This window comes from Heterodontus francisci, unplaced genomic scaffold (genome assembly GCF_036365525.1).
Source record: "Heterodontus francisci isolate sHetFra1 unplaced genomic scaffold, sHetFra1.hap1 HAP1_SCAFFOLD_58, whole genome shotgun sequence".
NCBI lineage: Eukaryota > Metazoa > Chordata > Chondrichthyes > Heterodontiformes > Heterodontidae > Heterodontus > Heterodontus francisci.
In genome coordinates this window covers 344,215-416,303 of record NW_027142006.1, presented here as the reverse complement: position 1 = coordinate 416,303, position 72,089 = coordinate 344,215, and the positions used below count along the sequence as shown (strand labels likewise).

Here is a 72,089-nt window from a genome sequence, read left to right as displayed (position 1 = left end):
GGCACTTCTGGCTGTCTCCCGCTTCACAATCCATCAGTACTGAGAAAGCAATGGGGAATATTACTCACATGTTGTGTTCTTTAATTTTTTGGAAAACTTGAATGTATGTATTTTCTTCCAAAACAAGGACACCAAGCCACTGTTAATGTAGGGCTGAAATAGCTCAGCTGGGAGAGCGTTAGACTGAAGATCTAAAGGTCCCTGGTTCAATCCCGGGTTTCAGCAATTTCGCTTCCTTATGCGTCCATTGCCTTGATTCTGATTTTCCGGTTGCACAATTTACTTTGAAATTATTTACCAAGCACCAGTGGATTGAATTTGAGAAACAACACAGAGTCATTTACAGCACAGAAGGTGGTCATTTGGCCGATCACGTCCATGCTGGCTCTCCCCGGAGCAATCTAGTCAGTTCCACTCACCACCTCGATCCCTTTCCTCCTGCAAGTTTCTTTCCTTCAAGTATCCATCTAATTTCCTTTTCAAATCATTGATTGTCTCTGCTTCCACCACACTCGTGGGCCAAGACATTATCACCCACAACATAAAAAATTCCACCTCATCAAGGATGGGAAATACTTACATCTTCTATATTTGCTTATTCTCTATTTCTATGAGAATAGACTGACAGTCAACATGAAAGGAAACCCAAAAATCTTCGAGCAGCATGTAAATGATAAGTGGGTAGTAAGAGGTTGAGTCGGGCATATTAGGGACAAAAAGGATAATATAAGCTTAGAGGTGCAGGGCAATGTTAATCTACTTAATGAGTACTTTGTATCAGTGATCACTAAGGAAGTGGAATTTGACAAAATATCAGTCGAAGTGAAGAGAGTAGAGTCAATGGAGAGGGTACAAATTGAGAGAGGGAGGTACTAAAAAGGCTGGCTGTGCTTAGGGTAGCTAAATCACCTGGTCTGGATGGCTGGCATCCCAGGTTGCGAAAGGAAATGCGGATGCAGATAATGGAAGAGTTTGCCATAATCTTCCAATCTTCCCTGGATACGGGGGAGGTGCCAGAGGATTAAACAGTGGCAAATGCGACGCCCTTATTCAAGAAAGGGTGTAAGGACAGTCCGGCTAACTACAGGCTAGTTAGATTAACAGCAGCCGTGGGTAAGGTTTTAGAAAGAATAATCAGGGTAAAAAATCAACAGTCACTTGGATAGGTTCGAGTTAATTGAGTAGAGTGAGCATGGATTTATAAATGGGAGTTCATGCTTGACTAATCTAACTGCATTTTTTGATGAACTAACAGAGCAGGTTGATGAAGGGAATGCAGTGGATGTTGTTTATATGGATTTTAAGGAAGCGTTTGACAAGGTACCACATAAAAAGGGGGTTTACAAAATTGAGGTTCGTGGTATAGGAGGGTCAGTGTCCAATTGGATAGAAAATTGGTTGAAGGACAGAAAACAGCGAGTCTTATGAAATGATTCTTTGTCAGACTGGAGGATAGTCGACAGTGGTGTTCCCCAAGGGTCAGTGCTAGAACCACTGCTTTTTTTGCTAAAGCTAAATGACTTGGATCTTGGAATATTGAGTAGAATCTCAAAATATCCCGATGACAACAAACTTGGAGGAGTGGCAAACAGTGAGGATGATATGAACTGCCTGCAACAGGACAATGATAGGCTAGCAGAATGGGCAGACAGGTGGCAGATGGAATTTAATAGTGACAAGTGTGAGGTGATGTATTTTGGCATAAGGAATAGGGAGAGGCAATATTTACTTAATGGCACAGTTCTAAAGAGTGTGCTGGAATAGAGGGACTTGGAGTTCATGTGCATCAATCTTTGAAGGTGGCAAGACATATGGCGAGAGTGGTTAGCAAAGCATATGGGATCTTGGGCTTTATAAATAGAGGCATTGAGTACAAAGCAGGGAAGTTATGCTGAACCATTATAAAGCTCTGGTTAGGCCCCAGTTGGAGATTTGCTTCCAGTTTTGCTTACCACACTTAAGAAAGAATGTGAGCGTCCTTGAGAGGATGCAGAGGTAATTCACCAGAATGGATCCAGGGATGGAGGATTTTAGTTACAAGGTTAGGTTGGAAAAGCTAGGGCTGTTCTGCCTGTGTCAAAGGAGAGTGAGGGGAGAATTGATGGATGTGTTTTCGGCTGTGACAGTTTTAAATAAGTTGGCAAGGAAACATTGTTCCCGTTAACTATTGGTACAAGGACTAGGGGACACAGATTAAAGGTTTTGGACAGGAGGTACAGGGGGAATGTGCGCAATAACTTTTTTACACTGATTGGTGATGATCTGTAACTCGCTGCCCACGAGGGCGTTGGAAATGGAGACAATCGAGGATTACAAAAGGAATTTGAATGGGCCCTTGAAGGAAATAATTTTACAGGGCTATGGGGATCGAGCAGACAAGTAATAACTCGTCTCCACTCCTGGTATTTCTAAATCCAACACATTCACTATCATGGGAACAATTCTTTCCTGTTGTTTCTCTCTCAGATTTGTAAACTTCACTGCATTGGAGTGAAGTGACATCTACTGGCAAGAAACAAGAACTGCCGTGATGAGATCAGCCATGATTGTATTGAATGGCTGAGCAGGCTCGAGTGGCTGACTTGCCAACTCCGGCTCCTCGTTCTTATGTTCATCGAATCATACAGCACAGAAGGAGGCCATTCGGCCCCATTGTGCCTCTGCTGACTCTCTAACAAAAATATGCAATTAGTCCAACCCCCTGCCTATTTCCCCATAATCCTGGTGAATTTCACTTTGAAATATTTGTCCAATTCCTTTATGAAAGTTATAATTGAATCTGTTTCCACCACCCTGTCAGACAATTCATTCCAAATCCGAATCAGTTACTGGGTAAAAAGATCTCTCCTCACCTCCCCTTGACATTTTTGGCCGATTATTTTAAATCTGTGTCCTCTGGTTACTGACCCCCAGGACAGTGGAAACAGTTTCTCCCTCTCTACCCGATGAAAATCCTTCATGATTCTGAACATCTCTATTAAATCTTCCCTTAACCTTCTCTACTCTGAGGAGAACAATCCCAGCTTCACCAGCCTGTCCAGAGAACTGACACCCCTCATCTCTGGTATCATTCTAGTAAATCTCCTCTGAACTGTCTCAGAAGCTTTGATGTCCTTTCTAAAGCCTGGTGCCCAGAACTGGACACATTACTCGAGCTGAGATCGAGCCAGCGACGCCCACATCCCACGAACGAATAATAAAACACTCCCTAACCAGTCCCCAATTCTTAAGCATTTATCGACGCTCCCTGCCCAGTCCCCAAATCTTATTCATTTAGAAACGCTCCCTGCCCAGTCTCCAACTCGTATTCAATTTTACAAACTCCCTGCACAGTCCCCAGTTCTTATCCATTTACAGACGCTTCCTGACCAGTCCCCAATTCTTATCCATTTACAGACGCTCCCTGACCAGTACCCAAATTTTATTCATTTCGAGACACTCCCTGCCCAGTCCCTAATTCTTACCCATCTACAGACGCTCCCTGACCAGTACCCAAATCTTATTCATTTAGAGACGCTCCCTGACCAGTACCCAAATTTTATTCATTTAGAGACGCTCCCTGCCCAGTCCCCAATTCTTATCCATTTACAGACGCTCCCTGACCAGTACCCAAATTTTATTCATTTAGAGACGCTCCCTGCCCAGTCCCCAATTCTTATCCATTTCTCGACGCCGTTTCGGGAAGCCTCACTGGGAAAAGCCTCACCACCGCCATCTGCAGGGATACAGATGGGATTGTTCATGTTATTGTGGCCCTGAGGCCCTGCTCCAGCTGTGTGAGCCAACAAAGTCTTCTGGCACTTTGTGAATATTCCGCTCCAACTCCGAACCCGCAGCTCCAGCTGCTGACAGAGCTGTCTCTACTGCGCCTGCGCGCCCCGCTCCTGTCACAGATCGGGCGGATTCTAGGCCGCTGAGCATTCTGGGTACCACACCTGTCATTAATGCTATTCTTTCAGCTGAAAGATTTTATTACGTACATTTCATGACCTGGAATCGTCGTGAGTGTTTTCTTTTGCACCTGTCAATGCCTGGGAGGATAGAGTCAGCTTCACTTTGTAGCCATGAGTTTCTGGTGTGAGAAAGTGATGTTTAACTCAGTATATTTCAGTTTTTGGTCTGTGACTGTGGGTATTATTCAGTACCTGTTTGTTTCTGCTATTGCTCTGTGAGTTTCACCACATATCTTTCAACAACTTGTATGTGAGCATCAGCTTTTGTCGAGATCTATCAGTTTCTGAGAAGTGAGAAAGGGTTTGATTCTATCCCTATCAGTTTCTGTTACATGCATGTGTCTTGAATCTGCACCTCCTCTGAGTGTGTCTTCGTCTCTGTACTTGTAGGTGAGTATGTGTTTTGCTTTGTATCTCTCAGTCTTTGAAGTGTGAGCCTGGGTGTGTACCTAATTTCCTTTGTACCTTGCAGTTGGGATATGAAAGAAAGAATTTTACACGTTACCTGCCAACTGCTGCAACGTGACTGTGGGTTTCACACTGTATCTGTCAATTTCTTGTCTGGTAATGCGAAGTTTACAGTGTACCTGTCACTTTCTAGTCCAGGACTGATTGGTTTTACTCTGTCCCTAGCATTCGCTGGTATGTTAGTGTGGGGTTTACATTGTACCTGTCAGTTTCTTGTATGTGAGTGTTGATTTCACTCTGAAAAGAATCATAGATCATAGAATAGTTACAGAACAAAAGGAAGCCATTCAGCTCATTGTACTTGTGCTGCTTCTCTGCACGAGCAACTCAGCTCATGCCACAGACTCATGTATTCCATGAAAACATGCAATTTTTTTCACTTCAGATAATTATTTTATACCATTTTGAAAACCATGGTTGAATCAGCCTCCATCACACTCTCAAACAGTGCATATCAGATCTTAACCACTCGCTGTGCAAAATAAGTTTTTCCTCATGTTGCCTTTGGTTCTTTTGCCATTCACCTTAAATTGGTGTCCTCTGGTTACAGAGCCGTGAATAATATTCCCCATTGCTTTCTCAGCACTGATGGATTGTGAAGCAGGAGACAGCCAGAAGTCCCACTGAGCCGCACTGACCCCGAGCTGGGAATGAAATGAGATGAAGTTCAATCTTTCACAGCGAGATGCTGCAGAGAGATGAGTCCTGAATCAAAGTGAGACTTTCTCATACTTTTGCTGAATTTCATTTCAAACACTCCTTGTACTCTCTGCTAATGAAGCCTTAAAAAAGGGAAAAACAAAATGGCACTCAAACTCACCACCCTGAAAATAAAAGTTTAATGTTTGACTGACTGAACTGTCACTTCTACTCGCTCTCTTATTGGATGGATGCAACTGTATTCTTCAATGCAGGGGTGGCATTCAAATCCTCCCATGGGTCCACATGTCAGACTGAGTTCCATGTTGTAGACTCAAGCAAAGGCAATCTGTTCAGTTCCAAAACTATCAGCGAATTGAAGCTCATTACGATCATCATCATCAAAGGTCAGAACTACCTGGTGAAAGAAGACACTCTGAAGAAGGATCCACAATTATTCAAAGGCATCGACAAAGTGAAAAACAAGAAAATCGATGAGTCAATGCAAGCCAAACAACAGAAACACTGAAGAATTCCATTCCATTCCAGTCCAGAACCCAGTCCTGTTGTTTTTGGAGTCAGGTCACAATTACTGCAACAACTTTATATTCCCACTTGGCTATCTGTACATTTAGTTAATCAAGCTCTTTGACTCCAGCTCTCTGGTCCTCAAGCAGGCTCCATATGGAAATCAATTCCGCATTCTGCAAGGCTGAAACCAATCAATGACCTTACACTAAAAATGCCAAAGAAGAAGGGCTTTTCTAGGATTTGAACCCAGGATCTCTCACACATTAATTAATCACTCACCCTAAGCAAGAATCAACATGCCACTGATATCAGAACTTCCTTTTAGCTCCTGTGGAATTTCACTGGCAGCCAAAGCCGATCATCCATTTTTTTTTCAGAGCAAAGCATCATCTTGCAAATTCTGAAATAAAAACAGAAAGTGTTGGAAATGTTCAGAAACTCTGGCAGCATCTGTGGAGAGAGAAACAGAGTTAACCTTTCAGGGCGTTTACCTTTTGTTTGAGCCATCCTTTCACACTGCTTCTGTCCACCCAATCTCACTTTCTATTCTGTCTAGGTTCCACCCACTCACTACCTAAATACATTTATCATGAATTCCTCATATCTTTTAATAGTGACAATTTTATATTTCTGGCCTTTGCTTTGGACTCCACCACAAGTGGAATCATGTCTCCATCAACCCAATCAAACCCATTCACTATTTCCTCACATTGCAATGTTTCTTTCACCCTGACAGACGATGGAATTTCTGCTGCTTGATTGCAGTTCTTGCTTCCTGCCAGTAGATGTCACCTCACTCCAGTACAGTGAAGGTTACAAATCTGAGAGCACACAAGAAGTAATTGTTCACGTGACAGTGAACAGGTCCCTCTATTCCTGCACACTCTTTCGAACTGTGCCATTAAGTATATATTGCCTCTCCCTATTCCTTCTGCTAAAATGCATCACCTCACACTAGTCACTATTAAAATCCATCTGCACCTGTCTGCCCATTCTGCTAGCCTATCACTGTCTTGTTGCAGGTGGTTCATTTCATCCTCACTGTTTGCCACTTCTCCAAGTTTGGTGTTATCGGCATATTTTGAGATTCTACTCTATATTCCAAGATCCAAGTCATTTATCTGTCGCAAGTAAAAAGCAGTGGTTCCAGCAGTGACCCTTGGGGAACAGCACTGTCGACAACCTTCCAGTCTGAGAATGAACCATTTATTGCGACTTGCTGTTTTCTGTCCTTAAGCCAATTTTCTATCCAATTGGACACTGACCCTCCTATTCCATGAACCTCAATGTTGTTAATCACCCTTTTATGTGTCGCTTCTTAAAATCCACATAAACAACATCCACTGCATGCCCTTCATAAACCTTCTCTGTTAGTTCATCAAAAAATGCAGTTAGATTAGTCAAGCATGAACTCCCATTTATAAATCCATGCTCACTCTCCTTAATTAACTCGAACCTCTCCAAGTGACTGTTGATTTTTTCCCTGATTGTTCTTTCTAAAACCTTACCCAGTTAATCTAACTGGCCTGTAGTTAGCCGGACTGTGATTACACCCTTTCTTGAATAAGGGTGTCACATTTGCCACTGTTTAATCCTCTGACACCTTCCCCGTATCCAGGGAAGATTGGAAGATTATAGAAAGCCTTTCTGTTATCTGCATCCACATTTCCTTTCGCAATCTGGGATGAAAGCCATACGGACCAGGTAATTTATCTTCCTGAAGCATAACCAGCCTTTTCAGTACCTCCCTCTCTCAATTTGTACCCTCTCCATTGCCTCTACACTCTCCACTTCTACTGATATTTTGTGAAATTCCACTTCCTTAGTGATCATTGATACAAGGTACTCATTAACTAGATTAACATTGCCCTGCAGCTCTAAGTATATATTACCCTCTGTCCCTAATGGGGCCCACTTCACCGCTTACTACCTGCTTATTATTTAAAGACTGCTCAAAGATTTTTGGGTTCCCTTTCATGTTGACTGCCATTCTATTCTCGTAGAGATAGAGAATAAGCTAAATATAGAAGATATAAATATTTCCCATCCTTGGGTGAGGTGGAATTTTTTTATGCCGTGAGTGGTAATGACCTGACCCACGAGTGTGGTGGAAGTAGAGACAATCAATGATTTGAAATGGAAATTGGATGGATACCTGAAGCAAAGGAACTTGCAGGAGGAAAGGGATCGAGCAGGTGAGTGGAACTGAGTAGCTGGCTCCGATAATTGCTGCAGTCACTTCGATCCCCCTTAATTTTGTACAAGGTGACAATGTTTGTATCACGCATGTTTTGAGCCCTTGTTGAGCTGGACTATGGTGGGCTCACTGTCCAGTTCCTCCATGACAGGGAAGTCTGGAATGGCACTGAGAGCTACTTGAATGACAATGTTCTCCGTTATGTAGAGTTCAAGGTAATGCTCCACTCACCTTTCCATCTGCTTGTTAGGTTCAGTGATGATCACCCCTGTCTTTGTCTTCAAAAGGTGCTGATTTAGTTACTACTGGGCCCATTGCTTTCTTAATTCCTTCATACATCCCTCGAGCATCCCCGGATTCAGCAGCAGAGTTTTAACCAGTATTGATTGGTGCAGTGCTGAGCAGTCTGCAGAGACTTGTTTCTGGCAGCTCTGAGAGCATCTAGATGTTGTTTGCTGGGGACTTGTTTGTAGTTCATGAGGGCTCTCCTCTTAGTTGCAGTAACTGACTCCATTTCAGTCCAATAAGCCTCAAACCAGTCAGCATTCCTCCCATCTCTTTTCCTATACACAGTGAGTGCAGAGTTATTGATGGTGGCGTGCGGATGATTCCACTTTGACACTGCACTGAGGCCTTGAGCATTGTTGTCTGAAAGAGCCTGATCGAGGATGTTGAGGAACTCCTGGGTCATTGGTTCGGCAAGTGTTGATCAGAGGACGACCTTTCTTCATGGATGGATGAAGCTTCCTTGGCTGAAGCCTGACCTTGTTACACACCAGGGAGTGGTCAGTGTCACAGTCAGCGCTGTGATATCTGTGAGTGATGAGGACACTGCTGAGGGTGGTATGTCTGGTGATGATAAGGTCTAGCTGGTGCCAGTGGCGTGATCTCGGATGTCTCCAGGACACCTTGTGGCACAGCTTGACCTGGAAGTAGCTGTTCATCACACAGAATCCATCTTGACAGCATAGCTCCAGCAACCTCTGTACATTTTCGTTCATCTTGCAAATCCCCTGGTGCTCTATGCACATTGGCAAAGCTGTGTAGTCAGTATCCAAGCTTGTGTTGAAGTCTCCTAGAAGGTACAGTCCCTCAGTGCTGGGAATTCTACTGATGGCAGTGTCAAGTGTCACATAGAATTGATCCTTGACATCTGGGGTGGAGGTGAGTGTCGGGACATAGATGCACATGAGATTAACTGGGCCCACGCTTGTTGACAAGTGAAGAGTAAGAAGTCTCTCTGAGCCTACTGTGGGTGGTTCACTCATCTCAAGTAGCGTGTTTTTTACTGTGAAACCCACTCCATGCTCACGAGTTGCCTCTTGGGCTTTCCCCTGCCAGAAGAAGGTGTAGTGTTTCTCTTTGAGGGATCCACTTTGAACGAGTCTAGTTTCTTGCAGCTCAGCAATGTCCACATTGAGCCTTGTGAGTTTCTTGTCGATCACAGCTGTCTTGTGTGTGTCATCAACCTGCAGAAGGTTGTCGGTAAGGCCAGGACACATGGTCCTCACATTCCAGCTTGTGATGCGAAGGACTGGTGTCTTCTTTGTTGAGTTTGTTTTTCTTGGTGCATAGATTATCGATCCGCATGTTGAGAGATGACTCTCCAAGCTCCAAGCACTCATTGAAGCAAGCGGGTCGTGGCAGGACAGCACCTAACTGACTGGGGGCTGCCCAGCTTGGAGTGAATGGTAGCTATCCAATGAGACACTAAGAGCTCTCCCACTGTCCGAAGTAACCCCTGGCGCTCATACTCTGCACCAATTCAATGAGAGCTTATAATCAGTAACTGTTTATTCCCGGGTTGTGCTAATGTTTAACCAAGAAGCTGGAGTGTCCTCTCCAGGGCACAGGCCTGGGCAAATAGTATGGAGACCCTGAGAATCAGGACCCCCTCTCAGCATTGCTAGTCTTGTCCAAAGGAAAGGAAAAGCCAGTACTGTTTGTTAACAGCTCTGCTGTTGGAGTTGCTGGAAAACTGCCTGATAAGTAACAGGTAACTGCCTCCAGGACTCCACTCCGGATTTACTCTCCAGGTTTACTCCCTCAGCCTTCTTATTCATTTATTTCGAGATACAGTACTGAAACAGGCCCTTCCAGCCCACCGAGTCTGTGCCGACCATCAACCACCCATTTATACTAATCCTGCATTAATCCCGTATTCCTACCACATCCCCTCAATTCCCCTACCACCTACCTACACTAGGGGCAATTTACAATGGCCAATTTACCTATCAACCTGCAAGTCTTTGGCTGTGGGTGGAAACCGGAGCACCCGGCAGAAACCCAAGTGGTCACAGGGAGAACTTGTAAACTCTGCACAGGCAGTACCCAGAATCGAACGCGGATCACTGGAGGTGTGAGGCTGCGGTGCTAACCACTGCGGCACTGTGTCTTCTCGAGACACCCATCGAGAAGTGAGACTTTTTGCCCAGAGATGGGGCTCTGTTTCTTGGCATCAGGATGGAACCACACACCAGTGGGCCTGTATGACATGCACAAGGATATCACACACTGCCCCATCCCTGGTGCAGATCAGAGTCAGACACTGAACAGATTGCAACCCACAAGGACATCACAACATTCCCGCTCTCTGGGACAGGTCAGTGTGACACACCAAACAAACAGCACCCCACAGGGACCTCATAAATGCCACGTCCCTGTGACAGATCAAGTTCAGACACTGCAAATATTGCAACCACAGGAACATCACAAATTGCCCCATCCCTCGGACAGCTCGGGGTCTGACATTGAACATATTGCAACAACAAGGACATTACTGTATAACTCCATCCATTCTGAAAAACAAGCATTCACCCTACTTTTTACCCTGCAGCCAATTTTGGATCCACACTGCCACTGCCCCTTTAATCCCATCTGCTTGAATTTTGTTAACAAGTCATAGAGAGATGCAAAACTGAAACAGGCCATCCGGCCCACTGAGTCTGTGCTGACCAACCACCACCCATTTATAGTAATCCTACACCATAATCCCATATTCCCTACCACATCCCCACCATTCTCTTACCTACACTAGGGACAATTTACAACAGCCAATTTACCTATTAACCTGCAGTCTTTGCTTGTGGGAGGAAACCGGAGCACCCAGCAGAAACACACACAGTCACAGGGAGAACTTGCAAACTCTGCACAGGCAGTACCCAGAACAGAACCTGGGTTGCGAGAGCTGTGAGGTTGCAGTGCCAACCACTGTGCCATTGTGCTGCCCCAAGTCTAGTTTATGGTACCTTTTCAAACACAATTTTGATGTCCAGACACGCACCATTAACCTCACCACCCTGGTCAACTCTCTCTGAAACTTCATCAAAGAAATTAATTCATTAATTATTTCAGACACAATCTTCTGTTAACCAATCTGTACTGGCTGTCATTTATCAGCCCATGTTCTACCAAGTGACAGTTAATTTCCTCTTGGATAATTGTCTCTAAAAGTTTCCCCACCACCGACATTAGACTAATTGGCCTGTAGTTCCTGGGTTTATCTCTCTTTTTAAACAGGGCTGTAATATTCACAATCCTTGCAGACTTATCTTTTAATTCTGGAAAGTCTATTGTAGACAATCACTTTGGGAATGACTTTAACCAATTAAAGCAACAGGATACTTGATTAATAAGTCCAGAACTTTTATTGAGAGTAAAATAGTACTTAATAATTGAAAGTAAAATTTTACTTAACAAACTTGGGGAATATAACTTTACAGCTCTGGGGACTGGTCGAGCTTGGTCTCAGAGTGTCACGGTCCTCTTTGTCCAGTCGAGATCCCTCATCAGGTGGAGAACTTGGTTGATGATCTGAGCCTTTACCCCTGAGATCTTCTAGTGTTCCTGCACACTGAAACCTTACAAGCTCCCTACTTTTAACCCCTGGATGGCCATCACACCACCATGTAAAATAATAATTGGTCCTAGCTGTTGCTAGGTACATTTAATTAGTTCTTAATAATGTCTTCCACTAACAGTCACCTGTCCTCAGAATCTCAGACATGAGTACAATGGAGTGGTTTCACACTGTCTCCCAATCTGATCTGAAACAAGTTTCCTGTTCATTAAATCAAGACTCTTGAAGGTCACGATGTACCATACCATGGGTTTTATCAGGGGTCCGAGAAAGATCCATTGTTTGAATACATTTAGCTGAAACTGTCCTTTCCCACACAGACACAGAAACTCACAGTAATTAGATTGAACTACCTTGAAATGAAAACCCATTCTCTCTAAAATGTTTATTGATTCATTAATTATAACTCAATCAAGGTTCATTACTTTTACAATCATCTGTTTCAGGATGGGTAGCTACTCATTAATTATACAGGATATAAACGTTAGTACTGAACACAAAATGGTTCCTTTGGTCATGTGTTCATTATAAAATGGCTTTCTTAACGTTGTTAGTTATGACAATGGATACATGATAAAAATGGTGAAGTTAAACTGAGATCGAACTACCCAAGCTTACCTCCATCCTCCAGTCCTCTGGCGTCATTCCCATATTCAAGGAGGATTGAAAGATTGTGGTTCGAGTCTCTGCTATTTCCACCCTGACTTCCCTCAGCAACCCAGGATGCAGCCCATCCAGACCGGGTGACCTTTCTACTGTGAGCATTGCTCACCTTGTAATTGTCTCCTCTTTATCTATTTTCATCCCCTCCAAATTCTCCACTTCCTCCTCCTTTACTGTGACATTTGCAGCACCCGTTTGTTTTGTGACAGATGAAATGTACTTAATTAGTGCCTCAGCCACACCCTCTGCCTCCACAGGATCTCCTAATTGACCCACCCTTTCATTGACTGTCCATATGTTGGGAAAAGACTTCAGTGTTCCCAGTTATGTGACCTGCCAATCTTTTCTCATACAGCTTGCTGATCTCTTTTCCTTTTTCAGCTCTCCTCTGCACTTTCTGTATTCTGCTTGTTTCTCTACTGCACATGAGTCCTCACATGATTTCTCAGTGAATGGTTTTTGAACTATTTTGTAAAAGGATTTAGTTTTGTAAATTTCTCCCTAGCTCCCCTCATGGTCAGGCAGAAAGTTTAACTGCTGTGTTTTCAAACAGCAACAGCTTTATTTGAAAAGCCATTGGGACAGGATTCCGGGTTTTAATCCAGTCACAAATCTGGTTCTGACGTCTTGTGGCTCCAGCTGTCACATGACCTGTCAGAGGATGACCTCATAATTGACCCAGTCATGGAGCTGTGGGTTGATGTTTAAATTGTTTCAAAATAATTTTCCAGAAGGACAATCAAAATGAATCGATATATAAAAGGTAGATTTTGTGAATTTGTGCTCCCAGTGGAAATTCCTGCAGAGTCTGCTGGTTTTCATATCCCCAATTCCCCACAGGAAGCTCTGTGCTCGGCGTCTGTATTCATTACATCAACATGATACAGAATCATTTCATGGGAGACCCCAGTGTGAATTGTAGACAGGTGGGTCAGTTTTAACTTTCAAAGTAACACAGAAGCAAAATAATGCTGATACTGGAAATCTGAAATAAAAACAGAAAATGCTGGAAATACTCAGCAGGTCTGGCAGCATCTGTGGAGAGAGAAACAAAGTTAACGTTTCAGATCTGTGACCTTTCATCAGAACTGAGCTGAAATTGTCTGAGGGACTGCGATTGTGGAATCAATTTCAGGGTCAAAGACATTGTACTTGGTAAGGATAGGAAGATGGAGATTATTAAGTGCAGTGCTAAAATATTGATGCTTTGACATTATTTTAATCAAAATTGATTTAAACTTTGTGCTCATGAATCCTATCTTTTGATCACAATGACACTGCAAGCAATGGAAAAAGCAAGACTTGCATTTCACGACCACAGGACATTGCAAAGCCTTTTCCAGCCAATGAAGGAAGGACTTTTCAAGTGTAGTCACTCAACAGTACAATAGAGTACCCTACAATAAAGATGTATAAGATTCTCACCACACAACTGCCAGATTATGACCATCCCAAACAAGAGAGAATCTAACCATCTCCCTTTGACATTCAATGGCATTACCATCGCTGAATCCCCCACTCTCAACAACCTGGGGGTTACCACTGAGCAGAAACTGAACTGCAGTAGCCATATAAATATTATGGCGACAAGAGCAGGTCAGAGACTAGGAATCCTGCGGCACGTAACTCACCTCCTGACTCCCCAAAGCCTGTCCACAAGTTAGGAGTGTGATGGAATACTCTCCACTTGTCTGGCTGGGTGCAGCTCCAACAATACTCAAGAAACTCAACAGGACAAAGCAGCCCGCTTGATTGGCACCCCATTTACAACATTCATGCCCTCCATCACTGGCACACAGTGGCAGCAGTGTGTACCATCCACAAGATGCACTGCAGCAATGCGCCAAGGCTCCTGAGACAGCACCTTCCAAACCCGCGACCTTTATCACCGAGAAGGACAAGGGCAGCAGATGCATGGGAACACCACAACCTGCAAGTTCCCCTCCAAGCCACACACCATCCTGAATTGTAACTGTATCACCGTTCCTTCACTGTTGCTGGGTCAAAATCCTGGAACTCTCTTCATTACAGCAGCACATGGACTGCAGTGGTTCAAGAAGGCAGCACAGCACCACCTTCTCAAGGCAATTAGGGATGGATAATAAATGCTGGCCCAGCCAGCGACACCCACCTCCCATGAATGAATAAAAAAAATGATAATATCCTGTAATCCTCCAAAGTAGAAAATACAGATGGAAATGAAAAATAATAAAACACAGTCAGCATGGATTTCACAAAGAAAGACTTGATTAACCTTATCATTGAAAAATCAACAGCAAGAGTAATATAGCAGATGTAGAAGAGTTTTAGTTAATAAAGCCTCATCCATTTATGTGCTTGAACCATCAAATTGTGGGTTAACAAACAAACACACTAACTGACAGAGCTGCATGTTGTGCTTTCTAAATTACCCTAAAGGAGAGTGTTAATGAGTTAAAGCTTCAGGTTGCTGCAACCAGAATAGCCATTGCCCACGATCAGTTTTACTGTCATAAATAAAGGGTGGAAGATTCATTGTGAATCTACAGAAACAGTCTGGTCCTGCACACTGCAGACACATCCACGTCATCACCAACCAGCTCTCCTATAATTGGTGCAGTTATTTGACTTTGCCCCATTCGCTCCATGGAATTACTTTTAAAAGATTTTAAATTACAAGCAGTTTTGTTAATATTCAGCCTTTGAGAAGAAATCATTCCCTGGCCACAGTGGAGAGAGCATTGAATATAAAACTGTAGACTACCAGGTAACACAGTGAAAGCTGATCAGCTAATTTATAATTACTTCCTTTTCTTATTTTTGCTCTTGCTATTTGGTTTTTCATCATTTTCAGCTCCTGACTGTGGATATTTTTGTGATTAAATGTGAAAAGATGCACTGTTTCTCAGCCCCGGTATATTGGCTCTTTCTCTGTACAGTGCTGTACACACTCAGATACTGACACTGTCTCTCCCTCCCTCAACTTTACAGCCCTGACGGTGCAGAAAGCGCTGCTCAAAGTTACACATTCTGACTGTTTGCAGTTGATTAGTGAGAGATTATTAACGTATCCTTCTGCAGCGCTGCCTCGGTTAATAACAGCAGATCGAAGTCACATTTCAGATACAGAAACAGACGCATCAATTATTCACTCTTTCCCAGAGTGAGTGAGGCCGGGACAAGCAGCAACATTCCGGCCCCACACTCTGCAATTACCCAGCACCAGCGGAAAGCAGTGAATACAGATTCAATCAGTGGGTTAATGTCCATTACAGGGATGCAAGATTCCACGGCCCAGGACAAACATCCCCATACACCGAGAACAAGCTCAGGAAAGCCCGGGGGAGTTAATATCCCAGTCACTGAGCATTCCAGTAACATTGAACAAGTTCCTGAACTGAGTGAACCTTTCAAAGTACGGAAGTGATGACGAGGTCAAAAAGGTCTGAACAGGTAAGGTGACTGAGCGGTTTCAGCTTCTCTGTTCAGGTTGCAGCTTTCACTGGAGGCATGTGCTAAAATCCCACTTCTGACAACTTGATTTTCAGTTACTTTGCAGAGCTTCCTTGAAGGTTTGAGGTAGAGTAAATACTGAGGAACTGTTTCTAACTGCTGAAGGGTCTATAACCGAAGGTTATAGATTTAAGGTGACTCACAAAACCAGAAGGAACTTGAGGAAAAATTCCTTTCTGCAACGTGTGGTTAGCATTTCAGTTATGTGGATAGATTGGAGAAGCTGGGGTTGTTCTCCTTGGAGAGGAGATTTGATAGAGGTGTTCACAATCATGAGGGGTCGTGACAGACCCGATAGAAACTGTTGGTAGAAGGATTGAGACTCAGGTAAAATCTGTGGCTCAGTTGGTCACACTCACCTCGAAATCACAAGCTTCTGGGTTCAGATTTCACAGCTGACACTCCAGTACAGCACTGAGGGTGTTGAAGGTGCTGCCTTTCAGGTGTGATGTTAAACCAAGACCTGGTCTGCATGTTTGGGTGAATGTAAAAGATCCCATGCTGCAATTTCAAACAAGTGAAGAGCAATTCTCCCTGGTGTTGTGATCAATATTTGCCTCTCATTCAGATCAGTTGGTCATTATCACATTGCTGTTTGTGGGTATTAGCTGCTGCATTTCTGACATTACAACAGTGATTACACTTCAAAAGTATTTCATTGTCTACAAAGTGCTTTGATATGTCCAGTGGTCTTGAAAGGTGCTATATAAATGCAAGTCTTTTCTTTCTTTATCACAACACATTGCTGTGTAAAAAATGGTTCTTCTGCCAATCACCTGATATCCGTGTCCTCTGCTTACTGCCCCTTTTGCCACTGGAAACAGTTTCTCCTTATTTAAACTATTGAAGAACTTCATGATTTTGAACAAATGTGTCAAATCTCTTCTGAATTTTCTCTGCTGCAAGGAGAACAACCCCAGCTTCTCCAATCTCTCCACATCACTGAAATCCCTCACCCTGCTACCATTGTGGCAAATCTCTTTTTTATTCTTTCATGGGATGTGGGCACTGCTGATACAATGTGATTCCTATCAACGGAGCGGCCCACTGACATCATCGGACTGTGCCAAGCTGTGCATCGGCACAGCTACATCTTGCCAGGATTAAGTGGCACATGCATAGGATGATGTCATTGCGCAGCGCCAACATCATCGCATATCCGCGCCTGGTCCATCTTCACACACGGGCGCGAAAGCATCATCGGGTATCCAGCCCCTCACTCAGCTGGAGGAAGCGGCTGAATAGGAGACTTTGAGGCTGGAGCTCTCCCCCCTCGGCAACTCGCTCCAGGCCTCGACGCTTCCTCCCCTCAGCTACTCGCTCGACACCTCGATGCTCCCCTTGACAATTGTTCCCCACTCGCGTCATCCAGCTCTCTGGCCACTTGCTCTCTGCCCCCCAACCCCCGCTCCAGCCGCTAGCTCTAGGCCGTGCCACTTCCCTCCTCTAGGCCACTCACTACTCACTCCTACGTCACACTTTGCAGCCCACCTTGCTTCTTCGGGCGGCGCGTGGAGACTGGACAAACGTGGGAGCAAGTGGCCGAGAGAAGGGAAGCAGCGCAGCATAGAGCTAGCGGCTGGAGGGGAGGGGGGTGGGGAGTGAGCGAACGACTGGAGAATGGGGTGACATGATCGGGAGACAATCGGCCAGGGAAGTAGCGGGAGGGTGAGCAGTGAGGTCTGGAGCGAGCGACTGTGGAGGGTGGAAGCGGCCGGTGCAAAGCAGGGGGAGAAAGCGAGTTGTGCCACCTAGTGGTTGCGTTGTCAGCAAACGCAGCCTTTATTGTCCATCCTTAATTGCCCTTGAGAAGGTGGTGGTGAGCTGCCTTTTTGGAGCTGCTGCAGTCCATGTGTTGTATGTAAACCCACAGTGCTGTTAGGAAGGGAGTTCCAAGATTTTGATCCAGTGACAGTGAAGGAATGGTGATATAGTTCCCAGTCAGGACAGTGTGTAACTTGGAGGCAAGCTTGCAGATGGTGGTGTTCCCATTCATCCAATATCCTTCTAGGTGGTCGAGGTTGGGGGTTTGGAAGGTGCTGTCGAAGGAGGCTTGGTGAGTTGCTGCAGTGCATCTTGTAGATGGTACACACTGCTGCCACTGCTCACTGGTGGTGCAGGAAGTGAATATTTAAAGTAGTGGATGGAGTGCTGATCAAGTGATCTGCTTTGTCCTGGATGGTGTTGAGTTTCTTTGGTGTTGTTGGAGCTCCACTCATCCAGGCAAGTGGGGAGTATTACATCACACTCCTGACTTGTGCCTTGTAGATGGTGGACAGGAGGTGAGTTCCTTGCAGCAGAATTCCCAGCCTCTGACCTGCTCTTGTAGCTACGGTATTTATATGACTGATCCAATTCAGTTTCTGCTCATTGGTAACCCCCCGGATGTTGATTGTGAAGGATTCAGCAATGGTAATGTCATTGACTGTCAAGGGGAGATGGTTAGATTCACTCTTGTTGGAAATGGTCATTGCCTGGCATTTTTGTGGCGTGCATGTTACTTGCCACTTATCAGTCCAAGCCCAATCTTGCCCAGGTCTCTCTACATTTGGACACGGACTGCTTCAGTATCTGAGGAGTTACTAATGCAACTGAACATTTTGCAATCATCAGTGAACATTTCCACTTCTGACCTTATGATGGAAGGAAGTTTATTGATGAAGCAACTGAAGACGGTTGGGGCCTAGGACACTACCCTGAGGAACTCCTGAGCGATGTCTGGTACTGAGATGATTGGCCACCAACAACCAGCACCATATTCCTTTGCGAGAGGTATGCCTCCAACCAGTGGAGGTTTTTCTCCTTGATTGCCATTTACTTCAATTTTGAAAGGGCTCCTTGATGCCCTTGGCAAGAGCAGTCACTGTCACCTCACCTCACCTCCTGAATTCAGCTCTTCTGTCCATATTTGAACCAAGGCCATAATGAGGTCAGGAACCGAGTGGCCTTGGCGGAAACCAAAATGAGCATCGGTGAGCAGGTTATTGCTGTGTAAGTGCTGCTTGATAGCACTGTCAACGACACCTTCCATCACTTTACTGATGATCAAGAGGAGGCTGACGGGGCAGTAATTGACCGGGTTGGATTTGTCCTGCTTTTTGTGTACAGGACATACCTGGGCAATTTTCCACATTGCCGGATAGATGCCAGTGGTGTAGCTTGGCAGGCGGCATGGCTAGTTCTGGAGCACAAGTCTTCAGCACTGCAGCCAGGATGTTTTCAGTATCCAGAGCCTTCAGCCATTTCTTGATATCATGTGGAGTGAAGTGGATTTAGCTGAAGGTTGGCACCTGTGATGCTGGGGATCTCAGGAGGAGGCCGAGATGGATCATCTACTTGGCACTTCTGGCTGAAGATGTTTGCAAATGATTCAACCTTGTATTTTGCACTGATATACTGGTCTCCCCTGTCATTAAGGATGGGGATATTTGTGGAGCCTCGTCCTCCTGTTAATTGTTTAATTATCCACCACCATTCAGGACTGGATGTGGCAGGACTGCAGAGCTTTGATCTGATCTGTTGGTTGTGAGATCACTCAGCTCTGTCTATTGCATGCTGCTTCCGCTATATGACATGCAAGTAATCCTGTGTTGTAGCTTCACTCATTTTTAGGTCTGCTTGGTGCTGCTCCTGACATGCCCTCCTGCACACTTCATTGAAGCACCATTGCTCCCTTGGCTTGATGGTAATGGCAGAGTCAGGGATATGTCAGGCCATGAGGTAACATATTGTGTTTAAATACAATTCTGCTGCGGCTGATGGCCCACAGTGCCTCATGGATGTCCAGTTTTGAGCTGCCAGTTCTGTTCATTTCTTCCCTCAGATATAATTGACTACTCCGCCCCCACCCCCTCCCAGTGTGGTTGACAGGACTCTCAACCTCTGCCTTCCCCCTTCCCCCTTCCCCTCCCTCCCAGAACTGCGACAGGGTTCCCCTAGTCCTCACTTAACACCCCACCTGCCTCCACATCCAAAGGATCATCCTCCACCATTTCCACCACCGCCAGCGTGATGCTACCACCAAACGCATCCTCCCCTCCCCTGTCAACATTCTGAAGGGATTGTTCCCTCCGCGACACCCTGGTCCACTCCTCCATTACCCCCGATACCTCATCCCCTTTCCAAGGCACCTTCCCATGCAATCGCAGGAGATATAATACCTGCCCTTTTCCCTCCTCTCTGCTCATTATCCAAAGCCCCAAACACTCCTTTTAGGTGAAGCAGCGATTTACTTGTACTTCTTTCAATTATGTATACTGGATTCACTGCTCACAATGTGGTCTCCTCTAAACTGGGGAGACCAAATGCAGATTAGGTGGAACACCTCTGCTCAGGCCGAAATCATGACCCTGAGCTTCTGGTTGCTTGCCATTTCAACACTCCCCACTGCTCTCATGTCAACATTTCTGTCTTTGGCCTGCTCCAGTGTTCCAGTGAAAATCAACCCAAGCTCGAGGAGCAGCACCCGACCTTTTGATTCGGCACTCTACAGCCTTGTGGATTGAACATTGTGTTCAATAACATCAGAGCATGACTGGTGTCAGGCAACCACAAGCATTAACACACTCTTTGCCTTTATCCCAGGACAGCTTTGTTATTTAATCTCTCCTGCCCTCTGCTCTATCAAACACCTTCCCTTTTGTTCTCTCCCACATGCCCCTCCCCTTCACTTGTTTAAAACCTAATTATTTTCTAACCTGTGTCAGTTCTGATGAAAGGTCACAGACCAGAAACGTTAACTTTGTTTCTCTCTCCACAGGTGCTGCCAGAGCTATTGAGTATTTCCAGCACTTTTTGTTTTTATTTCAGATTTCCAGCATCTGCAGTATTTTGCTTTTATTGTGTCAGAAAGTCTTTCCTTCATTCAGGACTCTTACCTCTCTCCAGAATCTCTCTGCTAAAGATTGAACTTTATCTCATTTCACTCACAGCTCAGGGTCAGTGTGGCACAATGGGACTTCTGGCTGTGTCCCACTTCACAATCCATCAGTACTGAGAAAACAATGGGGAATATTACTCACATGTTGTGTTCTGTAACTTTTTACAAACACTTTAATGTATATATTGTCTTCCAAAGCAGTGACAGAATGGTGGCTTTAGTGTGTTGTTGAAATAGCTTTGTTGAGTTCGTGCTGTACTAACAGTTAAACAGTTCTTGGTTCAATCCCAGGTTTTGGCACTTTCAACCTCTCCTGTGTCTTTTTCTTTGGCTCCAATTGTCAAGCTGCATGATTTACTCTGAAATTAGCACCAGAGAACCAAGGCACCAGCGAGCATGAGGAGCTGAAATTAGCACAGATCAAATCCACTTAATATTTCTGACTGAAGATGGTTGCAAATGCTTCAGCTTCATCTTTTGCACTGACGTGCTCAGCACCACCATCAGTGAGGATGTGATTGTATTTGGAGCCTCCTCATCTTGTTAGTTATTTAATTATCCACCACCATTCACGACTGGATGTGGCAGGACTGTGGAGCTGTGATCTGATCCTGAGGGAGATATGCATGCGTGGAATGGCAGGATGTATGGAGAGTGATCCTGAAGAGGGTGTCTGAGCCTGGAGTGGAAGCTTTCCGTGGAGGTGCAGAAGTAGGTCATTCAGCCCCAGTGTTTTATAAAGGTTTAGCATAACTTATTTGCTTTTACTCTATGCCTCTATTCATAAAGCCAAGTGTCCTGTTTGCTCTTAGCAACCTTTTCAAACCTTGATTCAAAAAAGATTGGTGTACATTGTCTCATTCTTCCTCCCAAACTGTATCACTTCACAATTTTCTGTGTAAAATTTTATCTGTTGTGTGAAAGCCCATTTTACCAGTGTGATTAAGTTCCTCTGAAGTGTGTTACTGTCACTGGCATAGGACGCAATTCACGAGCATTCTTTGATGCTATCTCTGTGGAAAGAGCAATCTTACACACTAGCTCAAATTGGGATTTTGTGTGTTTAGTATCTTTCCTCATCCACCAATATAAGCACAAATCTGTCTCATAATGTACGGTCTAAGAATGTGCCAATGTTGCAATGTGGTGATAAATTCTTCAGTGTCACAATGTACTCACCAACTGTTTCACTACTTTTCTGATTTCTGGATCCAGGTTTGTAGCTTTCCGCGATCTCCAGTGGCTTAGGGTTGAGCCTCACTTCAACGAAGAAACGGAAAATTATAATTTAAAGATTACACTGTCAATCATTCACATCTCTGTCTTCTCCTGAACTTCGAGTTCAAATTTGTTTGTGAAGTTGATTCACACGTTAAGACAGCACAGTCTTTGTCTTTGTGAAGGAAGTGATTTGGGAATGGCTGTTTGAAACTGTCCCTTCTTGCACAGAAATTCAGTGCAAATACTCGATCACTCACAATTTCCTTGAGAGAAATTTGTTCACAATCGCATTCGACACGGAAAATGCCTCAGCATTAATCTCACTGAAGCAGAATGTGACCGTGTTGTATGTTTCAGAATGTTGGTGCCGTTATTTGTCGCTTTTAACCGAGACTGGGACACAGGGCAAGGTTGATCCGAGGTTGGAATATGTTATCATTCAGGAGCAAGAAAAATCAAAAGGAACAAAATAAGAAAACCCAGTCTCTGGATTTGAGAATCTGTAGATTCGCTTTGGGAAAGTGAATCAGAGCAGAATGAAGGGTGAACTGTCCAGAAGAGATGAAGACACAGCTCAGTCAACACGTTCCCCTGGTTTATGATGCTGGAACATTCCTCACACAGAAATGATTCAACCCAATGACAAACATTCTTACAGCTGATAATTTATGCTACTGATTTAAGGACTGTCTCATGTGGTTACCGAGTGATGACGAGAAGATATTAAACTTTGTTCTATTCAATCGAGCTGTGATGAAGTTTGAATTTTTCTACCTTTTATAAACAGCATTTGAAGGGTCTTGGTAACAATGTTCAGTGTTGATGAGAGTGGGGTCTGGGTGAGAAGCTGCTGAGTGTGACAGGGTCAGGACTGGATGCAGGAAGTTCTCTGACAGTCTCCCTCTATCTTTCTGATGGGTTTGAGTTGATTTACGACTGGTAGCTTTTATTTTACTTTTCTTATTTAGAGATACAGCACTGAAACAGGCCCTTCGGCCCACCGAATCTGTGCCAACCAGCAACCACCCATTTATACTAATCCTACATTAATCCCATATTCTCTACCACATCCCACCATTGTCCAACCATGTACCTACACTACGGACAATTTACAATTTACCTACCAACCTGCAAGTCTTTTGGAGGTGGGAGGAAACCAGAGCACCCGGCGGAAACCCACAGAGACACAGGGAGAACTTGCAAACTCCACACAGGCAGTACCCAAAACTTAATCCTGGTCGCTGGAGCTGTGAGGCTGCGGTGCTAACCATTGTGCCACTGTGCTGCTGTTGGTGTTTTGATAAATGAAGGAAGTTCCCTCCACCCATTTTCTTTGGACAGACAGTGTGGTACAAGGATGTAAAGGGTTAATGCTGAAGATAGTGGGATCAACCCCTCCCAGTGTCAGAGTGATGATGTAACAGTCACATGAGATGAAGTTTGGGAGAAGAGAGAGCAGCACCAAGGATGCTAGCTTAGCAGGCTTGATGAGTGTGCATCGAGTATTGTGCAAATTAGAAAAGAGTTCTTAGTTCTTTCAGCAGGAACTGTGTCCAGAAAATATCGAGAAACTCACAATTTTATTATTCAGGAGTCGGAACACAGATATTAATTCCAAGTGACAGTTCTGGGAACAATTAACAAAAAAAGTAGAGAATAATATTGCTGACTGATTGAAATCCCCTTGCGAGGAGACAGTTAAACAGGTGATCTGTTGGAGCATCCTTCGATCCAAGGTTTCAGCAACATTTAATCTCCCTTTTTGGTGAAATTCTCTGTTATTTGCAACTTTTTGTATTAGCTTTAATGGGCGAGTGAAAAAACTGAAAAAATTGAACAGTTTCATCCTTTCTTTTCTTCCTTCTTCTCTTCTTTCCATCTGTCCCAGATCAATATAATGATGAGAATCCCACTTTAATCTGCTGTTTCTGGTGTTTTATCCATTCCAATCAAAACTTCAACATTCCAAACAAATCTATTTGTTATTCCACAGTGTCTCTCCATGTGTTTTATTCTGTTGTCTGCTTTCACAGTCTGTTTGATGATCAATGTTACATCTCACTCTCTGTTCTGGTGAAGATCAGAAGCAGTGATATCTGTTTACACCACCCGACAAGTCGGCCTGAGGCTGTGCCTCGCTGATCATGTGGAGTTTAAGCAATTCTTCCAGTCAGTTGGTTCAGTTGTCATTTCATGAGTAATTCGGTCATCATGACTTCGTCAGTGACCTAATGGTTCAGGTGTCTGAGTGATGTTAATCATGATGTGTTGAAATGATTGTATGTTCCAGTCTTTCCGTGGTGGGTTTTCACACCGAGTAGAAACGTGTTGGACATGGTCTGAAAATGTTTCACACCGCTCCATTCCCAACTTCATTTCCTTGCAGAAGATATATTTCCATCATTGCACAGCTGGCTGCACAGCCAGAAACTGTGCTGAATGTGACAGCTGTGTTCCTGCAGCTGACAAAGTGGCCGAGAGGTTAAGGCGATGGACTGTTTCTCCATTGTGCTCTGCACACGTGGGTTCGAATCCCATCCTTGTCGCTAGTTTATGAACTGTTTAGTGCATTGTTGATGTTTAAAGTCAGCCTCGAAACCTGTTCTTGTCAATGTCCAGACAGTGATTCCAGAATTGGTTATACTTTATTAAAATTGAGACAGACAATTGGAATTCTTCACCCAAACTGCACTGGAATGAAGATCAAATAGGGATCACGAAACAGAGCAGGATTTTTCCTCCCCTCCTTCCTTCCATCTTTACTTTCTCTTGATTTGCACCAAGTGAAAGACAAATGGGAAAAGCAAATGGCGAGGGAGCAGATGCAGAAAATTATCCTTTGGCAAGAAATTTATTTTCAAATCTTCTTGATAGATTAAGTGAGTGAGCGATGCTTTGGCAGATGGAGTTTGAAATGAGGGGTCATCTACTACCTACGATAGATCAGAGTGTTTTTTTGTAAGAGGTGAGATGTTAGAAACGGCGGAGGAGCAGAGACCCGAATACTGAATTAATAAAAGCTAGTGGACTGGTAGAAAATAATGTGAAAAGTGAACAGAATATGAAGATTGGAACTCATGTTGCAATGATATAAAGCTCTGTGCTCCTGAAGTAAATGTCCAAGCCCAGATTGTGGGGGAATCTGTGGAGAGTGATTTGGTTTTTATTCATTCTTGGGTGTGAGTATCGCTGATAAGGCTAGCATTTATTGCCCATTCCTATTGCCGTTGAGAAGGTGGTGGAGAGCTGCCTTCTTGAACTGATGCAGTCCATATGGTGCAGGAACACCCACAGTGCTACTGGGGAGGGAGTTCCAGGATTGTGACCCAACAACAGTGAAGAAATGGCGATATCGTTCCAAGTCAGGATGGTGAGTGTCTTGGAGGGGAACCTGCAGGTAGTGAGTTCCCATGCATCTGCTGCCCTGGTCCTTCGAGGTGGTAGTGGTCACGAGTTTGGAAGGTGCTGTTGAAGGATATTTGGCGAGTTGCTGCTTTGCATATGGAAATGGTACACACTGCAGCCACTGTTTACTGGTTGTGGGGGGATTGAATGTTTAAGGTGGTGGGTTAGGTGCCGATCAAGTGCGCTGCTTTGTCCTGGATGGTGTTGAGCTTCTTGAGTGTTGTTGAGTGGGATGTATTCCATCACACTCCTGACTTGTGCCTTGTAGATGGTGGACAGGATTTGTGGTGTCAGGAGGTGAGATACTTGCTGCAGAATTCGTAATCTCTGACCTGCGCTTATAGCCACAGCATAGATGTGACTAGTCCAGTTACGTTTCTGGTCAAGATGTTGATGGTGGGGGATCTAACGATGATAATGCTTCTGAATATCAAAAGGTAGATTTTTTTTCTCTCTCATTGGAGATGTTCACTGCTTGGCACTTGTGTGGCCAGAAGGTTGCTTGTCACTTATCAGCTCAAGCCTGAATGTTGCTCAGGTCTTGCTGCTTGCAGGCACAGACTGCTTCAGTATCTGAAGAGTTGTGAATCATCATCTAACATTCCCACTTCTGACTTATGTTGAAGAGAAAGTCGTCAATGAAACAGCTGGGATGTTTGGGTCTACGACACTACCCTGAGAAACTCCTGAGGCAATGTCCTGGGCTGAGATGATTGGCCTCCACTAACCACAACATCTTGTTTTTGGTAGGTATGACTTCAACAAGTGGAGGGTTTTCCCCCTGATTCCCATTGACTTCAATTTTGCGAGGGATCCTTGATGCCACACTCACTCAAGGGCAATCACTCTCACCTCTCCTCTGGAATTCCAGTCTTTCGTCTCTGTTTGGACCAAGCTGCAATGAGATCATAAGAACAGAAGATCGGAAGAACTCATAGCAGGAGTAGGCCATTAGGCCCCTCGAGCTTGCTCCGCCATTCAATAGGATCATGGCTGACCTGATCATGACCTCAACCCCACTTTCTTGCCTGCCCACATAACCCTTGGCTCTCTTGTAGATAAAAATCTTGAAGACATTCAATGACCCAGCCTCCACTGCTCTCTGCGGTAAAGAATTCCAAAGATTAATGACCCTCTGAGAGAAGAAATACCTTCTTAAATGAAAAAGCCCTAAATCTGAAACTGTGTCTCCTAGTTCCAGATTCCACCACGAGAGGAAACATCCTCTCAGCATCTACCCTGTCAAGCCCCCTCAGAATCTTATATGTCTCAATACGTTCACCTTTCATTTTTCTCAACTCCAATGAGCATCGGTCCAATCTGCTCAACTTTCCTCATAAGACAACACCTTCATCACAGGAATCAATCCAATGAACCTTCTCTGAACTGCCTCCAATGCAAGTATATCCCTCCTTAAATAAGGAGACCAAAACTGTACACAGTACTCGAGGTGTGGTTTCACCAGCACCATGTACATTTGTAGCAAGACTTCTCTACTTTTATACTCCATCCCCCTTGCAATAAAGGGTAACATTCCATTTGCCTTCCTAATTATTTGCTGTACCTGCATGGTAACTTTTTGTGATTCATGCACGAGGACACCCAGATCCTTCTGCACCGCAGCATTCTGTAATCTCTCACAATTTAAATAATATTTTCCTTTTCTATTCTTCCTACCAAAGTGGATAACCTCACATTTTCCCACATTCTCCTCAATCTGCCAAATTATTTCCTGGAGCTGAGAGACCCTGGCAGAACCTAAATTGAGCATCGATGATCAGATTATTGCTAAGTGTCTGGTGCTTGATAGCACTGTTGGTGACATCTTCCATCGCTTTGCTGATGATTGATAGCAGACTGATGGGGCAGCAAGTAGATGCCTGTGTTGTCGCTCTACTGGAACAGCTTGGCTGAGGGCGCAGCGAGTTCTGGAGCACAAGTCTTCAGTACTAGAGCCGGAATGATGTTCGGGCCCATAGTCTTTGCTGTATCGAGTGCCTGCAGCTGTTTCTTGCCATTATGTGGAGTGAAGCAAATTGGCTGAAAACTGGAAGCTGTGATGCTGGGGAACTCAAGAGGCCAAGTTGAATCATCCACTGAGCAATTTCTGACTGAAGACGGTTTCAAATGCTTCAGCTTTATCTTTTGCACTGACGTGCTCGGCTCCACCAACATTGAGGATAGGGATGTTTTTGGAGCCTCCTCATCTGGTTCGTTATTTAATTGTCGACCACCATTCATGACTGGATACCTAGTTTCTCAGGGCAGTGTCCTAGGCCCAAACATCCTCAGCTGTTTCATTGATGGCTTTCTCTTCAACATAAGTGAGAAGTGGGAATGTTCGCTGATGATTCACAACTCCTCAGATACTGAAGCAGTCTGTGCCTGCAAGCAGCAAGACCTGAACAACATTCAGGCTTGAGCTGATAAGTGACAAGCAACATTCTTTGATCTGATCCTGAGGGAGATATCCGTGCGTGGAGCGGCGGGATGTATGGAGAGTGATTCTGAAGAGGGTGTCTGAGCCTGGAGGGCAGAATCTGTGGAGAGTGGTCCTCAAAGGATGCCCGTGTCTGGAGATTTAGGATCTCTGAAGAGGGTCTCCAAGCCCGTAGTGCTGGGATCTTTGGAGAGTGATCCTGAAGTGGGTGTCCGAACCTGGAATGGCAGGATCTGTGGAGAGTGATCCTGAAGTGGGTGTCCGAGCCTGGAGTGGCGGGATCTGTGGAGAGTGATCCTGAAGTGGGTGTCCGAGCCTGGAGTGGCGGGATCTGTGGAGAGTGATCCTGAAGTGGGTGTCCGAGCCTGGAGTGGCAGGATCTGTGGAGAGTGATCCTGACGAGTGTTTGTAAACCTGGAATGGAAGCTTTCTGTGGAGGTACAGGAAGAGGCCATTCATTCCCAGTATTTTATAAAGGTTTCGCATAATTTATATGTTTTTACTCTATGCCTCTATTAATAAAGCCAAGTGTCCTGTTTGCTCTAAGCAACCTTTTCAATCCTTCTAACATTGGTGTACATTGTCTCTCTGCTCCTGCACCCAGTTTAGAATTGTAACCTTTCATTTATATGGCATTCTTCCTTCCAAATTGTATCACTTCACACTTCTCTGTGTAAAATTTCATCTGTTATGTGAAAGCCCATTTTACCATTTTTTTTTAAGTTCCTCTGAAGTGTGTTCCGATCACTGGCATAGGACAACATTCCTGAGCATTCTTTGATGCTATCTCCATAGACAGAGCAATCTTTTACGCGAGCTCAAATGTAGGATTTTGTGTGTTTAGTATCTTATTTCACCCACCAATATAAGCACAAATATGTCACGTAAATCTTGTTCACTGCAGTCCCTGCTGCTGTTTGCTGCCTATATTTACAGACTTTTATCTCAACCTCGTCACCATGTTCTCTAATATATTCAGGGGGCATCAGCAGAGAAAATGTTCAACAAGCATGGCAAGTGCAAGGAAATGTTTATTTATGTCATTATGTCATGAACATAATATACAAATTTTTACATGTGTGAATCATCAAGATGTGTCTTCATAAATGGAACCCCGTCACAATAAACACTGTCACCTTTCAATGTTCAGCGGACAGGTTTGACGGCCTGATGTGTGTGATTCCCATATTAATGTGTTTGTACAAAGTTCGGGGAAAGATGGAGATATGAATAATTTACAGGGAAATCTTTTAAACATATTACCACATCTCTCACTCACAAATATCTGCAAACACATGGATTCCAAAAGAACCTGAGTGCAAAATCACCTAAAATAAACACTGCCAGAGAGACTTGCAATAACCTGTAGCTCAGGGAAAGTACATGATGTTATGGAAGGGATTCTGTTTCTTTTGTTAAAATATTTTTTGAAGAAGTCATAATCAAACTGAATAAATGTAGGACCAGTTCTTTTTCAAGAGGACACCAAAAGAACCAATTTGGCAACTATGTTTACTGGTTGTCACATGATTCAAGTTAAGTATAGAACAGAAACCCTGGTAACAGGGAGAAATGTGGACAGAGAAGTCAGTCATGCCCCTTGATTGGACAAGCTTGGCAGCAGCAGCGCAAACCTAAGACGGCAGAAAACTCACAACCTTTGGTTGTAGCAGTCAGTGTGTTTTACCTGCTGGAGTGAGCAGCTGATAAAGTTAGCCTGAAGAATCGTCAAGGAAGGAGAGAAGACCACAACCCAGTTTGTTTTCCAGAAAATCTTTAAAAGACCCTGAGAAGTCCACTGAGTTAATTCATCTTGTCGCATGTCTTTGAAGAAGGCCTGCTAAAATTAATTCTCAATGCCTTCTGAAAAGAACTGTTCTAAAATACCCTAGTGACCTGTCTACGTATACTCGGAAGTTAGACTGCATTCCAGTTTTGGAGCAACATATCTCATCTGATGATTTCTTCAAAAATGAGCAAATAAACAGCCCAAGAGGTTGTTTTTGTCTGTAACAGAGTGCTGAATTTTTAAAAAATCCCTTTTATTTTTTCAGCTATCCGGTGTGTGTGTGTTTGCATGTGGCTTGAAGATAAAAAAAAGGACTTTAAAAGTTGGTAAAGGTGAAAAAGGAACTTTTAAAATTTCCACCTGTGTGTTTATGCTTCACTTCATGACTAGTTAAAACTTGTTCGACAATAAATGGATAATTTTGTTGTTCATTAAAGAAACCTGGTCAGTGTCTTCTATTCTGGGAAAAATAGAGTACATGATTGACTGTATCAGTATGTGGGAATAGTTCACATAGATGTTGTGACCTGTGGAGAAGTGGGATGAGAATAAAGAGTGCCCTCCTCTGCCCTTAGTTGTCACAGCACTTGTGATCTGGCTCAGTAGCTTAATTGGTTCGAGTGTTTGTCTTCTAATCAGAAAATCTTGGATTCATATCCTTGCTGCAAAAGTTTAGCTATCAATCATTTACATCCATTTTCTTGTGAACTTTAACTTTTCTTATGAATTTCATTCACAAAAGAAAACAGCTCAGTGGTTGCCTTTGTGAAGGATGTGAGTTTGAAATGGCTGTTCCTGCTCGTACAGATGTCCAGTGCTAATATTACAACGGCAACTCAATCCCCTACAATTTCTTTGAGAGCAATGTGTTTGCAGTTGCATTTAACCTGGAAAACAGCTCAACATTAATCTCACTGAAGGAAAGTGTGACCGTGCTGTATGTTTCAGAGTGTTTGCGCCATTTTGTGTCTCTTTTAACCAAGACTATAACACGACGCAAAGGGGAGGGTTGATCCGAGGTTTAGAATATATTATCATTCAGGAGCAAGAAAAATCAAAAGGAACAAAATAAGAAAACCCCGTCTCCAGATTTGAGAATCTGTAGATCCGCTTTGGGAAAGTGAATCAGAGCAGAATGAAGGGTGAACTGTCCGACTGCCCAGAAGAGATGAAGACACAGCTCAGTCAGCACGTTCCCCTGGTTTATGATGCTGGAACATTCCTCACACAGAAATTATTCAATCAATATTCATCTGCCAAGTCGGTCTGAGGCTGTGCCTCTCTGATCACGTGGAGTTAAAGCAATTCTTCCAGTCAGTTAGTTCAGTTGTCATTTCATGAGAAATTCGAAGTCATCATGACTTCGTCATTGACCTAATGGTTCAGGTGTCTGAGTGATGTTAATCATGATGTGATCAAATGATTGTATGTTCCAGTCTTTCCGTGGTGGATTTTCACACTGAGTAGAAACGTGTTGGACATGGTCTGGAAATGTTTCACACCACTCCATTCCCAACAGGCCATGACCTGATGTGATGGAAATGTCATTTACTAAAAGAAGCTACATTTCCATCATTGCACATCTGGATGCACAGTCAGGATCTGAGCTGAAGGTGACCATCCTGCCCAAATTTCCATAGAGGCAAAAAAGACATGTGATGGGTTGCTGGCACAAAGCTGGGTGATGAAGTGTTTGAGAGGTTAAGATGATGGATTATTAATTCCTTCTGTTTTACATGTATGAGTTTGAATCCCATCTGCATCAACAGTTTATAAAATGCTCAATACATTGTTTCTTTGTAATTCACCAGCTTTTGCAGAAAGTAGGACTGAAGCTGTTGCAGTACCTGTTAGAACGATAGTCTAAGTTATTCTGAAGCCATCTTCCAATATCATCGACATGTAAGCAGGATTTTAAAGGATATGATGTAGTTTTTAAAAGTCATTTCAATCTTACTCGAGTCTTTACAAAGAAGCCAGATAAATCTCGATAAAAAGTCATATATATTTAGAGATCTTTTAAAAGCACTTCAATCTTGTTCATAAAACGTCAGATGTAAATTTAGAAACTCTGATAAGGCGATGCTAAAAAGTTACATACAATTAAGAAACAAAATACAACATTTAAAATGTCTGAACTCCCTCTGAAAGTTGACCCCTGCTGCTGCCGGTGTCTTCCTGGAATAGTGGAGCTGTTGTGTCAACAGAAAAGTCCTTCCCGAGCACCCCTGAGCCTGTTGGTACCGGCTCTAATCCAACCCAGGTAAAAATCAGGGTACGTTGTGGGCAATGTGCCCAAATTGCTGAACTACAGGTCCCTGTCACTTTAAAGAGTGGGCTGGTGCGATTATGATCAGAGGCTCCTTCTAAGCACATTTCTCACCACCACAACTTCCAGATGCTGGTGTTAGTGTGTGAATGTACTGGCAGTTGCAGTGCTGTTCAGACCCTCAATAGCAGTGAAAGTCTCAGAGTTCACCACTATTGGGCTGCAAAATCCAGGCCAATATCTCACAGTCCTGTTAGATTTGCTCTCCCTCTGTACAAAATCAAACTCCACACATTGTCTTTCACTCACTCCTGTTTCCAGCCCTGACGGTGCTGAAATCCCCTCTCAAAGGTACACAATCCAGTTGATTTCTGATCAAATACCTCCTTCCTCATTCAATAGAGGAAACAGAGACATGAACAGGAGTCAGGTGCAAGAAAGTTTCACCAACAGAGCAAAGAAAGGCACCAAGAAAAGTCACACCTACTTTCCAAATCATTTCACTGTAATATTCTTTCACTTGTTTTGTAAGTGACTGCAATAAATCTGAAAATGAGCACCATGAGGTTTGTGTTCACTAGTCACTTGTTCTCCTGTGTTTGTCTGTCAGGTTTGTAATTCAATTTGTATTGGATATTGAAGAGAATCTCTTTTCAAGATGATTGCACATTGTACTGTGTTTAAAGCAACCAACTTGTAAAATGGCAGATAATGAATGTTTCAATACCTGTGTGACCAGATTCTTCCCATGCTTTTCAACAGCTAGATTGATGATGCTTGCAATCTGTATCCTGTGGAGAATGGGAGAGGAGAATAAAAACATGGTGCATGAACAGGACAGACTGTGTAAAATGGGAGCACAGAAATACTGCCACCTCATTGAAAGTTAATGAGATTTATTCTAAGTCAGACACCTGTCCACAATGAACAAGTGAATACATTAATTGTCCACTTTCAATCTAAATGGGACTGAGGTTCCAACAGAGAAGGTTTCTGGAAAATACCTGCTGCAGTTTTAAAATTGATGAACTGGAACATCTTGTACTAACTTTCAAATAACTGGAGTGATTGTTTAGTTCTCATAGTGGAGAGAAGGAGTTGTTTATAAATATAAGCAGAAAGACACATTTGTGGATTGGTGAATGAGCTTTATCTTTCTGAAATGTATTTGTCCATTGGTTGCAGGTCACTGGAAATTCTTTTTTTACATTTCAATTGTAGCAGCAGCAGTTAGCAGCAAAATGTCTGATTAATCAGAGTAGTGGGTCTGGGAAACACTTAAACAGCCGAGACCCTGTAAAACAGAACTCCAAGTAATAGTTTAAATAAGGCACTGAACCGACGGAGCGGTAAAGGCCTGCTCAGGTCAGGAAAAAATACCCGACCCGAACCCGACAGAACCACATTGGACCCGGCCCGAGTATCTCCATTTATTCCCATGCCCAAACCGACCCGAGCCTTACCCGACCACCGGAATGTTCACTTTACCTACCTCCCGATTTCGAATCTACAGGAAGCTGCAGCATGAGCGCAATGACGTCATAGAAATGCTCACTTGCTCACTGAGCAGACTCAGAGTTTCCCTCCTGAATGACCCGGACTCCCGGCTTTGGTTGGCTTTTCAACTTTTGACACTTATTAAACTCAACTTCCCAGCAGAGTTAAATGGAATACTTACTGTGTGTGTCCGACACGGACTCAGCCCGACCTGGACCCAGCCTGACCTGAACCTGGCCTGACCCTACCCGAGTCCAAAAGCCAGACACGGAAGAGCGACCCGACATGACCCGAACCCGACACAGGTCGTCAGGTCCCGTCGGGTTCAGGTCGGGTGGCAGGCCTTTTCAGAGTGGAGGTCAGATGAGGATTGAATTAATTTCAATCACTGAATCTAAACAAGAAGTAAATCTGCCAGGAATGGAATATTTTGCATTATCTGTGAGCTTGTGGCACAACGGTAGCGCGTCTGACTCTGGATCAGAAGGTTGCGTGTTCAAATCACATCAGGCTCAGTTATGTTTTACAGCAGCTCAAGTTCCTGGATTTTATATCAGGAGAGAATTCAATCTTTTGGAATGTTCAGTGAATGGTTGAATTTCAAGATCAACTTTAACAGATTAAAGTCCTGATTTCTGGTTCCGTTCCATTTCCATGCTCAGTTCTTATTTCACACTGTTTTATATCAGAACAATGTTTCAGGGATGTGATGTGTCCATTGTTTGTACAATTGCTCTGTCACCCAGTGTGAGAAATAAAACACAAGCCGCCCAGCGTGCGGCTCAAACCCATACCTGGCTCTGTCTATAGGCCACTTAGTTCAGTTGGTTAGGACGCAGTGTTGATAACAACAAGGCTGTGGATTTGATCCCCATGTGTGCTGTCACATGGTCAGTCAATAATTTGACACATTTTTGTTACACTTAAAATCCAACTTTTAGATACAAACAAGTTTACATAAAATGTCAGAGGAAACTTATTTTGAATAACACCCATTGTATCTTTGTCACTGGTCTGGAGTAACACAGAATTCTTTCCAATTATCTTCCGTTTGCTGATAAACGTTGAACTCGTGGCCTGTTCTCGTTAATGGTCACGAGCAACAAAAACAGACAGAGCGAGTCTGACCACCCAGAGATGTGGAAAAGGCTTCAGTTTGGGACAAATGCAGCAAATCAAATGTTCACCCGGCCCCGAGAGAGTCAAAAACTGGGGAAAAGGACACAGAGAGATAGAGAATAAGCTACAGCAGACAATGTAAATATTTCCCATCCTTGATATCTCTCTATTCCAATCCAACCTTCAGAGTTGGGTAAATAATTTCAGTGTAAATTGTGCAGCTCAAGAGTCAAAACCAAATGGCGATGCAGAATAAAGGAGAACTGCCAAAACCCCAGATTGAACCAGGGATCTTCAATCTAACACTCTCCCAACTGAGCTATTTCAGTCACACAGACTTGGGATGATAAGTGGCAAGTACCATTCGCACCACACAAGTGCCAGGCAATGAATATCTCCAACAAGAGAGAATCTAACCATCTCCCCTTGACATTCAATAGCATTACAATCACTGAATCCAGCACTATCAACATTATAGGGGTTACCATGGGGAGCCATACAAATAACGTAGCTACAAGAGCAGGTCAGAGGCTTGGAATCCTGAGGCGAGTAATTACAGTGCAGCTGTTGGCTCCACCCCAGGGGCTGAATTTGTTCTGTAAACCATGAAGCAGCTTCCTCTCAAATCCCAGGTTTATCAATAAATCCTCTTACAGGGCGGCGCAGTGGTTAGCACCGCAGCCTCACAGCTGCAGGGACCTGGGTTCGATTCTGGGTTCTCCCTGTGCCTGCGTGGGTTTTCTCCGGATGCTCCGGTTTCCTCCCACAAGCCAAAAAACTTGCAGGTTGATAGGTAAATTGGCCATTATAAATTGTCACCAGTACAGGTAGGTGGTAGGGAAATATAGGGACAGGTGGGGATGTTTGTTGGGAATATGGGATTAGTGGAGGATTAGTATAAATGGGTGGTTGATGTTCGGCACAGACTCGGTGGCCCGAAGGGCCTGTTTCAGTGCTGTATCTAAAATCTAATCTAAATCTAAAAAGCCCCAAAGTGTGATATATTCCTCTCACTCATCCATGACTCTTGACTCCCCAAAGCCTGTCCACCATCCACAAGGCACAAGTCAAGAGTGTGATGGAATACTCTCCACTTGCCTGGATGGGTGCAATTCCAACTCAAGAATCTCAACACCGCCAGGACAAAGCAGCCCGCATGATTGGCACCCCATCTGCAAACATTCACTCCCTCCACCATCGACGCACAGTTGCAGAGTGTGTACCGTCTACAAGATGCACTGCAGCAATGCACCACGACTCCTTAGACAGCACCTTCCAAACCCAGCGACCTTTACCACCTAGAAAGGTAAGGGCAGCAAATGCAGGGGATACCACCACATGCAAGTTCCCCTCCAAGCCACACACCATCCTGACTTGGAACTATATCGCCGTTCCTTCACTGTCGCTGGGTCAAAATCCTGGAACTCCCTTTCTCACAGCACTGTGGGTGTACCTACCCCACATGGACTGTAATGGTTCAAGAACGCAGCTCACCACCACTTTCTCATGGGCAATAAATGCTGGCCTAGCCAGCGATGCCCACATCGCATGAATGAATGAATGAAAAAGTGAAGTATCCCTTGTGTCATTGTTTTGGTAGAAAATATAACCCTGGTGGAATTGCCCCTCCCAATCACACCTCACTTCATAGAACATAGAAAATGGAGTAAATTTATGGCACAGAATGAGACCATTTAGCAATCGTGTCTGTGCCAGCTGAAAAAGAGCATTCCAGCCCAATCCCACTTTCCAGGTCTTGGGAATGGGATCTGAACAGATCTCAGAGCTCACATTATGTGAATGTTCTGTTGAAGTATTGGTGAGCTGATATACCAGGGGAGATTCACACTGTTAGACACAGTGTGAAATACATTCAAGTATTTATAAAACATTGTAACATGTGAGTAATATTCCCCATTGATTTCTCAGCACTGATGGATTGTGAAGTGGGAGACAGCCAGAAGTCTCACTGATTCACACTGACCATGAGCTGAAAATGAAATGAGATAAATTTCAATCTTCAGCAGCGAGTTGCTGCAGAGAGGTAAGAGTCCTGAATCAAGGAGAGACTTTCTCATACTGCTGTTGAATTTCATTTCAAACAGTCCTTGAACTCTCTGCCGAGGAATTCAGAGCTGGAGAATGCCTGTAAAATCAGCCTAAAAAGGAAATAAAAAACACCCATCGTGGGGCTCAAACTCAAAAACTTGAGATTCAGAGTTTCATGCTTTCATCGACTGAGCTCACCAGGCCTGAGACAGTGTCCCCGTCCTGTCTGTTATTGGACGGTGCAGCTGTTGCCTCCACCCCAGGGACTGAATTTGTTCTGTAAACCATGAACCAGCTTCCTCTCAAATCCCAGGTTTATCAGTAAATCCTCTTAAAAAGCCCCAAAGTGTGATATATTCCTCTCACTCAACCAGAATAAAAGTTACATCTTTTGCTCTTTTTACCTTCCAAACATTGACTTCTATTTTTCTCAGCATTTATTTCTCTCTCTTTTTTATATTGTGCATTTCCTAATAAACATTTCATTTCAATTATTTATGAGGGATGAAATGAACAGAAGAGATTTTCTGCAATGGTACCAGGGGTGTGGGACAGAGTGAGTGGTTCAGATCTGGATTACACTGCCTGAGAGTGCTGGAGGCAGATTCAATCGTGGTTTTCAAAAGGGAATTGGATAAACACCTGAATAGAGAAAATTTGCAGGGTTACAATGAAAGGGCAGAGGAGTGGAATTAGCTGATTTGCTCTTGCAAAGAGCTGTCATGGACATGATGGACTGAATGGTCTCCTTCCGTCCTGTAACCATTTGATTCCTTGATTCTAACTCTGTCAAAGTTGTTCTGAACTTTCTCTGCTCCAAGGAGAACAACCCCAGCTTTTCCAGTCTGAAGTTATGAGGAACCATGGGGAACCCACTGTAAACCTTCCTCCAGACAGAAATACAACTGTTCACCACTACACTGTGACCCAGCTGTTCACAAAATACATCAATGATTCGGATGTGGGGACCAAATGTAGTATTTCCAAGTTCGCAGATGACACAAAACTAGGTGGGAATGTGTGTTATGAGGAAGATGCAAAGCGGCTTCAAGGGGATTTGGACAGACTTAGTGAGTGGACAAGACAGTGGCACATGGAATATAATGTGTAAAAATGTGAGGTTATCCACTTTGGTAGGAGGAACAGATGTGCAGATTATTTCTTAAATGGTAAGAGATTAGAAAGTGCAGATGTACAAAGGGGCCTGGGTGTCCTTGTCAATAAGTGACTGAAAGCTAACATGCAGGTGCAGCAAGCAATTCAGAAGACGAATGATATGTTAGCATCTATCACAAGAGGATTTGAGTACAGGAGTAGTGAAGTCTTGCTTCAATTGTATATAACCTTGGTTGGTCTGCAGTTTGGAATACTGTGTGCAATTTTGGTCCCCTTACCTTAGGAAGGGTATCATTGCCATAGAGGGAGTGCAATGAAGGTTCACCAGACTTGTTCCCGGGATGGCAGGACTGTCCTATGAAGAGAGATTGGGGAAACGGGGCCTGTATTCTCTAGAGTTTCAAAGAATGAGAGGTGATCTCATTGAAACTTACAAAATATTTAAAGTGATAGACAGGGTAGATGAAGTTTTTCCTCCGGTTGAGGAGTCTAGAACCAGGGGACACAATTTCAACAGAAGGGGAAAGCCACTTAGGACAGAGACCAGGAGAAATTTCTTTACTCAGAGGGTTGTGAATCTTTGGAATTCTCTACCCCAGAGAGCTGTGGAAGCTCAGTCATTGAGTATGTTTAAAGCAGAGATTGACAGATTTCTAAATACAAATGACATAGGGGATATGGAGATAGTGTGGGAAAAAGGCATTGAAGTGGATGATCAATCATCATCATATTGAATGGCGGGGTGGTCTCAATGGGCTGAATGGCCTACTCCTGCTTCTATATTCCTATCAGTCTGCTAACTTCATATGCATGCTGTCATTGTCCCTTTTATTCCATGGGCTTCAGTTTTACTGGCAGTCTAGTATGTGACATCATCAAGAAGGTTTTCAATAAGTTAAATAAGGAGAAATTGTTTCCAGTGGCAAAAGGGTCAGTAACCAGAGGATGTATTTATCAGGTGATTGAGAAAAGAACCAGAGGCGAAATGAGGAATGATTTTTTATACAGTGATGTGTTGTGATCTGGAATGCACTGTCTGATCAGGACTTGAAAGCAGATTCAGTAGTAACTTTGAAAAGCAATTGGGATAAATACTGGAAGGAAAAATGTACGGATTACAGGAAAAAGCTGAGCAGCAGGACTAATTGGATAGCACAACCAAAGAGACAGCACTGACACAATGGACCAAATGGTCTCCTTCTTTGGGTATCAGTCTATGGTTTTATGAACATAATGTTGATACAATTCGCTGAGTTGGAAGGGAAGTGAACCCAGATTCCGGGTATTCTAAACACCAGACCCAAACCAACTGAACAAGCCTGTTGTTTAATCTCTGTTTTTCACACCAGCTTCTCCTCGCTCTTTCTGTGTTTCCAGCCTGGTCTGTTCCTCTGACCTTCATTCCTGACACTTTATTGAGAACGGCCAATTGGAATGGAATACATTGGAATGGATTTTTCTGTCGGCGGCTGACATGGAGGGCAGACTTCGCACATCCACACGGCAAGAAGGCATTTCAAGTATTTATGAGTCCAATTGTCAGCAATTTTATTCACTGGATCCAATTGAACTAATAGCACACGGGAACCACGGGGCTTCAGAGCCTCGCCTGGTTAAAGGAGGTGACTGGTTGGTGGGAGCTGATTGTTGGCTTCACTGGGAAGCTGTCGGGTGAGGTAGCGTAACTTGGCAGCAAGGGTGGAGGGGGAAAGGGCATCCGGAATCACTGTCAGGAGTGGGGGCCAATGTGCCAGCTCTGCAGGAGGAGCTACACCAGGGTGCCATTGAGGCAGTGCCACCTCAATGAGGGTAAAAGTGAGTGGGTAAAGAGTGAGGTAAATGTGGCTGGGTGTTGTTTACTGTGAAGGCCTTGCACTCAGGGAGGGGCTACCTGTCATGGGCCTCATTCACCCTGGATTCGAGGCTCCCATTGAGGAGGAGTAGAGAGGGAGGGAGGGAAGGGCAGGCACCAGCAGGGACACCACAGCAGCTTGGGTGCCCACAGGAAGGCCAGCCTCGAACAGGAGGCTGGAGAAGGAGGCAGAGGAACACGTCAGCCAAGGTTCGACTACCGACAGATGTCCGAGTGACAGTGTCTCCACAGACTGCACCTCTCCACGGAGGTTGTCACTGATCTCTCTGCCATGATGCAGCTGTGCCCCATGGGACTTGGTGGGCACCTGATGCCGGTGTCACTGAAGGTCACTGTGCCACTGAACTTCTCGATGACCAGATCATTGCGGGGATCCACTGGAGATATGTGTGGAATCTCACAGTCTGTGGTGAATCAGTGCATCAAGGAGGTCACCAATGTCCTGTTCAGGAGGGCCGGTGACTATGTGCACATCGATCCAAACAGTCACGCTAAGAGGGCTATAGGATTCAGGGCCATCGCTGGATTTCCCCCGGTGTAGGGTGTCATTGACTGCACCCATGTGACCATCAAGGCTCCTGCAGACCAGCCAGCACCCTTCAACAGGAAGGGCTTCCATTTGCTCAGTGTGCAACTGGTCTGTGACCATCACAAATGGATCCATTAGGTGTGTGCACAAATCCCGGGAAGCAGCCACAACGCCTGCATACCAAGGCAGTCGCAGGTGCCAGAACTTTTCCGTGGCCCCATGCGCTTTCTGAGATGGATCCTTGGAGACAAGGGCAACCCAGTGAGGATATGAGTACTGACGCCTGTGAGGAATCCACACAAGGATGCAGAGGAGAGGTACAAAACCTGCTGCGGGTCAACCCGAGTGACCATCAAGGAGGCCATTGGTCTCCTGAAGATGAGATTGAAGCGCCTGGATTGTTCCAGTGGAGTCCTTCAGTATGTCCCGGCGAGGGTCTCGTATATCGCGGTGGTTTGCTGTGCACTGTGGCATTACAGAGGGGTGAGGTGTTGACTCGTGAGGAGATCATGGAGTGTGATATCTCCTCTGATGGTGAGGATGTGGAGGAGGATGCTGCTCAGGCAGTGCCAGATGAAGGACCTCAGGCACAGCAGGAAAGCCACCATGAGAAACACACAAGGGAGACATGAGACACCCTTATACATTCACGTTTCCTTTGAGCCTTACCACCTTCTGGAACCAAGTCAATAAAGTCTTAGCTTTGATCAGCCCTGTTGTCACCTCCTTCCTTCTGCACTACAGGGCCCAGGTACACATCGCACAGTGGCAAGGCCGAAGCTTTGTGAACTCAGGGCTTGGTCCCTCACTTCCAGCCCCTTGGGAGGAAGGGTTTAAATGAAGTCCCAAAGGGCATCAACAATTAGAAGGACAGAGTGAGAGAACATCATTTCTTTATTCTGTGTGACACCAAACACAACCCTATCCATCTGGAATGTACATTCACCCGTGAACCCCTCAGTGAATCTAGGTGCTCTTCTTAAATCTTTTCCGGGTGCTCCTACGTGGTGCTCCCCCTGCTCTGGCAGCTGAGGTGGAGACAGGCTGCTGACCTTGCTGCCCCATGGCTTGGGATGACATTGGTGGCCGTCCTCTTGCTGCCTCAGGCCTGGAGGGCCCCGGCACACTAAGGGCCTCCTGCACAGGTACAGGGACCCCCCTCTGTCATCGAGGATGATGGAGACACTGGCATCACTGGTGTCACTGGCAGAGGGACTTTCGAGCTACTGTCCACACCAGGAGCACCCTGAGAGGAGACCCCAGATGTAGCAGCCAGCTGCTCCTCCCCCTTATAAGACACACTTGTACCTCCCTGCTGACCTGAGAGGGACGTGGACCTGGTGGAGAATTCAGGTGCCTCGTCCCCCCTCTCACCTTGTCACCGCTGGATGGAGCTCATGGACAAAGTGATGGAGTGCAGGTCTGCGAACATCTCTGGCAGCCACTGATTGATCGGCTGGATCTGGCTCTCCATGAGAGTCACCAATCTCTCAATGGAGGAAGCCAGACACACCCCCATCAGAGACAGTGCAGCACCCAAGGCCTGGATGGACTCCTCCACCATCCTTGTTTGGGTACACATAGCCTCTGGCAACTCTGCCAGATGTTACCTGACCTCTCGCTGCAGCTGCGGTATTTCCCGTGCTGCTGGTGACACCCGAGGCATGTCATCAGCCTGAGGCTCAGTGTGGGCCTGGCCTCCCACAGACCACCAACTGTCAGTGGCCTCGGCTGTCACAGCCTCCGTCAGCTGCCCGGGCCTGTCTGTGAAGTGCTCATCAGTTTGCGTGAGCGTTTCTGTTCTGGTGGAGGGTGCAGGGGAATGATGTGATGGTGCACCATCTGAGGCTCCCTCCTCCTCCTCAGACGTGTCCGGCTGTCTCCCAGTCTCTCCAGCGCTTTGCTTTTGTCGTTCATCCGGGCCTTCATGAGAAAACAGGGACATTGAAGGGTTACGGTCTGCCCATCGTGACATTCCAACCACCCCTACTGTGCAGCTCCATTGATGCAGTGGTGAACAGATGAGCAGTGTGGCTCCTTTGCAGCGGATGCTCACTTGTGCCCCAGGAGATGTTCACTCACTCTCTTGGGTAGATGCCCCTGTCTCTCCATCAGCTATGGAGCTGCTGCTTTGCTGCCCTGCCTGTTCCATGGCCTCCTCCTCCATCGGGATGAGGACACGGAGATAAGGCACTCCACCGCCAGTCTTGACACGCTCTTTCCAATTGTGGGATGTCTTCTCCTGCAGACACAATGATGAACAAAGTTAGTCTCCCAGCGGGGACAAGCCCGACATCTCTGATGGTGATAGTCCAGCAGTCCATGATGTGGACACACATATGCCTCCTGCATGCGGCCCCTCTCGAGGGACTGTGTGAGGTTATATAATGACTGACGTGTGCCTCTCCTGCTGCCCTTCCCCAATACACATGACTGGGTGGTCACTCCCTTTCCACTAAACATTCCCTCTCACTCTGCCACATGCAATGTCCAAACGGTCCAAAGTGTTTTGAGTTGTCACCTGAGCAACCTGGGTCATTGACCCACTTCCTGCACTGGATCCTTGTCCTGGGGGTGAACCCATGGCTGCTGACCTCACCTACTATCTCCAGCCAGCTTTGCTTGGTCAGGTGGACAGGTCTCCACCTCCCATCCCTGGGGAAGAGGATCTTGCAACTTTCTCTTGCCACCTGGAGGAGAACCTGCAGGGAGGCATCGCTAAACCGTGGCACCATGGTCACTGCAGGCTCGCATTCAGCTCCTTATCCATCAGGCAACAGAGGCAGCAGAACGGGTCCTGGGGCATCAGAGGCAGCAGAACTGTTCCTGGGACAGCAGATGGCTCTCAGGAAGACATTCCTTTAAACCAGGCAGCAGTGAATGCAGGGCTGGCAGCCCTTTAAATATGGTGCCAGCACCTGCCGTTCTTTCAGATGTCAGTGTCATCGGCACCTCATTCCCTACCTCTGGTCCTTGTTTACATAGGCCCCACGCCTCCCCTTCATTAATTTGTCGGCTGCTCCGTGATCGGAGTCGGTCGGCCACATTTCACTCGTGTGGTGACGACACCCGCTTCCGGTGCCTCTGCCGAGAGCCGCACCGTTAGTTTAAAATTCAGCCCATGGGGTCAAGAGTGGAAAATCTCCCCTCTGATTCTCTCTACTTAAACTGATGGAGACACCAAAGTAAAACTGATGAAACCAGGGATTGTATTCTGGTTCTTCAATCTAGTGTTCTCCCAACTGAGCTATTCCATCCTCACTGTGAGCTCATCTTCATTGGAGACAAATATAACTCCAGGCGGAATTTCCCCACCCGTTCATTCCTCACTTGAGGGGAATGGGACCCGACCAGATCGCGGAACTCAGATTATGTTAATGTTCTGCTCTTGATATCTTCATATTATTTTGCGTTTGAGCCACTTTTAATCAGGTTCACGGACAAATTCTTCCATCATCCCTTCTCCCACATTCTCTCTCTCTCATTCATTCTTTATTCCTCACAATCCAGAAAGGGTTAGGAATCAGAGCTCACCCCCAAACCCTCTGCACACAGACCTCTGTCTGTCACCCTGTTTGCTCCAAGATCCAAGAGACCAGTCAATAAATTACACTCTTCATAAACACTATATAGAGCAGGAAGGGCCTGTGCTCAGTGAGCTGATCTCACCTTGTGCCTTCCTGAGACCCACACACAGAGCAGGACAGGCTTAGGCCTCATCCCCGCCCTGTGCACAATTAGCGGATCTCAGCCAAAAGATTTTGATAAGGTTCCACACAAGAGGCTTCTCTATAAGATTAAAGTCCCTGGTATCAGTGGTAATATATTGATCTGGATTGGGAACTGACTGGCACGACGTAGGCAGAAAGTAGTTACAGATGGATCTGGATCTGTTTGGAGACCAGTTACCAGTGGTGTCCCACAGGGATCGGTGTTGGGTCTGTTGCTCTTTATTATTTATATTAATGATCTGGATGTAGGTGAAGGGGGCACCATCTGTAAATTGACAGATGATTTGAAGATCTGTGCGAGTGTTCAGACTGCAGACGATGCTCGACTGTTTCAGGCTGATCTTAATGTGTTGGGAGATTGGGTTCAGGACTGGTAAATGATGTTTAATTTGGGTAAGTGCAGTGTTACTCATGTGGACAGGGCGAATGCTCAACATTCATACACCCTTCAGGGAAAAATATTAAAGCAGGTGGAGAAAGAAAATAATTTTGAGCAGAGATCTGGATGTTCTAGTGCACAGATCTCTAAAGGTACAGCAGCAATGCTGTGAAGTGATAGCTGGAGCAAATAGGGGGTTGGGCTGCATTCAGAGGATAACTGCATATAAGATGGGGCATATTCTTTCATGGGATGTGAGCGACACTGGCAAGGCCAGAATTTGTTACCCATCCCTAATTGTCCTTGACAAGATGGCGGTGAGCTGCCTTCTTGAATTGCTGCACTCCATGTGGTGTAGGTACACCCACAGTGTTGTTAGGAAGGGAGATCCAGGATTTTGACCCAACATCAGTGAATGAACAGCGATCTTGTTGCAGATCAGATGGTGTGTGACTTGAAGGGGAACTTGCAGATGGTGGTGTTTCCATGCATCTGCAGCCCTTGTCCTTCAAGGTGGTGGAGGTCTTCGGTTTGGAAGGTGTTTTTGAAGGAGCCTTGGTGAGTTGCAGCAGTGCATCTGGCAGATGGTACACACTACTGCCACTGTGCGTCAGTGGTGAAGGGAGTGAATGTTTAAGGTGGTGAATGGGGTGACAATCAAGGCAGCTGCTTTGTCCCGAACAGTGTCGAGTTTCTAGAGTATTGTTGGAGCTGCACTCATCCTGGCTTGTGCCTTGTAGATGGTGGACAAGTTTTGGAGAGTCAAAAATCACAAAATTATGACAGTGCAGAAGGAGGCTATTCGGCCCATTGTCTCTGCATAGAATCATTGAACATAGAAAGTTTACAGCACAGGAAGGCCAAAAATCGGGCAACCCAGCGGAATCCCATTGTCCAGCATTTGGACCGTAGCCCTGCAGGTTCAGGTACTTGAGGTGCACATCCAGACTCCTCTTAAATGAGTTGAGGGTTTCTGCCTCAACTACCCTTTTAGGCAGTGAGTTTCAGACCCCTCGCACCCTCTGGGTGAAAAAACGGTTCCTCATCTCCCCTCTAATCGTTCAACGAATCACTTTAAATCTATGCCCCTTAGTCATTGACCTCCCTGCTAAGGTAAATAGACCCTTCCCATCCACTCTATCCAGACCCCTCACAATTTTATACATTTCAATCAAATCTCCCCTCAGCCTCCTCTATTCAACCCCAGCCGATCCAATCTTTCCTCATCGTTGCATTTTTCCAGAGCTGGCAACATCCTCGTAAATCTCCTCTGTAACCTCTCGAGTGCAACTACATCCTTTCTGTAATGAGGTGACCAGAACTGCACACAGAACTGAAGTTGTGGCCTAACTAATGATTGATACAGTTCCAGCATAACCTCCCTGCTCTGATATTCTATCCCTCGGCTAATAAAGGAAAGGATTCCATAAGCCTTCTCAACCAACTTATCAACCTGTCCTGCTACTTTCAGGGATCTGTGGACATTCACTTCAAGGTCCCTCACTTCCTCTAGACCTCTCAGTATTCACCCATTAATTGTGTATTCCTTTGCCGTGTTTGACCTCACCAAAGGCATCACCTCACACTTCTCCAAGTTGAATTCCATTTGCCACTTTTCTGCACACCTGACCAGTCCATTTTTCCAGCTCTCCTAATGAGCATTTCACCTCGTGCCGAGAGCTGAATTATTCATTGCAGAATTCTCACTGTCTGTTTTACCTTTGGTGCCACAGTATTTATATGAATGGTCCAGTTAAGCTTGTGTCTATGGTTACCCCCAGGATGTTGATGGTGGGGGGGGATTCAGCGATGGTAATGCTGTTGAACGTCAAAGGGAGATGGTTACATTCTCTCTTGTTGGAGATGGTCATTGCCTGGTACTTATGTGGTGTGAATGTTACTTGCCACTTAGCAGGCCAAGCCTGAATGTTGTCCAGGTCTTGCTGCTTCTGGACACGGACTCCTTCAGTTTCTGAGATGTCCGGAATTTGTCTTTTTATGAAACCTTGGTCAGGCCTCACTTGGAATATTGTATCCAGTCTTGGTCTCCTCACATGATGGGTGCTATTGAGGCTTTTGACAGGGTACAGAGGAGAGACATTAAACTAATTCCCAGTGTAAGACATCTTCGTTATCAAGTTAGACTTAAAGAGTTGGAACCCTACACCTTAGAGAAACCTAGATTGAGGGGTGATCCAATTGAGGTTCATAAGTAATGAAGGGTCCAATTTAGCATGGGAGAGGAGTCATAATTGTATATTGTAAAAGGCCAGATGTAACCCGGATCACATTAAATTTCATTTTCAGCAACGGGTTAATGAACCAGGCGGGCTGAGTGGTTAAGGTGTTGGACTTAAAATCCAATGAATATATGTCTGTGTGTGTTCAAACCCCACTCCTGGTATCTGTGCCGGCCAAATGTTACTTGTTGTTTCCCTGACTTTTGCCTTGCACCATCATCTCTTCTGTCATTTAATCACTCCTGCCTTCCAACCGATCACAGCTTCCTATTATTTGCCCCAGCACCGTTCCTTGTCTCTGCACTTGCTTATCAGCTGGGAAACCTTGAACTTAATCTCCTCTGTCCCCTCACAATGACCTTCTCATCTTTCCTGAACTGTGGTTCCTCACAGGATCCGCTGCCTCTCCGACTCCCCTCCAGGGGAAACTGAAGGCCCTGAGCCTGGGTCTTGCTTTCTACGCTTGCTGGTAGTTGAGTCCTTGCATGTCTAGACTCCTCCAGGAAGGGCTTGCCATAATCTTCCAATCTTCCCTGGATAAGGGGATTGGAGAGTGGCAAATGACACCCTTATTCAAGAAAGGGTGTAAGGACAGTCCAAGCAACTCCATGCCAGTTAATTTAACATCAATGCTGGGTAAGGTTTCAGAAATGTTAATCAGGGAACATATCAATGGACATTTAGAGAGGTTTGAGTTAATTAAGGATATCCAGCATGGATTTGTAAAAGGCAGATCATGCTTCACTAATCTAATTGAATTTTTTGATGAAGGAGCAAAGAAGTTTGATGAAGGAAATGCAGTGGATGTTGTTTCTATGGATTTCACGAAAGCATTTGATAAGGTATCACATAAAAGGCTGGTTAACAAAATTGAGGCTCATGGAATAGGAGGGTCAGTGTCCAATTGGTTAAAAAATTGGATTAAGGGCAGAAACAAGCAAGTTGTGTTAAAAGGTTTCTTTTCAGACTGGGGGATGGTCGACGGTGGTGTTCCCCGAGGGTCAGTGCTGGAATCACTGCTTTTCTTGCTATGTATAAAATATGTGGATCTTGGAATACGGAACAGAATCTCAAAATTTGCTGACAATACCAAACTTGGAGGTGAGGCAAACAGTGAGGATGATATGAACCGCCTGCAATAGGACATAGATAGGCTAGCAGAATGAGCAGAGAGGTGACGGATGGAATTTAATACTGTTAAGTGTGAGGTGATGCATTTTGACAGAAGGAATAGGGAGAGGCAATGTATCCTTAATGGCACAGTTCTAAAGAGTGTTCAGGGACAGAGGGACCTGGGGATGCATGTGCATCGATCTTTGCAGGTAGCAGGGCATATTGAGAGAGTAGTAGTAAAATATATGGCATCTTGGGCTTTATACAAACATACAAGCATACGAACATATGAATTAGGAGCAGGAGTAGGCCACTGGGCCCTTCCAGCCTGCTCCGCCATTCAATAATTTCATGGCTGAACTGATGACCCACATTTCCAGCTACCCCTGACCACCCCCTTGCTTATCAAGAATCTATCTACATCTGCCTTAAAAATATTCAAAGACTCTGCTTCCACTGCGTTTTGAGGAAGAGAACTGCAAAGACTCACAACCCTCTAAGAGAAAGAAATTCTCCTCATCTCTGTCTTAAATGGGCTACCCCATATTTTTAAACAGTGACCCCTAATTTTAGATTCTCCCACAAGAGGAAACATCCTTTGTACATCCACCCTGTCAAGACCCTTAGGATCTTATGTGTTTCAATCAAGTTGCCTCTTACTCTTCTAAAATCTGGTGGAGACAAGCCAAGCCTGTCCAATTTTTCCTTGTAAGACAGCCCACCATTCCAGGTATTTGTCCAGTAAACCTTCTCTGAACTGCCTCCAATGCATTCACATCCTTCCTTAAATAAGGAGACCAGTTCTGTAGACAGTACTCCAGATGTGGTCTTACCAATACCCTGTATAGCTGAAGCATAACCTCCCTACTTTTGTATTCAATTCCCCTCGCGATAAACACGAGCATTCTATTAGCTTTCCTAATTTCGTGCTGTACCTGCATACTAACCTTGTGCGATTCATACACGAGGACACCCAGATCCCTCTGCATCTCAGGGCTCTGCAATCTCTCACCATTTAGATAATATGCTTCTTTTTTATTCTTCCCGCCAAAGTGGACAATTTCACACTTTTCCACATTTTACTCCATTTGCCAGGTTGTTGCCCACTCACTAAACCGATCTACATCTCTTTGTAGCCCCCTTATAAGAACATAAGAAATAGGAGCAGGAGTAGGCCATTCAGTCCCCAAAGCCTGCCCCACCATTTAATAAGATCAGGGATGATTTGCCCCAGGCCTCAACTCCTCTTTCGTGCCAGCTCCTCATAGCCCTCAACTCCCCAATATTTCAAAAATCTATCTACCTCCTCTTTAAATGCTTTCAGTGATTTAGCCTCCACAACTCTCTGGGTAGAGAATTCCAGACATTCACTACCCTCTGAGAGAAGAAATTCCTTTGCATCTCAGTTTTAAATGACTGTCCCCTTATTCTGTAACTATGTCACCTAGTTTGAGATTCCCCCACTAGTGGAAACATCTACCCTGTCAAGCCCCCTCAGAATCGAAACATTTCAATAAGATCACCCTTATTCTTCTAAACCTTAATGTATAAAGGCCTAACTTGTTAGCCATTCTTGATAAGTCAACCCCTTTCTCCCAGGAATCAGCCGAGTGAATCTCTTTTGACTGTATCCAATGCCAATATATCCTTTCTTAAATACGGGGACCAAAACTGTACACAGCACTCCAGGTGTGGCCTCACCAACACCCTGTACAGCTTTAACAAGACTTCCCTATTTTTAAACTCCAGCCCCCTAGCAATAAAGGCCAAAATTCCATTTGCCCTCTTAATTACTTGCTGCACCTGCATGCTAACTTTTTGTGTTTCAATCACAAGAACACCCAGATCCCTCTTTTTTGGAGTCTCTGTCTATTTATATAATAGTCTGCATTTTGATTCTTCCTACCAAAGTTTATGACCTCACACTTTCCTACATTAAACTCCATCTGCCAAGTTTTTGCCCACTCACTCAACCTATCTATATCCCCTTGGAGATTCCTTATGTCTTCATGACAACATGCCCTACCTATTTTTGTATCATCAGCAAATTTGGATATATTACACTCTGCCCCCTCCTCCATGTCATTAATATAGATAGTAAATAATTGAACTCCAAGCACTGATCCTTGTGGCACTCCACCAGTCACATCCTGCCAATGAGAAAATGGCCCATTTATGCCTACTCTTTGTTTCAAGGAATTGGTAACTCGTGTGTGCATCATCACTTCAGGAAGTGATGTCATACAGTATGTGACAGAGTAGGAGATGGGATGATCCCCGGTAAGATGTGCCTGTAATACTCTCCTGTAAATTGTATATAGTATTGTCAGTCTTCAATAAAAAAGTCAAATTATTTGTTGGCGTTGATCAGTGTGTGATTGGTAAGTCTGTGTGATGAACAGGGGTTGGCAACATGTCTGTACATGGACACCAGTGTCCACGTTAAAACAGTTCGGTCCGTGACTGATAATTTCAGGGATGAGAAATTTCCCATTGGCTTCTTCTTCCAGACCAGTCTGACTTTCAATCAAATCGCAGCCGTCAGTTTCACAGCTGACAGGTCCTGAGAGCAGAGACAACGTTTCAGAACCTCGGACAAGTTCGGAGCTTTCCGGAAGTTCTGATTTCATTTAAAAGCCCTCCAGAAAAACCCGAGCTTGTCCGAGTTTCGGAAGTGCTGTCTCTGCTCAAAGCACCTGTCAGCTGTGAAACTGACGGCTGCGATTTTTAAAAAAAGACTAACCATAAAGCTGAGAGTTCTCGCTCTCTGCAACTGTCAGAGAGAGGGAGAGAGAGAGAGGAGAGTAAGAGGGAGAGAGGAGACCGGGGGTGGGTGTCGGCAGAGAGAGGGGCAGAGAGAGAAAGGACAACCTGAAAGGTTTACCCCGTATCCTTAGATTATGACCCCTGGTTCTGGACTCACACCCAAATCCCATGAACGAATAAAAAAAGTCACAACTGTGATTGGCTCTTGTAGCGGACTCTGGTTAACAGACAATATTCGGAGCGCCGGCCCCAGACTGTTTAACACTGACTGAGCTGAGAAAATACAACTCACCCCTGAGAATCCGCAGCACAGACCGAGCGGAGGGGAAAACCTGTCCTGGGAACTCGACATTCAGGGAACAGTTTGTCCTGTGAATATGCAGATGTGAATATTGTGGAAGAGAGATTGTATTAAAGGGGAGGGCGGGTTAGTCTGAAGCCACTGTGTTTGTGGGTCCGCTCTCATCGCCGGATTTCAGAGTCATTCTTGTGTAAAATCAAATGATTTTCCAGTCAAAGAACCGCCCTGCTCCCTGCTCAGCCCCAAAGTGGGAATTCGGAATCATTTTTTTTAATTTCAAGATTTCAGTTGAAAAGTAGAGAACATGTCAGCGAGGGGTGAGAGAGGGCGGTCAGTGCAGCAATAAAACCAGGTTAAATGGAAAATGGAGTCCTCAATCCTAGTGAAAGCTTTTCAACAGCAAACATACTGGAGTGAGAGACAGGAAAGATCTAGTCTGGAAGTCTGGAGTCCCTGAATTTCAATGGAATTGTAGAGTTTGTGAGGAGAGAGAAACACAGAGAGACAGCAGGAGCCGAGAGCTGACAGCAGCTTGTCTCCGCCCCGTCCTCTCTCTGCCTTGAAGTTGCTCTGTGCCACCATCACCGGCTTCATTTCTGACCCAGTTCACACTGACAGTGAGAATTTGTGCAGAGTCCCGGACATGACCGACAGTGCAGCAGCCCAAACGGTTCCTCCAGCCGCCGCCGCCGCCCAAGTCAAGACCCCCAAGAAGAAGAAGGCGGCTCCCCGGAACAAGCCAGCCGGTCTCCCGTTGGGCGAACAGATCCTCAAGATTGTGCCGGCTTTCAGCGATCGCAAGGGGATGTCCCTGGCCGCCATAAAGAAGGCTCTGGGTAGCAGCGGTGTCGATGTGGAGAAGCTCAGGACCCAGATCAAGCAAAGTATCAAGAGGAATGTGAACAAAGGCTCCCTGGTGCAGAGCAAGGGACAGGGAGCCTCCGGCTCCTTAAAAAATCAGCAAGAAGGAAAACACAGGGAAAAGTGGGAAAGAAGGTGAAGAAACTAGCAGACAAGAAATCTTTAGTGAAGAAACCAGCAGACAAGAAATCTTTAGTGAAGAAACCAGCAACCAAGAAATCTTTAGCGAAGACACCAGCAGCCAAGAAATCTTTAGTGAAGAAACCAGCATATAAGAAATCTTTAGTGAAGAAACCAGCAGACAAGAAATATTTCATGAAGAAACTAGCAGACAAGAAATATTTCATGAAGAAACCAGCAGCCAAGAAATCTTTAGTGAAGAAACCAGCAGACAAGAAATCTTTAGTGAAGAAACCAGCAGCTAAGAAATCTTTAGTGAAGACACCAGTAGACAAGAAATCTTTAGTGAAGAAATCAGCAGCCAAGAAATCTTTAGTGAAGAAACCAGCAGACAATAAATCCTTCGTTAGAAACCAGCAGACAAGAAATCATTGGTGAAGAAACCAGCAGCCAAGAAAGTGACAACAAAGGAAGTAACAGCCAAGAAAACGAGCAGCAAGGAGGCGGCAATGCCAAATAAGGCGGTGAAGAAAGCAGTGCTTCAGAAAAAGTCTCCTGCGAAGAAGGTCAAAAAAGGCAAGAGTGCGGCGGGCGGAAAGGCGCTGAAGAAAGTGCAGACATGGAAGAGCAAGGTCAAGCCGAAAGCAGCGAAGGCTCAGAAAGCAGGGTCTGGAAAGAAGTGAAAGAGCGCGGGAAACTTGTAAACATCTGAACACAAAGGCTCTTCTCAGAGCCACCCACATCTCTCAGGAAAGAGCTGATCCCCTGATCAAATGATCCCTGTCCCGGCCCCGCCTGCAGATTCCACATGGAAATGATTTGGAGTCAATCCAGGATCCCTGGTGACTCGCTGACATTCCCTCCACCCAGCCCTTTCCCCACTCTCTGTAATAAAACAGAAGGATGTCCGACCCTCACTCTACCTGGAGATGTGTTCGGTGTAGTCTCAGTTCACAAATTCAGGGGGAGAGTCCTGTAAGGCAGCTCGGTCACTCTGACTGAAACCGCCAGTTCCCCGGGGTTGCAGACCCTGACACTGCGGGGAGAGAATCCCCGACTCTATCCCGCCGCCGGGGGAAACAGACAGCTCTGTGGCCGGAGAATAGGGAGGGCCGGGGAGAAGGCACATATTAAAGCGCTGCAATGGACTCAGCTCCTGTGTGTGCACAACTCTCACTGATTCCGTCCTCTGGGAACAGTGCGGTCTAAACAGATCAGGTTAGGAGAGAAACACACAGCCCGAGAATGGCTTCTTTCTTCCTGCATTTACTCTGTTCTGGGAGCAGATTCTCATTAAGAAGCGGCGCTCAGATCACCGGAGAGAAAAAAGAAACACAATTCAAACTGTCCAAATGAAAAACAGAGAATTAACCCGGACACTTCCATTATTAAATTAATTCATCAGCTCCGAACCAGTTCCCGTTAATGTACCGGGATAATCTCGGGATTTATCAAATCGAAGGCAGCGGGATTTATTAAATTGTTGATTCTGACACCCTGTAGTTCAGTTCTTCACTTAACTAGAGGGGGAGATGTGTGAGCAGAGAAACAGAGCGAAATCCAGAGAGGGAACTGAAAACACACCTGGCCGGATGTGAAACAGGTCAATCCACTGTTACAATAACTCCATCACTGATTCCCTCCTGACAGTAACCAGTCCTTTCACAGAGACTGTGGGTGGCTCTGAAAAGAGCCTTTGGTTTCTGAGATGACATTTTGGCCGCTTTACTTTTTCTGGGAGCTCGAGTGCTGGTTTTCTTGGGCAGCAGCACGGCCTGGATATGAGGCAGCACCCCGCCCTGAGCGATAGCCACCCCTCCCAGCAGCTTGTTGAGTTCCTCGTCGTTGCGGACGGCCAGCTGCAGGTGTCTGTGGATGATGCGGGTCTTCTTGTTGTCCCGGGCCACGTAACCGGCCAGCTCGAGGATTTCAGCGGTCAGATACTCGAGCACAGCAGCCAGATAGACCGGGGCTCCAGCACCCACACGCTCAGCATAGTTGCCCTTTCTCAGGAGCCTGTGAACACGGCCCACCGGGAACTGCAGTCCAGTCCGGGAGGAGCGAGACTTGGCCTTGGCCCGAGCTTTCCCGCTGGTCTTTCCTCTTCCAGACATTTCCACAACCTCACAAATACTTTCACAAAGAATGAATAATTTCCTTAGCATTAATGGCAGCCAATAAGCGGTCAGGATGGCCGAGCGGTTTAAGGCGCTGCGTTTAGGTCGCAGTCTCCATTGGAGGCGTGGGTTCGAATCCCACTTCTGACACCTTGCGTTTTGACTGCACTGGAGGCGTTTGGGAGCAGCGGTGAAGAGCAAAGAGAGAACAGGAAAGAACATGGACAAGCAAAATAACAATGGACCCAAAGATGTTGCATCAAAACATTCGAGTCAGAGGCAACTAAGCAAATAGCAGGGCACATAAAAGATAAAAAATGTAACCTTTGTATCGGGGTGGAAGATGTTGCCAATATCCTTAATGAATACATTACTGTCTTCTCAAATGAGGGGGTGATGCAGATATTGTTATGAAGGAGGAGGAGTGTGAAGTATTGGACGTGATAACCAAAGGAGAGAGGAAGTCTTAATGGGATGAGCATCCTTGAATGTGGATAAATCACCAGGACCAGATGAAATGTACCCCAGGCTGTTGAATGAAGCCAGGGAAGTAATAGTGGAAGGTCTGACCATCGTTTTCCAGAGGATTGGAGGTCTTGTAACGTTGCAATAAAAGCAAAATACCACGCAGATCAAGCATGGCTGAGCCTTGAGAGTAGGGAAACAGGGCTGAATTCCCTGAACCAGTGCGACAGCTTTCAGAATAGAAGGAGCCTATACAAACCTGATGGGTTCCACTTAAACAAAAGAGCTGGAGGTGTTGACAGTCAGAACAGATAAAATGTGGAGGAGTGTTTGAAGCAGATTCTGTGTGGTTACTGTCGTTGTACTATGGAGTTATTTCAAGGAGGTGATTCTGAATGTAATGGATCAACGTGGACCCACCCAAGGCAAAGGTCACTGAAAGTGGCAACGCAGGTGGATAAGGTAGTCAAGAAGGCATACGGCATGCTTGCCTTCATCGTTCGGGGTATAGAGTATAAAAATTGGCAAGTCATGTTGCAGCTGTACAGAACCTTAGTTAGGCCACACTTAGAATATTGCGTGCAATTCTGGTCGCCACACTACCAGAAGGACGTGGAGGCTTTGGAGAGGGTACAGAGGAGGTTTACCAGGATGTTGCCTTGTCTGGAGGGCATTAGCTATGAGGAGAGGTTGGAAAAACTCAGATTGTTTTCACTGGAACGACGGAGGTGGAGGGGCGACATGATAGAGGTTTACAAAGTTATGAGCGGCATGGACAGAGTGGATAGTCAGAAGCTTTTTCCCAGGGTGGAAGAGTCAGTTACTAAGGGACATAGGTTTAAGGTGCGAGGGGCAAAGTTTAGAGGGGATGTGCGAGGCAAGTTTTTTACACAGAGGGTGGTGAGTGCCTGGAACTTGCTGCCAGGGGAGGTGGTGGAAGCAGATACGATAGCGACGTTTAAGAGACATCTTGACAAATACATGAATAGGAAGGGAATAGAGGGATATAGGCCACGGAAGTGCAGAAGGTGTTAGTTCAGGCAGGCATCAAGATCGGCGCAGGCTTGGAGGGCCGAATGGCCTGTTCCAGTGCTGTACTGTTCTTTGTTCTTTGTTCTAAGCTTCCCTGTGGTCCAGCCTGGCTGAATGGAACTGAAGCAAACAAATCATCCAGAAGTGGAAAAGAAATATAAGGCCATGAAAGCACATAATTCAGATGGATGCAATACCAGATGGTATGGCAAGAGTGTAAAACAGCAACAGACTGGTGAATAAAACTTTCCCATTGAATAAGACAAGAGAAGAGAAGGGTAATAATAGTGTCAGAGGTGAGTTGTGACACTATTCACATTCCACCTTGATCTGAATAGGACTGTTGAAGGGAGTGATTGAGAAGAATAGAGGAGAAATGAAAAGAAAGGAGAAATAAACAAAAGGTCTTTTGATTTTAGAATGCTTGTTTTTGGAAATGACAGACTGTAAAGTGTGTGTGTCAGAAGATATAGAGCGAAGTTGGGTGTGACAAGATCACAGGAAAGTTGTGCCCTGAGACAAGGTGTGTGTTGACAGGAAAGCTGCTTTCTTTTGCACAAAATGTAATTTATTCATATAATTTGTGCAATTACATTGCAAAGCAGTTCAATTTTAATATTACATAAGGTACAATACAGATCAGTTTCCTTCAATAAAGTACATGAGGTATCTCACTATCCCTGCCTGCACAGGTTATATTTACAGTATTTACATTACACATCAAACATTCTCTGGTGCAAACAGCCCGAGCGGTTTTACACAGGTTCCAGCCTCTCGCTGTACTCGGGCCTTAGTCTGTCGCCTTTCTATTGAGACTCCATGGTGGCTTCCCCAAGCTTTAATGCCGTCCCACAGCACATCGTCTTGAATGTTGGAATGTGCCAGTCTGCAACACTCGGTCATCGACAGCTCTTTGCACTGGAATACCTGTCCCACGGCCGGGCTCGTTCTCAATCGAGATCATTTCAAATGAACATTTCCTAAATCTGTGCTTTCTCTCTCGCAATAAAGAGAACAGGATGTCTGGCAGATTCAGTGTGAGACGATAACACTGCCGGGTAAAGGCCGCTTTCCAACTCCAATCTTAACACAGGAGATTCCCCAAACAGCTGCAATAGGGTGTTTGTAAACTGTTGGAAGCGGATGTGTGTGGAAATGGTGATGTTACTGAGGAGGTTCCTTGTTATAGAATGGATTGTGTTTTGGTGGGAATATTACTGAGTGTTAATTGTAGCAGGATCATATTTAAAAGCTCCGGCTTTCTGGAAAGCCTTGACTATGAAGGTCGAGTCTGGAAGGGTTTGCGTGGAGAGCTGGGTTTCGGTTCTACTGTTAATAAAGGGTTTGAAATTGGCAGCCCGGAGGAAACTGGAGGTGGAGCTGAAAGATAAGGTGCCGTTCTCTCTCTGTCTGTCACTCTGGGTGTCTCCTTCATTCTCGCTCTCTGTTTAATCTTCACTCTTGTCTCCTCCCCTCCCTGCTCTCACTCTGCCTTTCTCAGCTAGGTCCGGGCGGCCTGCAAAAAAAAGGAAGCTGACGAAATCAGTCTCTTTTATTGTGCACTGATTTGAGGCAAGAATTATCATGGTGGCTGTGGTTTAGAAGAGACGGTCGCCCACCTCCTCCTGGAATGTGTCTTTGCAAAGCAGGTGTGGAAAGGGATGCAGTGGTTTTTGTCGAGGTTCATCCCAAGCAGCTCTATAACACAGGAGTCTGTGCTCTACGGGCTGTTCCCAGGGACGCACACCGAGACAAACATCAACTGCTGCTGGAGGACTATCAATTCGGTGAAAGACGCCCTTTAGTCTGCCCGAAACTTGCTGGTCTTCCAGCGCAAAGAGTTGTCCAACACCGAATGTTGCAGACTGGCACATTCCAAGGACCAGGACAACGTGGGCAGGGACGCACTAAAGCTTGGGGCAGCCGCAGCAAAGGCTCAATGGGGAAAGACCATGGTGTAAGGTCCCCCCACCAAGCTGAGCGGAGGGGCTGGATCCATGGGAAACCCTTCGAACCGTATAGGGAAAAATTTGTGTGCTGTAAATGTAGAAATGTATATGGCATGACAATGAAATGGAAGAGTTGTGAGGCAACTCGTGATTGTATGGAAGGAAACTGATCACCTTTGCACTGTTTGTATTTTTTGACTTGATGCTGTTTTAAACTGTTTGGGAATGTAATTTTTACAGATTTTTATGAATAAAGTATATTTTGGAAAATTAAAAAAAAAGTCTGGCAGTATACCAGAGTATGGTCCTGGCCGGCAGCATATTAGAATCCATGAGGAAAGGCATCATCACCCTCATCTGCAAGGGGGAGGGGGCAGAAATCAGAAATTGGCGGCTCATCTCACTGCTTAACATCGACTACAAGATTCTGTCAAAAGTCATCGCCAGTCGAGTCAAGTCTGCTCTGGAGTTGGTGATTGACCCTGATCAGACCTGTACTATACCAGGCAGGAAGATCTCTGATAGCCTCGCGCTACTCAGGGATACGATCACCTATGTACGGGACAGGAGGGTGGACACCTGCCTCATCAGCCTGGACCAGGAGAAGGCTTTTGACAGGATATCGCATACATACATGATGGACGTACTTTCCAAAATGGGGTTTGGGGAGGGAATCTGCAATTGCATCAAACTGGTCTACACAAACATCAGTAGCGCAGTCTCAATCAATGGGTGGGAATCAGAAAGTTTCTCAATCCCATCTGGAGTCAGACAGGGCTGTCCTCTCTCCCCTGTCTTGTTTGTTTGCTGTATTGGACCCTTTTCTGAGTCTATTAAGAAGAATGCACGTATCAGAAGGGTAACAATCCCAGACAGTGGAGGCACTCAGGTTAAAACCTCCCTGTGCATGAATGACGTCGCCGTTTTCTGCTTGAACCCGCTGCCTGTGCGCAGACTGATGAGCATCTGTGACCAGCTTGAACTGGCATCGGGAGCCAATGTTAAACACAGCAAGAGCGAGGCCATGTTCTGTGGGAACTCAGCTGACCGATCCTTTGTCCCCTTCACCATTAGGGCAGCCGACCTGAAGGTGCTGGGGTATGGGTCGGAAGGGCCGGGGCGTGCACCAAAACCTGGGAGGAACGAGTAGCCAGGGTACAACATAAGCTGAACATGTGGGAGCAGCGATCTCTCTCCATTGTGTCAGGTTACTGTACGTGGTGCAGGTCTGGCCCATACTGCACTCCTGCACTGTCGTGATCATCTGAGCCATTTTCCGCTTCATCTGGGGATCCAAAATGGACCAGGTCCCGAGGAACACGATGTTCAATCCTCTGGAGAAAGGCGGGAAAAATGTACCCAACATCGCCCTCATCCTGATGGCTACCTTTGTGTGTGGCTGTATCAAGCTGTGTGTAGACCTCCAGTACGCAAACTCCAAGTGTCACTCCATGCTGAGGTTCTATCTGTCCCCGGTGTTGCGAAGGATGGGCCTGGTCATATTGCGTGGAACACTCCATCCAGTTGGACTGTGCTGTAACACCTATCCTTCATGGAAAAGTTTCTGTGGAAAAACACCTTTGACCAACAATCCATGAGGCACTGGTCTGCACGGAATGTTCTCCAGGCCCTACGGGAAAAGAAGATGGTGGATCCTGTCGGATGGTTCCCCGAGCAGACTTCCAAAGTCATTTGGCGGAATGCCCCATCACCATAACTTTCAAACAAGCACCAAGATGTAGGTTGGCTGATGGTGAGAAGAGTCCTCCTCGTCAGATCCTTCCTGCATGCCCGAAGTCTCACCCCCTCTGCACAATGCCCTCGAGGTGGCTGTGGTGGGGAAGAGACGGTTGCCCACCTCTTTCTGGAATGTGTCTTTGCAAAGCAGGTGTGGAAAGAGATGCAATGGTTTTTGTCGAGGTTCATCCCAAGCAGCTCTGTAGCACAGGAGTCTGTGCTCTACGGGCTGTTCCCAGGGACGCACACCGAGATAAACATCAACTGCTGCTGGAAGACTATCAATTCGTTGAAAGACGCTCTTTGCTCTGCCCGAAACTTGCTGGTCTTCCAGCGCAAAGAGTTGTCCACCACCGAATGTTGCAGACTGGCACATTCCAAGGTCCAGGACTACGTGCTGAGGGACGCACTAAAGCTTGGGGCAGCTGCAGCAAAGGATCAATGGGGAAAGACCACAGTGTAAGGTCCCCCCACCATAGTGAACTGAGGGGCTGGATCCATGGGAAATCCCTCGAACTGTAGCCAGAAATTATTTGTTTGCTGTCAAATGTACATGGCATGAGAAATGAAATGGAAGGGTTGTGAGGCAACTCACTCCTGGATTGAAGGAAACTGATCTCCTTTCCACTCTTTGTATTGTTTGACTTGGTGCTTTTTGGAACTGTTTTGTAATGTATTTTTTTTTTACAGATTTTTATGAATAAAGTATATTTTGGAAGTTAATAAAAGAAAGTCTGGCAGAGGTAAAGGAGGGAAAGGACTGGGCAAAGGCGGAGCAAAGCGGCACCGCAAAGTGCTTCCTGACAATATCCAGGGCATCACCAACCCAGCAATCCGCCGCCTGGCTCGCCGTGGCGGGGTCAAGCGGATCTCGGGTTTGATCTATGAGGAGACTCGCGGGGTGTTGAAGGTTTTCCTGGAGAATGTGATCAGGGATGCGGTCACCTACACTGAGCACGCCAAGCGCAAGACGGTCACTGCCATGGATGCGGTGTACGCTCTGAAACGGCAGGGCCGCACAACTCGAACCCTTTCCAGCAAACACACACTCTTCGAAGAGCCACCCACCGTCTCACAGAGAGAGCAGTGAGCTGGACACGGGAGATGGGATAGGCTAATATAAAAGCAAAATCCTGCGGATGCTGGAAATCTGAAACAAAAACAAGAAATGCTGGATTCACTAAGCAGGTCTGGCAGCATCTGTGGAAAGAGAAGCAGAGTTTACGTTTCGGGTCAGTGACCCTTCTTCGGAACTGACAAATATTAGAAAAGTCACAGATTATAAACAAGTGAGGTGGGGGTTGGGCTCGAGATAACAAAGGAGAAGGTGCAGATTGGACCAGGCCACATCGCTGACCAAAAGGTCACGGAGCACAGGCAATCACTGAGGAAGAAGATGTGGCTGTGAAAACGAGTTTTGGTAGATACCTTATCAAACACCAGGAGGGAAATAGAAAGCAATGAAGGTGAACAAGGTAAAAGAGACAAACGAAAATCCCGATGGGATAGGCTGTTCAGAACTGACTGGAATAAATCTGTGCTGTGTTCGGGTAGAAAACTGGAATCCCCGAAATTGACATTTCAGTTGCAGCAAGGATGTGCAGTGGATTTGATTTTCTAAACGGGCTGTGTAAACAGTGCCCGAGCCTCCACAGTTAGTTATTTCCCCAGTCCACACATGCCCTCAGTGAAAAGCCACATCACTCCTCCAGAATCACTCATTGTTTTCATAGAATTTCAAAATGATTTCGCTGCAATGAGGGAATCCGGGAATTTTGCAGCAGCCGTTGAATCGGTCACTGGAACCAGACCCACTTGTGATGTTATTTCCCCCGAGACGGTGTTTCCTGCACTGAAACTGACAGGGTTTGTGAAACTGATCAGTTTCAGCTCAATCATTCAGGGACCTGGAATTCCCACAGCTTGAGCCCGCGCTCACTTCTGATTGGTCACCCTCTTCCCATTCGCATTTCTTAACCAATCGCAGAGCCTCGAATTGGGGAAAATGCAGCAAATCATTGGCTTAAATTGTCGAAATTGGCAGAACGTTTGAATTCGAAAAAGGCGCCAATTTCAGTGTCGGCAAAAAGCGAATTACTGGAAAATCTATTCAAAATTGTTCGTAAAATATTTTCCACCATCCTTTAAAAACCTTTCTTTATTCCGCTATTATCGCCACAAATTCCTGGCGCTATTTTACGCACAGCTTTAACCTGTCATTTTTTCCCCCACTTCTTATCTGTAACCGGCGGTGGAAGACTCCATTCAGCAATCCTTAAGGGACCAATAACTCAAACTCGGTGTGGAAAGGAATAAATTAGACTATTGGTAATTCCCCTTCACACAGGGATCAGGGGGACAGTGAGAAGCCACTGAAATAGTTGCTCATAAACATTTTAAATAGTTCCTATTCTGTTCTGTTACTGACATGCTTGAATCAGACAGTAATCAGCCCTTTCAGAGACTGTGGGTGGCTCTGAAAAGAGTCTTTGGTTTATTAGATGACATTTTGTCTGCTTTACATTTTCTGGGAGCTTTGAGCGCTGGTTTTCTTGGGTAGCACCCCGCCCTGAGCGATGGTCACCCCTCCCAGCAGCTTCTTGAGCTCCTCCTCGTTGCGGACGGCCAGATGCAGGTGTCTGGGGATGATGCGGGTCTTCTTGTTGTCCCGGGCCGCGTAACCGGCCAGCTCGAGGATTTCAGCGGTCAGATACTCGAGCACAGCAGCCAGATCGACCCGGGCTCCAGCACCCACATGCTCAGCATAGTTGCCCTTTCTCAGGAGCCTGTGAACACGGCCCACCGGGAACTGCAGTCCAGCCCGGGAGGAGCAAGACTTGGCTTTGGCCCGAGCTTTCCCGCCGGTCTTTCCTCCAGACATTTCCACAATCTCACAAATACTTTCACAAATGGATAATTTCCGCAGCATTTACTTTACTTAAAGACTGAGAACTCTCCTCAATGATAGGTACTTAATTCTATTTGCCTATTTTCTTCACCAATCAGGTCACTGACCAACACAAGAGGGCGGGATTTACCCGCCACGACATCAGAAGCAGAGAATTTGTCAATTTCAAAAAGCCCGCCAATTTCATTGTCGGAAAGGAGCGGATTAAAATAAATGTCATCCTTAGTCAAAGATTTAAAGTCCCATCTCTTGATTTTGTTTTATTCAACTTGTAAAATGTTATTTAAATTGTGACTCATTCGACAATCGCTTTCAAACTGTCCCGGGTGGGGCCTGCATTGGCCTGAAGTGAAATAGTCAGTTTAGTTTTCAATCAGAGCCCAGTGTCCTTCTCTGAAAAGAGGAAGCCGGATCAAGTCCTCAAACGGCCCTTAACTTGCTCTGTAATAATCCCATCCCAGGCTGTTACACTGCGGAGAGTTGCTGTTAATAAAATGATTAATCAGTGAAGGGATTAAGGTCTAATCCTTGCCGCTGAAATCAGCTGTTAATGCGGTCATTCAGGGGCTGTGAAAAAACAGAATAAGAGCAGCTTTAAGCAAAAAAAGTGAAGGCGGGTGCTCAGATTATGGGTTCGTGTTTGGTTAATAACAGGAGATACAAACACAGCAGTGGGATCGATATTATATTATACATTGTCTTAAAGTGATTTCATAGAGATGTCGGATGCAGCTTTTTCAGAGATTGTTGGTGGCTCTTAAAAGAGCCGTTGTGTTTGGGATGTTTTTCAGTCCATTGTGCAGTTTTACTTGGAGCTGGTGTACTTGGTCACCGCCTTTGTCCCTTCCGACACGGCGTGCTTGGCCAGCGCCCCGGGCAGCAGCAGGCGCACGGCGGTCTGGATCACCCGGAGCTGATGGTTGTTGTAATGGGCCAGGCGGGAAGCCTCACCCGCGATGCGCTCGAAAACATAGTTCACAAACGAGTTCATGATGCTCATGGCCTTGGAGGAGATGCCGGTGTCGGGATGAACCTGCTTCATCACTTTGTAGATGTAGACGGAGTAACTCTCCTTCCTCCGCTTCTTGCCGCCCTTTGTTGACGGTTTATTTAAGGTTTTCTTGGCGCCTTTCTTAGGAGCTGCTTTCTTCTCTTTTTTTTATTTCCAAAATATACTTTATTGATAAAAATATGTTAAAAATACATTGCCAAACAGTTTCAAACAGCACCAAAAAATACAAACATTGCAAGGGAGATCAGTTTCCTTCAATACAATCATGGGTTGCTTCACAACCCTTCCATTTCACATTTGTCATGCCAATTACATTTTAACATTTACAGCAAATGAAAATTTTCCTGATACAGTTCGAGGGGTTTCCCAGGGGTCCAGCCCCTCAGTTCAGCTTGGTGGGGGGACCTTACCATTTTCAGTTTCAGATACAGAAATAAACCAAACCCCTTCCGAGTGCGGATTAAATAGACAATCCCACAGCTCTATGCTAATGAGGGATGGGAGAAAGTAAAGATTGTGATTGGGTGATTGGCAGTGATGTCACAATAGTTTTATATCTGCAACCAATCACAAACTCTCTCACTGCATTCAGGAATTACATTTCCCAAAGACTCTCTCCAGCCCCAGTTTCTATTGAAAAATCCACCGGGAAATGACGCCTGGCTGCGAGGGTCTCTTATTCTCAGCAGCTTCTCACATTCCGGCCTCTAAGTTGAGCGGAAATATTTATTCAGGCAGTTTCAACAGCTCAGAGCCGACACTGGGTTAGAAACCAGAAATAGGAATACGGGTCACAAACAAGGAGTTTATGCTGAACCTTTATAAATCTCACTGGTTATCGGCCTCAGCTGGAGCATTGTGTCTAATTCTAGGTTCCACATTTTAGCAGGGATATCAAGGCCTGAGAGAGAGTGCAGAGGAGATTGACTAGAATGGCACTAGAGACGCGTGAAAGGATGGCAAAGCTACCTCGACTACACTTCTTCACACCCTACCTCCTGTAAGGACTCCATTCCATTCTCCCAGTTTCTCCGTCTCCGACGCATCTGCTCTGATGATGCTACCTTCCATGACGGTGCTTCTGATATGACCTCCTTTTTCCTCAACCGAGGATTTCCCCCCACTGTGGTTGAAAGGGCCCTCAACCGTGTCCGACCCATTCCCCGCACCTCTACCCTCACCCCTTCCCCTCCCTCCCAGAACCGTGACAGGGTTCCCCTTGTCCTCACTTTTCATCCCACCAGCCTCCATATCCAAAGGATCACCCTCCGCCATTTTCGCCACCTCCAGCGTGATGCCACTACCAGTCGCATCTTCCCCTCCCTTCCCCTGTCAGCATTCCGAAGGGATCGTTCCCTCCGCGACACCCTGGTCCACTCCTCCATTACCCCCACCACCTCGTCCCCGTCCCAGGGCACCTTCCCCTGCAATCGCAGGAGGTGTAATACCTGCCCATTTACCTCCTCTCTCCTCACTATCCCAGGCCCCAAACACTCCTTTCAGGTGAAGCAGCGATTTACTTGTACTTCTTTCAATGTAGTATACTGTATTCGATGCTCACTGTGTGGTCTCCGCTACATTGGAGAGACCAAGCGCAGACTGGGTGACCGCTTTGCGGAACATCTCCGCTCAGTCCGCAAGCAGGACTCTGAGCTTCCGGTTGCTTGCCATTTCAACACTCCCCCCTGCCCTCATGCTCACATCTCTGTCCTGGGATTGCTGCAGTGTTCCAGTGAACATCAACACAAGCTCGAGGAACAGCATCTCATCTACCGATTAGGCACACTACAGCCTGCCGGACTGAACATTGAGTTCAATAATTTCAGAGCATGACAGCCCCCCATTTTACTATCATTTTTAGTTATTTTTTCTTCCTTTTTTGTACATTCTTTTTTACATTTTTTACTGTCTTTTTTTGCATTTATTTCATTTCAACTTAGTTTGTTCAGTTTGCTTACCCACTGTTTTTTTCAGGTTTTTTTTTCAGGTTTGCACTTGCTGCTGTTCAATATTCAGTGTATTCACACCTAATCTGTACTAATGCTTTGTCTTTCAACACACCATTAACATATTGTTTGCCTTTGCTCCGTGACCTTTTGGTCAGCTATGTGGCCTGGTCTAATCTGCACCTTCTCCTTTGTTATCTCTTACCCCACCCCCACCTCACTTGCTTATAATCTGTGACTTTTCTAATATTTGTCAGTTCCGAAGAAGGGTCACTGACCCGAAACGTTAACTCTGCTTCTCTTTCCACAGATGCTGCCAGACCTGCTGAGTGATTCCAGCTTTTCTTGTTTTTGTAGCAAATCTTGGGTCGTTCTTCTTGGTGCAGAGATGTTAATGTAATATTTAATAGTTGTGTTCTACATTCTAATGGGTTGAAGAGGAACTGTTCCCACTGGCAGAAGGGTCTGTAACCAATGGACTCAGAATTGTTAAAAGAATCAGGGGAAGATGAGGTGATATTTTAACACGCGTTCTGATGATCAGAAATGTACTGCTTGAAAAGGGAGGTGAAAACAGATTCAATAATAACTTTCCTGAGGGAATTGGATCATTATTTGATGGGGAAATTACAGGGCAATGTGAAAATGACAGGGAGGTGGGACTGATTGGATAGATCGTTCAAAGAGCAGCACAATTGTTCAAATGAACTCTTTCTGTGTTGTAAAATTGTGATTATTGCTGTTCAGAAACATCCTGACACATCATGTCGCCTTTCAGTTCACCAGTTTTAAACACCTGGAACTGAGCTGAGTATTATACTGGGCTGTGATTATAGCATCAGAGACCAAAAGACAGCGGCCCAGTCCCAAACTCCACAGAAAGACTCAATGTATTGCTCCATGTGAGCGATGCTGTTAGAGCAATGAGCATAGCTGCCTTCCAAACAGCTGGAATAAAAACAGAAAATGCTGGAAATACTCAGCAGGTCAGGCAGCATCTGTGGAGAGAGAACAGAGTTAATGTTTCAGGTCAATGACCTTCCAAGCAGCTGTGCCCGGGTTTGATTCCCAGCCATTACAGTTTGGCATTCCTTAAATTCCTCAGATGAGAAACTGAAAGATAGGAACTGAGTTGGGTGCTGTCTCGAAGGAATTTTGTTTCCCAAAGCAAGAAGTGTATAATTTGAATAAACATATTTCCAACGCTGATTTCCTTCAAATTAAAGTTCAATTGAACTCTGATTTTACTCCGTTTTATTGATAATTATTATTTGACCTGAATCATACAGTGGACTCAGAATAGAATTACTCAGATTCATTTTCCCACAGCTATTCCCGTTCCTTATAAGAAACAATTCCTGGATTCTGGAAGCTGTGAATTGGAGGGTAACAAACATATCCGCACTATTCAAGAAAGGAACGAGAGAGAAAGCAAAGAACTAGAGGCCAGTTTGCCTGACATCAGCAATGGGGAATATGCTATAATCTATTATTACAGACATGGTAAATGGTGATGTGGAATATCAGAATATGGTTGGTCAGAGTCAACATGGATTTATTAAAAGGAAATTGTCAATGATAAATTATTAGAATATGTTGATGTTGTAACTGCCAGGGTAGATAAGGGGAACCAGTGGATGTAGTCTGTTTGGATTTTCAAAAAGCATTCAATAAGTTATCAAACAAGTGGTTATTACACCAATGTAGGTCCCATGCAATTTGGGGATAATATATTAGTATAGATTGAGTAGTAGTTAACAGACAAAAAACAGAGAGTAGGAGTAACCGAGTCATTTTCGGCAGGAAAGCTGTAAGTTGTTGGATACTGCAAGGATTGGTGCTCGGGACTCAGTTATTTACATTCTGGATCAATGACTAAGATGAGGTGACCGAATGTCATGGTATCCATGTTTGCCGATGATATAAAGTGAGGTGGCAAAGTAAACTGTGAGGAGGATGCAAAGGGGGAAAAAAGGGATTTAGACAGACTAAGTATGTGGGCAAGAATGTGAGAGATGGAATATAATGGGGAGAAGTATACAGTTACACACTTTGGCAGGGCGGCGCAGTGGTTAGCACCGCAGCCTCACAGCGACAAGGACCCGGGTTCGATTCCGAGTACTGCCTGTGTGGAGTTTGCAAGTTCTCCCTGTGTCTGCGTGGGTTTTCTCCGGGTGCTCCGGTTTCCTCCCACAAGCCAAAAGACTTGCAGGTTGATTGGTAAATTGGCCATTATAAATTGTCAGTAGCATAGGCAGGTGGTAGGGAAATATAGGGACAGGTGGGGATGTTTGGTCGGAATATGGGATTAGTGTAGGATTAGTATAAATGGGTGGTTGATGTTCGGCACAGACTCGGTGGGCCGAAGGGCCTGTTTCAGTGCTGTATCTCTAATCTAAAACAGCAATACAGAACATTTTTGAAATTAGTGAGAGAATGGGAAATGTTTACATTCAGAGGGACCCGATTGTCCTTGTCCAGGAATCACAGAAAGTTAACGTGCAGGTACTCAACCAATTAGGAAAGCAAATGATATGTTTGTCTTTTTTGCAATGAGATTCGAGTATGAGTATTTATTGCAATTATACAGCGTGAGATCACACTTGGAGTGCTGTGCAGTTTTGGTCCCCTTATCTAAGGAAGGATATACTTTCCTTAGAGGGAGCACAGAGACGTGCCACTAGGCTGCTTCCTAGGATGAGGGGATTGTCCTATGTGAAGAGATTGAATAGACTAGGCCTCTATTCCCCAGAACTCAGTAGAGTGAGAGGCAATCTCACTGGCAGATAAAATGCTCAGTGGCTTGACATGGTAAATGCTGGGAGGATGTTTCCTCTAGCTGGGCAATCTAGAATGAAGGGTTACAGTCTCAGTATAAAGGGCTTGGTCATATTTGATTGAGAAGAGGAGATTTTCTTTTCAGTCAAAGGGTTATGAATCTTTGGAATTCTCTATCCCAGAGAGCTCTGGATGCTCAATCATTGTGTATATTCAAGAGAAATCGATAGGTTTTTGGATATTAAGGGAATCAAGGGGGCTGTGCCAGTGTGGTAAGATGGAGTTGAGGTAGGAGAACAGCTGTTACATTATTGAATGGTGGAACTACTTCGATGGGCAGAGTGGCCACTCCTGCTCTTATTTCTTATGTAAACTTTCATTCCCTCCCAGGGATTGTTTTATTCTTCAAAAAGAGAAATACTGCAGCCGCTAGAAATCTGAATAACAGAAGATTCTGGAAACACTCAGCAGTTCCAGCAGTATCTGTGGAGAGAGGAAGGGAGGAGCAATGTTTCAGGTCTATAGAAGGGTCACAGAACTGGACCATTCACCCGAGCTTCTCTTCTCCACAGTTGTTTCCGGACTGGCTGAGTGTTTTCAGTATTTTAGCTTTTTTTCTTTCTATATGTTATCTCTTTCCCTTTTGACTGTTTGCTGTGAAACTTTCAGCATTGTGCTCAGTTCTTTGTGTAGTTATGTTTTCTTTATTTGAAGTAATGCAAATAGTATCCTGAAAAATCAGACAGAAATACTGCTCAATGTAGTGTAATATATAACAGGGCACATTTACAAATATCAGATCAATATAGTAAACATTTTTATTAAGAATTGATTACTTTTATTTTCAGTATAAAAATGTGAAGCAATATGAGTTTATTACAAAGTTTATTACCTCACATTACCTGTTTATTAACCCTGACAGGCTGTGCCAATTTCTGCTTCTATTTTGCAGTTCTCACTTTCAGCTAGCAAATGTCAGCAATCTGTGATACAGTGCAGTTTACAGGTCAGACAGTCAACACGACATGCAATAATTGTTCAGATTATGGAGGACAGGTGGGATTTAGAAATACTGGGAATGGAGATGAGTTGTTATTACACTGAGTTTGCCCAAAGATTAGAGACACCATTGTGGCAAATCAGTCTGTTGTCCTGTACATGAGAATGAGAATCATTCTTTATTTGTGGCTATCTGTCAGTCTCTATTACTGAGTGGGAGTGTGGGATTCATGCTGCATTGGTCAGTCTCTGGTACAAAGTGTCATATTCACTCTGAATGTATAAGGCTCTGGAACTGTTTGTGTGTGTGGAATTCATTCTGCATCTGTCAATCTCTGGTACTATATATGAATGTGGCATATATGTTATAGCTCTCAGTGTCACTGTATGTGTGTGTGGGTTTCATTTGATATCTGTCAGCCTCTGTTTCTGTACACGACTGTCAGATTCATGCTGTGCCAAAATGTCCCTGTTGCTGTATGTGACTGTGTGATTCATTCTGTATCTGTCATTCCCTGGTATTATGTGTCAGTATAGACTCATTCTGTATCCCAGTCACATGCACTATATTTGAGAGTGCGATTAATTCTGTACCTTTAAGTCACTGGTATTATATGTAAGTGTTGGATTTCTGTTGGATCTCTCAGTTATTTTTTCTGTTGTGAATTTGGGATGGACATAACATCTGTCAGTCTCTGGTACTGCCTGTGAGTGTGTGTTTTGTTCAGTATCCGTCAGTCTCAGGTACTGTCCGCGTGTGTACTTTTTGTTCAATATTTTCAGTTTCTGGTACTGCCTGTGAGTGTAGGTTATGTTCAATGTCTGTCAGTCTCTGGCACTGCCTGTGAGTGTAGGTTATGTTCAGTATCTGTCAGTCTCTGGTACTGCCTGTGAGTGTGGGTTTTGTTCAGTATCTGTCAGTCTCTGGTACTTCCTGTGAGTGTGGGTTTTGTTCAGTATCTGTCAGTCTCTGGTACTGCCTGTGAGTGTAGGTTATGTTCAATGTCTGTCAGTCTCTGGCACTGCCTGTGAGTGGCGGTTATGTTCAGTATCTGTCAGTCTCTGGTACTGCCTGTGAGTGTGGGTCTTGTTCAGTATCTGTCAGTCTCTGGTACTTCCTGTGAGTGTGGGTTTTGTTCAGTATCTGTCAGTCTCTGGTACTGCCTGTGAGTGTGGGTTTTGTTCAGTATCTGTCAGTCTCTGGTACTGCCTGTGAGTGTAGGTTATGTTCAATGTCTGTCAGTCTCTGGCACTGCCTGTGAGTGTAGGTTATGTTCAGTATCTGTCAGTCTCTGGTACTGCCTGTGTGTGGGTTTTGTTCAGTATCTGTCAGTCTCTGGTACTGCCTGTGAGTGTGGGTTTTGTTCAGTATCTGTCAGTCTCTGGTACTGCCTGTGAGTGTGGGTTTTGTTCAGTATCTGTCAGTCTCTGGTACTGCCTGTGAGTGTAGGTTATGTTCAATGTCTGTCAGTCTCTGGCACTGCCTGTGAGTGTAGGTTATGTTCAGTATCTATCAGTCTCTGGTACTGCCTGTGTGTGCGGGTTTTGTTCAGTATCTGTCAATCTCTGGTACTTCCTGTGAGTGAGGGTTTTGTTCAGTATCTGTCAGTCTCTGGTACTGCCTGTGAGTGTGGGTTTTGTTCAGTATCTGTCAGTCTCTGGTACTGCCTGTGAGTGGCGGTTATGTTCAGTATCTGTCAGTCTCTGGTACTGCCTGTGAGTGTGGGTTTTGTTCAGTATCTGTCAGTCTCTGGTACTTCCTGTGAGTGTGAGTTTTGTTCAGCATGTCAGTCTCTGGTACTGCCTGTGAGTGTGGGTTTTGTACAGTATCTTTCAGTCTCTGGTACTGCCTGTGTGTGGGATGCATTCAGTAGCCATTAATCTCTGGGTTAGTTTGTCATTCTGGATTCACTCTACACAAAATTACATAGTATTTACAGCACAGAGACAGGCTTTTCTGCCCAAGTGCTGGTAGTTCCAATGAGGTTACTCCAACCCTACTTCATCTAATCCTATCAGCAAATCTCTCAAATTGTTTCTGCCTCATTTAATCATTTAGCTTGATGTTAAATGTAACAATGCTCAGCAGCTCAAGTGCTGTCAAAGCAGGGTAAAGAAGATTCCCCTGAGTTATTTATTTAATTTATTACTGACTATTTCATATCGACAGCTTTGGACTCCACCACAAGTGGGAAACATCTCTACCTCTACCCTAACGAAACCCTTCATATTATTCAATGCTTCTATTAGGTGACCACTTAGAGAAAACAGCCCAGGCTTGTTCAATAGTATGAACTCCAGTGGAACATATAGCTCATTTTGCATTTATGGAATAAATACTGTATCTCAGTCTGAAACTGTATGTGATTTTAGATTGGCATATAATGTGTAGCTCAGGCTGCAATAAATAACTGAGACAATATCTTTCACTCGAACACTATAGTTTTGTGGAGTGCTATGTTATTTGTCATTCAGTCTGTTCTGATAGAATATATAATGTTGCCTTTAAGTCTGAGGCAATGGGGGGTCAGGTACAGGGTCCGGGGGTGCCCAATGGGAGCGGTTGGAGCTTTGAGGGTGGCCCTCCATGGGGAACAGGGTGCCTAATCAGGAGGACCCCCCGCAGCCCGCAAGAAAGATGCCTGGTTTTATCAGGCAGGGTTCTTGGTGCCTTTGCCACACTGCCTCCCCGCCCCCAACCCAACCGAGGATAAAATACCTGCAGCAGAGAGAGGAGGCCCATAAGTGGCTGTTAATTGGCCAATTAAGGGCCTTGATTTGCCTGGGGCAGACAGGCTGTTTCTCCCCACCCCCGTTCCCTGTAATATTGCAGTGGGTGTGGGAGGGGGTCAGAAAATTTCCATCAGATTGGAAGTTGGCAAATGTTACACTGCCTTTCAGGAAAGGAGGGAGAGAGAAAACTGTGAACTACAGGCCAGTTAGCCTAATATCAGTCCTTGGGAAAATGCAGGAAGTCTGAACAATGCATTGAGAAAAGCATTCAAACAAGTCAACATGATTTTCCTGAAGGGAAATCTTGTTTGACAAATTTATGAGAGTTTTTTGAGGATGTAACGAGCAGGGTAAAGGGAAACTAGTCATATTCCTGGATTTCCAAAAGGCATTCAATAAGGTGCTACATAAAAGGTTAATAGAGAAGATAAGGGACTCATGGAATTGTGGGTAATATATTAGCATGGATAGAGGATTGGTTCACGGACAGGAAGCAAAGAGTGGGTAGAAACAGATTGGCAGGCAGTGAATAATGGAGTGTCGCAAGGATAAGTGCTGGGGTCTCAGCTATTTACAATCTAAATTAATGACTTAGATGAAGAGACAGAGAGTAATGTATCTAGGTTTGCTGATGATACAAAGGTAGGTGGAAAGGGAAGCTGTGGGAGGACATAGAGAGGCTGCAAAGAGATATAGACAAGTTCAGTGAGTGGGCAAGAAGATGGAGTATAATGTAGGGAAGTGTGAAGTTCTTCACTTTGGTCATAAGAATAGAAAAGTAGAATATTTGATAAAAGGTGTGAAACTTGTAACTGTTGGTGTTCAAAGAGAATTGAGTGTTCTTGTACAAGGAATACAGAAAGTTAGCATGCAGGTACAACAAGCAATTAGGAAGGCAAATGGCGTGTTGGCCT

At 45.1% G+C, this 72,089-nt stretch overlaps 4 non-coding genes across 4 annotated transcripts; all 4 read left to right on the top strand.

The window, feature by feature from the left end:
* The first annotated feature begins 152 nt into the window (after positions 1-152).
* On the top strand, positions 153-225 carry trnaf-gaa (transfer RNA phenylalanine (anticodon GAA)). Its single transcript has one exon. It is a non-coding gene; the product is annotated as a tRNA-Phe (tRNA).
* Positions 226-24,366: 24,141 nt separating this feature from the next.
* On the top strand, positions 24,367-24,448 carry trnan-guu (transfer RNA asparagine (anticodon GUU)). Its single transcript has one exon. It is a non-coding gene; the product is annotated as a tRNA-Asn (tRNA).
* Positions 24,449-33,745: 9,297 nt separating this feature from the next.
* On the top strand, positions 33,746-33,817 carry trnaq-cug (transfer RNA glutamine (anticodon CUG)). The gene has a single exon. It is a non-coding gene; the product is annotated as a tRNA-Gln (tRNA).
* Positions 33,818-53,683: 19,866 nt separating this feature from the next.
* Positions 53,684-53,766, top strand: trnal-uag (transfer RNA leucine (anticodon UAG)). Its single transcript has one exon. It is a non-coding gene; the product is annotated as a tRNA-Leu (tRNA).
* Positions 53,767-72,089: the final 18,323 nt, after the last annotated feature.